Source organism: Nicotiana sylvestris, chromosome 2, assembly GCF_000393655.2.
Source record: "Nicotiana sylvestris chromosome 2, ASM39365v2, whole genome shotgun sequence".
Lineage (NCBI taxonomy): Eukaryota > Viridiplantae > Streptophyta > Magnoliopsida > Solanales > Solanaceae > Nicotiana > Nicotiana sylvestris.
The window spans coordinates 2,917,387-2,989,475 of NC_091058.1; the positions used below are offsets into that span (position 1 = coordinate 2,917,387).

The following is a 72,089-nucleotide window of genomic DNA, read 5'->3' on the forward strand; positions in this document are numbered from 1 at the left end:
TGATGCCAAGACTTCATAGATAGGTGCAGGGACATACTGCACAACATGAGGATATTGGAGTCGCATGGGGTTGACTTCACTACTTTTCATCTTGAGGGCAGGGCCCGTAGATGGTGGCACTCCTATGTTCTTGGCAGGCCAGCAGGTTCTCCTCCCATCACTTGGAGTCAGTTCACATAGTTATTCCTGTACAGGTATATTCCACCATCTGAGAGGGAAGAGCTACGATATCAGTTCGAGCAGCTGGAGCAGGGTCAGATGTCGGTGACCAACTATGAGGCGAGGTTTTTGAGTTATCCCGCCATGCATTGATGATACTTACTAGTAACGCAGAGAGGGTGCGGAGGTTCGTTGCAGGGTTGCATTCTGGAATTAGGGTCAACATGGCCCAAGAGGTGGAGATGGGGACTCCTTATCAGCTAGTGATGGAGATTGCTCGGAGGATTGAGGGTTATCGTATGAGGGGTAGAGAGCAGATGCAGCAGGATAAGAGGGCTATATTCTTCGGAGAGTTCAGAGGTGCCCTGGCTAGGGATAGAGGTCAGCTTGGGTAGGCCCCCATATTCAGCACCACCACCTGCTCGGGGTGCTCTGGCGTGCCCCTATTTCAGCGTCATGCCAGAGAGTTCTTATCGCCCGCCAGCTATTCAGGGTTGCTTCGGTGGGTATTTAGGTCCTCAGTGTTCTTCTGATCCTTATTTCAGTGTTATGCTGGAGAGTTCATACCGTTCACCGGCTATTCATGCTTCTTCCAATGGGTCTACAGGCCATCAGGGTCAGCCATCAGGGTAGTAGGCCGCCGTACTGCGGGGTTGTTTCGAGTGCGGAGACCTTGGTCATATGAGAGATACTGCCCCAGACTTCGGGGCAAGGCAGTACAGTAGGGTCAGCAGCCTATAATTTTAGCACCGGCTGCCTTGCCACTTAGAGGTTGAGGGCAGACTGGTAGGGGCCGTCCTAGAGATGGAGGCTAGGCAGGGAGAGGTCAGCCAGCTACTACTCAGTCTGGTGGAGGCCAGCCATCCGACGCTCCAGCCAGATTCTATGCCCTTCCGGCTAGGCCAAATGCATTGGCCTCAGATGCCATCATCACAGGTATTATTTCCGTTGGCGGTAGGGATGTCTCGATATTATTTGATCTAGGGTCTACTTATTCATATGTATCATCTATGTTTGCTCGTTTCCTGGTTATTTCTCCTGAGCCTTTGGGCATTCCTGTTCATGTGTCTGATAACTAGGGATTTTGATACCCTATATACTCCTTCTTGCTTATGTTTTGATTAGGAATTTGTACAAAATAGTCTCAAAAGGCTCACAAGTTGGGCTTGATTGCAGGTTTAATCAACAAAGTGACAAGATGTCAAAGATCAACTCAAAAGAAGTGAAACTTGCACAAGTGCCAAAGACAAGACAAGCTCAGGCAAAATAGGCCCAGCGCGGCCACACACCATTCTGTACGGTCCACACTAGGAGATTCAGAGAGGTTGATTTCCAGGCAAAGAGGCAATGCGGCCGCACTAGGTTTTGTGCGGTCCGTACTGGAGTTAATGCAGCCGCACTCGATTTAGTGCGGTCTGCAGACCCAAGGATCAAAGAGATGCCAGATGTGAAGTTCCAAGCCAATGCGGTCTGCAATCCATTTTGTGCGGACCGCACTAGAAGCCTCCGCGGTCGCAGTCCATTCTCTGCGGTCTGCATTGCCCGAGTTTAGAGGGCTGTACTTTCAATATCAAAGCCCTAGTGCGGCCGCACTCCATTTTGTGCGGTCCGCACTAACTCCGTAGGGGCATTTTTGTCTAGAATTTTTAGCTTAGTATAAATAGTTTCTTTTCCCACTTTTAGGGTATCAGATAGTTTTGTAACGTAGTTGCACTCGTGAGTTCGACTTTCTTAGTCATTTTGGGCAATTTTATCTATTTTTCATCATTGAATCTTGTTATTTACCTTAGTGATTAATTAATATGAGTTGTTCTTGATCTATTTCTTGTTTCTTCTTTAATTATGAGTAGCTAGACTCATAAGCTAGGGTTGTGGCTCAACTCAGTATGGGTAATTGATGGATCTTGTAATTTAGGGCTAGATTGACTATGTGTGTTTGATATTTGGGCCAATTTCATGGTTAATTGCTGAATTAATGGTTGCAAACACTAGTTTGTGTTCAGTTGACTAAGACTTTTCTTGATAAAGAGAGCCTAAGTTTCCGAAATTAGTCCAACAAGGAATTGGGGCGTATTCAAGAGATTGATAGTCCCAATTAAAGGGTTAAACCTCGAGAGAGTAATACCCGACTTGAACCTTAGTTGCTTGCGCAAATTTGCATACCCAATTGGTCTTGAGAAAGTCAATTTGGGTAAAATCACTCGAACCACCGAGAGGTGTAGAGTGGGTAAAGTCGCGCGACGGTTACATTATACTCCCCAACTATGTCAATTATGCCTTAGATTCAAGTACCCGTCAATTGACCACCTAGGCGAAAGTTACTACCCTAGTGCCTTTTAAACCATTTGAACAACACGTAGCATTAACTCTTAGCTTAATCTAGTTGCATTTACCATTTGTAGTTGATAATAGCAGAAGTAAAACGAAAACCCCCAAAAATGATTAAAAGTGTAATTTGGAACACAAACACAATCCTAAACTAGATAGATACTCGATTCCAAATTCTAGCTCTCTGTGGGAATCGATCCCGACCCTAAATCGGGTAAAAGCTGCTCCGACTCTCTCTCGCTACTCAATAGTAGTGCGGAGTAGGCCGCGATCACTTTTTGGCGCCGTTGTCGGGGAGCTAATGGTTTTGGCTCTATTTAGTTAGTTTTGTGTATTGTTCTTCTTTCCTTCTTTGTTACTAACTTGTTTGTGTCACAACTCAGGTACTAAATGGCAGCGAACAACGCTAATGACCTTCTTGGAAATTGATTACGGGGGAGGAGGTAGATGATGTTAGAGAAGATGAGGTGCCTCTTGTACCTCAAGGACAATGTAGAGGCCGCCAGGACAATGCTAATGCTAATGATAATATTCCAGACCCTCCTCTACCACCTCCAAGAGTGGCTCCCAGAGTGCTTCCGAACCAGGGCTATGCAAGTGCTATTGTCCCACGCCGAATCCGGGCGAGCAATTTTCAAATAACCAATGTGATGTTGACCTTACTAGAGCAGCATGGGTATTTCATGGGTGCTGCAAATCAAAATGCTTACAAATATCTTAAGGGGTTCGTGGATACATGTTGGGGGAGCAAGCAGACGAATGTGTCCGAGGATGCTCTCAAGTTGAGACTCTTCCCATTCTCACTTAGAGGGAAGGCATTGGATTGACTCGAGCGACTTCCCAACCATTCCATCACTACTTGGGATGAGTTGGCGGATAAGTTTATTGCTAAATTTTTCTCGCCAGGGCATATGGCGGCATTGCGATATGAGATATTGGCCTTCAAGCAAGAGCCTACGGAACCTTTGCATGAGATTTGGGAGCGTTATAGAATAATGGTGAAAGAATTCCCCAACAATGATATGACTGAGGCTATGATCCAACAAACCTTCTACCGGGTAATTAACACCACAAACCAATGCATAGTGAACCAACTTGCCCGGGGCAACTTTATGAAGCTGTCATATGATGATGCATGTGATATACTTGACGAGATTGCTGACACTTCTTCTGCATGGCAACGTAGAGCCAATGTGCCTCAAGGTGACCCCACGATTATTCATTTGCACAAGGAACTACATGATCATGGGCAAGTTATAGCGGAGTTGACAACTACTATGAACCAATTGGCAAAGGCACAGTTGCAACAAGTTCAAAATCCTCGCCAAGTGAATGCCATGGAGGGTGTTAATATGCTTGTCAACAAAAGAAAGCAATAAAACCAAGGGAATTCTGAGCAATTTGATGATGACTGTGATGGGTTTCAAAATGATGGTTATGATGAACAAAGTGAAGAGGTTCAATATGTGAACAATTATCAAGGCCAACAAGGCCACTCTTCCAACCAACAACAATGGAGACCTCAAGGCAATTGGGGCAATCAACAACAACACAATGATAATTGGGGGAACAACAACCAAAACAACAATTGGGGCAATCAGAACAACAACCAAAACAACAATTGGGGCAATCAGAACAATAATCAATGCAGCCAAGGAAATTGGAATGATAATAACAACAATTGGGGTGGCAATAACAATCAAGGTGGATGGAACAATGGAAACTAAGGAAACCGGAGGCAAGGCTTTCAAAGGCCCCCAATGTACCAATAACCGAACAATCCACCATCATTTCCATCTCAAGGTCCTAGTTCTTCTAGCAATGACATGAGTAGAATTGAAATGATATTCGAACAAATGATGAAGAAGAATGCGGATTCTGATGCACAGTTGGCTTTCCACAATACCTCTATCAAAAACTTGGAGGTACAATTGGGCCAAATCTCTCCGTCTTTAAATACTCGCCCTAAGGGTGCTCTACCAAGTGATACGGTAGTGAACCCGAAGGGTAGGAACAATCATGTTATGGAGGTTACAACAAGAAGTGGGAGAGGCGATGATGTGAATGCCTCTAAGCAAAAGCAAGTTTTGGGTGATAATGTTGAGTTGCAAAAAGATGAAGTCCCTTTGGTAGTTGAAGATGTGGTTGATGAAAATGTAAACAAAGAAGTGAGGATCGATATTCAAGATGTCGAGGTGGAAACTCAAAATGACGTGAACCCGTCTAGGGAACACGTAATAGACATGTCGGAGCCGGTTGTACCTAAAGCCAAAGCCACCTCCACCTTATCCTCAATGGCCTGCAAAGCAAAAGAATGAGAATCAGTTTAAGAAGTTCATTGATATGATGAAGAGCTTGTCCATTAATGTCCCCTTGGTGGAGGCTCTTGAACAAATGTCGGGATATGCAAAATTAATGAAAGACTTGGTCACAAAGAAGCATTCTATGGATTGTGAAACTATAAAGATGACTCACCAAGTTAGTGCTATAGTGCATTCAATGGACCCGAAGCTTGAAAATACCGGTGCTTTCACCATTCCTTGCACCAGTGGGAGTGCAGATTTTGCCAAAGCTCTATGTGATTTGGGAGCTAGTATCAATTTGATACCCAACTCAGTTTTCAAAACTTTGGGTATTGGGCAACCTAGGGCGACTTCCATGAGGTTACAAATGGCGGATAGATCAGTGAAGAGACCATTGGGTATTATTGATGTTGTGCTTGTCCGGTTGGACAAATTTATCTTGCCAGCTGATTTTGTGATCTTAGACTGCGAGGTGGACTGCGAAGTTCCTATCATATTGGGAAGACCTTTCCTAGCTATGGGGAAGGCATTGGTCGATGTGGAAGCAGGAAAACTCACCTTTCAGGTGGGTGATGATAAAGTCGTATTTCATGTGTGTAAATCTATGAAGCAGCCCAACAGTACCGAGGTGTGCTCTTTTGTTGACCTCGTCACAGTAATGATAATTGATGATACCGGTGCAATGATCAATATAGAGTACCCATTGGAGGCCGTCTTGTTGAATCTTGATGTCAATGAGGATGCAAGCCGAGTGGAGTGCGTGAATACTTTACATGGAATGGGCTCTTATTCTTATGAGCCTGAGAAATTGTCTTTGGATCTTGAGAATAGAAAGACTCCACCAACTAAACCTTCAATTGAGGAGCCTCCGGTGTTGGAGTTGAAACCACTTCCTCCACACCTCAAGTATGAGTTCTTAGGCTCAAATTTTACTTTGCAGTTATTCTCTCTTCTTACCTTACTAACATGCAGGTTGATGCCACATTGGCGGTGCTTCAAAAGCGAAAAAAGGCAATTGGATGGACTCTAGCTGATATTCGGGGAATAAGCCCCGCATTCTGTATGCACAAAATTATCTTGGAGGATGATGCAAAGCCTTCCTTGGAGCATCAAAGAAGATTGAACGAAGCAATGCAAGAAGTTGTGAAAAGAGAGGTGATCAAATGGTTGGGCGTCGGGGTTGTATACCCCATCTCTAATAGCTCTTAGACTTTACCAGTGCAATGTGTACCGAAGAAGGGTGGCATGACCGTGGTTACAAATTCTCAAAATGAGTTGATTCCTACAAGAACCATCACATGTTGGAGGGTTTGCATGGATTACCGCAAGTTGAATAAAGTGACTTGCAAGGATCACTTTTCTTTGCCATTTCTGGATCAAATGTTGGACTGACTTGCTGGGCGTGCCTTCTGTTGCTTCTTGGATAGGTATTCTAGGTACAACCAAATCTTGATTGCTCTAGAAGATCAGGAAAACACCACATTCACTTGTCCATATGGCACTTTTGCTTTCTCTAGGATGTCGTTTGGGTTGTGTAATGCACTGGCTACATTTCAGCGGTGTATGATGGCCATTTTCACTGATATAGTGGAAGACATTTTGGAGGTATTCATGGACGGTTTTAGTGTTGTGGGGGATTCATTTGATGGGTGCCTGAAGAATCTTGATAGGGTGTTGGCATGTTGTGAAGAAACCAATCTTGTCCTCAATTGGGAGAAATGCCACTTTATGGTGGAAGAAGGAATAGTTCTTAGGCATAAAATTTCGAAGCATGGCATTGAGGTGGATAAAGCAAAGATTGAGGTGATTTCAAGGCTCCCTCCCCCTACATCCGTCAAGGGAGTCCAAAGTTTTCTTGGGCATGCGGGGTTCTACCGGAGATTTATCAAAGACTTTTCAAAGGTAGTGAATCCTTTGTGCAAGTTGTTGGAAAAAGATGCTAAGTTCGTATTTGATGAAAAGAGTATGCAAGCCTTTGACCTTCTCAAGCATAAGTTGACCACCACTCCTATCATTACCACGTTAAATTGGAGCTTGCCCTTTGAGCTCATGTGTGATGCGAGCGATATTGCGGTTGGGGCGGTTTTGGGTCAAAGAGTGAACAAAATATTTCATTCGGTGTACTATGCGATCAAGACAATGAATGATGCTTAAGTGAACTACACGGTGACCGAGAAAGAACTTTTGGCTATTGTGTTTGCTATGGAAAAATTTCGGCCGTATCTTATGGGTGCTAAGGTTATTATTCATACTGATCATGCCGTACTCTGGTACTTGATGACGAAGAAGGACTCCAAAGCTAGACTGATGCGATGGGTCTTGTTACTTTAAGAGTTTGATTTGGAGATTGTGGACCGGAAGGGTAGTGAGAACCAAGTGGCGGACCACTTGTCCTGCTTAGAGGCCTCGTGATGGCCTAGAGATCAATGATTCATTTCCTAACGAACAACTCCTTTCGTTGTCGATGAATGATATACCATGGTTTGCCGATGTTGCTAATTTCCTTGTGACCGGTATAATCCCGTGTGAGCTCTCTTCTAACCAAAGGAAGAAGCTCAAGCGGGATAGTTTGGACTTCTATTGGTATGAGCCGTACTTGTTCAAGATTTGCACGGATGGTGTGATCCGAAGGTGTATCCCGGAGGAGGAGAAATTGAGTATCTTGGAGGCTTGTCATTCCTCTCCCTATGGTGGCCATCATGGCGGGGCGAGGACGGCTTCTAAAGTTCTTAGTTGTGGGTTTTATTGGCCAACCTTGTTCAAAGATGCGGGTGATTTGGTGAAGAGATGCGACGAATGCCAAAGAGCGGGTGGAATTTCGAAGAAAGATGAGATGCCTCTCAATACCATCCTTGAGGTTGATATTTTTGATGTATGGGGCATTGATTTCATGGGCCCATTTGTTATCTCTTGTAGGAACACTTACATTCTTGTGGCGGTTGACTATGTTTCAAAGTGGGTTGAAACCGTGACCTTGCCCAACAATGAGGCCCGGAGTGTTGTTGCATTTCTCAAGAAAAGCATTTTTACAAGGTTTGGTACTCCTAGTGCAATCATAAGTGATGGGGGGTCTCATTTTTGCAATAGAGCTTTCGACACTTTACTTTCAAAGTATGATGTCATTCATATAGTTTCTACTCCCTATCATCCTCAAGCAAGTGGCCAAGTTGAAGTCTCCAACAGGGAAATCAAAAGCATATTGTCAAAGACGGTCAATGCAAATAGGACCGATTGGTCAAAGAAGTTGGACGACGCTTTATGGGCTTATATGACTGCTTACAAGACTCCGATTGGTATATCTCCGTATCGGTTGGTATTGGGAAAGCTTGCCATCTACCGGTTAAGTTAGAGCACAAGGCCATGTGGGCTTTGAGGAAGCTAAATCTTGAGTGGGATGTTGCAGCCAATCTTCGTGTGGAGCAGCTCAATGAACTTGATGAATTCAGATTCCATGTCTACTCCAATTCATCCTTGTATAAGGACAAGATGAAGTACCTTCATGATAAATATGCTTGTGGAAAGGAGTTCAAAGTAGGTAATTTGGTTCTCTTGTTCAATTCTCGGTTACGTCTGTTTCCGGGAAAGCTCAAATCAAAATGGAGTGGACCTTTTGAAGTGGTGTGTGTGACCCTATTTGGTGATCTTGATTTAAAGAACAAAAATGGTGAAGTTTTCAAAGTTAATGGGCACCGGGTCAAGCATTATCTTGGAAAATTTGATGGCAGCCACGTGGTGGCACTTCTTCATTTCAAATGATGTGATGGTAACATACGTCGTGCCGCGACGTTAAATTAGGCGCTTCTTGGGAGGAAAACCATGTGTTTTATTCTTGTTTTTCTTTGATTTTCTTTGTCGTATAGGATTGATTTTTGGGCTAACTGGTTGTGAGATGTTACAGGGTTGTATTGATGCAGTGCAGGACTTAGTGGAAAAAAGTGCCAGGTCTCTGAAGTTGTTAATGCGGCCGGACTACAATTAGTGTGGACCGCACTGGTGAGGGTGAAATGTAGACCTCTCTGAAGTTTTCCACTGCGGCCGCACTACATTTTGTGCGGTCCACGGTGGACCACTGCGGTCGCAGTGCATTTTGTGAGGACCGCAGTGGTTGCCTTCTCAAGCTTTGAATCAAGTTGTGCAGTACGGACCGCCGTCGATTTTGCGCGGTATGCACTAGTTGGTAAGACTGGGCCCCAGGTCCTTTTCTATAAATAGGGATTGAGGGCCTCCTTTTTCCCTTTTCGCACTATTGGCTCTCAGACCCTCTAGAACACTGTTCATCATTTTTTTACCTGCAATTACTTGCTTGGACTTGATATCTTCATTGCTTCTTACAACTGGTAACATCACATTCTTTATAATTGTTTTGAATTCGTTATTTTTCTTTTATGTTTCATTTTTCTTGCTTCTTCTCATGTTTCCTCCCCCGTATTTTCTTTAATGTTAGTAGGATCAGGTTAGTAAGTTCTTGGGTAATGGGGGATTAAGTAACTAAAATCATAGGGCAACTACCTAGGTGTTAAAATTGGACTTAAAGTCACAACGCATGAAACCCTAGGTTTGTGCTGCTTCTGGGCATTTAGTGCAGACCTTAGTCGATTCTGTGCGGTCCGCGGTGCCCCAGTGCGGTTCGCAGTACCATTTTTGTGCGGACCGCATTGATGAAATTCATGGAAGCTGATCTTTGGGCAATGCGGCCGCACTACCCTTTTGTGCGATCCGCACTTCCTAGATACAGAGAGTGGGTAGTTTGGACCCCACCCTTGTGCGGACCGCATGTCCATTATGTGCGGTCCGCATTGGCCCTTGTGCGGCCGCACACCACTTTGTGCGGTCCGCACTGGGTACCTTCTGCAACATGTCTACAACTCTTTTCTTCCGTCTGCAATTCTGTTTCTTGCCTGTTGCTGTTGATACTATCAAAGTCATTTGAATTGTGTTTGCAGACAATGGTAAAATAACGAGGCTAAGGATCTAAACAACCTGGTAGAGGTAAATCTTCCCGGGGAGGGAAGCAGAAAATGATAAGACTCACTGCCCAAGCTAGGAAAAACATCAAAAACATGAGGAAGATGATAAAAGCCGCTGACAAAGCCATTGACATGTCGGAGAGTGAGTACGAGCCCTTCCGGGAGATCTCTTCGGACTCTATGCCAGAATACATCCCTAACTGGCCGGAGAGGAACAGGCTAAGAGACACACCTTCGGCATCCCCCACTGCACAAGCTTCTGTAAACATTTCTTCTGGGCCATCTGAGGGCTCAGGTGAAGGTAGTGGGAAATAATCCACCTCTCCCACAGCTTCATTATCTGGAGAGTGTGCAGTAGGTGATGAGGAGGACATAGGGGGAGAAGAAGAACTAGGAGAAGGAGGTGAACCTCAGGTGAGCTAGGACTAGGAACCCGGAGGTTTGGCAAGACCGATTCGTTAGTGAAGTAGCATACCATAAATTCCGGGAATGGTGGCCGGTGAGGAAGTTAATCCCGGAGCGGAGTTTTATTGATAGAGACTTGCTACCTCACAACCCCAACGCGAGGAGGCAGTTTAGGACAAGAGTGAACTGGGAACATTTTCTAGATAAGTGTGTGGATGCCAACGAACACTTGGTCAAAGAATTTTACAGCAACGTAGCTCACATCAAAAAGGGCTCCAAAGTGACCAAGGTTCGAAATCTAAAGGTGTTGTTCGACGGGAAGATAATCAATGACTATCTTGGGTTTAATAAGGAAGATAAGACCCTGCACATGGCAAAAATGGAAATGGGCAAGGAGGTCCACCCATGGTTGGCACAGTACCTAGCAATCCCAGGTACTACTCCCAATTGGTTGACTGCTGGAGCCAAAATTTTGAGGCATAGTTTGAATTTCAAGGCATAGGGGTGGGAGACCTTTGTATGTAGCAGGTTAGACCCCACAACGCATGACAACCCCCTCCCTCTCCACCGGGCTATGTTAGTGGATTCGATCATGGCGGGGTACCCAATCAATGTGAGGAATGTGATGTCACGAATTATTACTATTGTGGGTGCCGAGCATGATAGAAACTACTCATTCCCCAGTTTCCTCACTATGTACTTCCGGGATTTGAAGGTGGAAAAGAGGCCCTTCGACATTAAAGTCAAAGCGAAGGCCCCTTTTTCCTGGTACATCATGTAGGGGGATGACAACCCCAAGAGCAAGAACTTCAAGAGTACAGTTACTGCTCCAACTGGCCAATGTCTATCCATCCTGCCTCTACTTCCACTGCTATCCATCCTGGTCCATCCACCTCAGCAGACCTGGAGATTCCATCTTCTCGAGCCCATCCTATTACTGCCCACCGAATGAGCTAGGCATTTTTTAGTATCAACAACTGGATGTAGACTGCCCCATCCAAGTTATCCATCCTGACTACTACGGTAGAGGCTCAGTCGGCACCTCTACCCCCACAGGTTCCCTAGTCGATAGAGGATGCTCTCAAAGAGATTTTAAACAAACAGAAGAAAATCCTCGACACTCAGAAGGTACTGACTAAGGCAATTGATTCACATAGCAAAGCTCTCAAGGAGCTTGCTCGAGAGCACAAGAAGCTGAGAGCGTTGAGAGCTGGTGTTGACAGACTGAAGGCAGATCAACTGCCTTTAGACTTACTGCTCCAGGACCCAGTACCCGCAGCTCATTCCCAGCCAGAGCAGTCACAGAGGCCTCCCAAGAGGAAGAGGATGATTCCTAAAGCGGATGATGCAGTCATCCAGTTGGCCGACCTACCGGAGGCTTCCTCCAGTCAGCCTTAGGATGCACTTTAGGAGCCTGTCCAAGTCCAGGCCCAGGTCCTAGCAGCACAGCAACAGGCCACCGGGAACCAGTCTGAGGTTCTCGAGCACAGTGAGGACCTTGGGACCACTCAGGAGCCTATGCAGACAGACAGGCCATAGGGAATCCCTATATCCTTTTTCCTTTCTCTTTTGATGCTTTATTTGGTTTAGTTGGCATTGGGGACAATACCAGCTTTCATTTGAGGGGGTAGGCCCTACATTCGGATGATTGTATATATTTGACATTTACATTTTTTATATGCTTTCTTTATCTTTTCATCTTTGGGTTGTATATAATTTTAACATCGTTACATTTATTGCACTTTTACTTTACTTTGGATCTGTATATAAAGTTATGTTACATTGTATATATTCATCCCATCTATTGTATATTCAAATCCCCTACTGTATATATTCATTCTACTTTCCACAAATTTTTCGTTCTTAGCTTCTTATTTGTGATTCGTAGCTTCTTGTTTTGAAAGTTTGCAATAAGTCTTTGGTTTTCTTAATGCCATGGTTCTTTCCAAAGATGGAGTTTTATGTAAACCGGGTGGCTCTTCCCAATAATGGATGGTGTGACAACCTTCTTAAGGGTTTGAGTCCGTTTGTTTTTAGTAGTTAGTAGTTAAGGGGGCCTCAAGCAAAGCTTCACTTAGGCCTATCATATTTGCCTTTGATCTTATGGTCAAAAACAAATTGTTGTGTTTAGGATGGTGAAAGTAGTAACCTTGAGACTCTTGTGTTGATCGATAATTACTAAGTGGTTTTTCGGGACCATTATGTGCTCAAATCTTATCTAAGGTTGTTGTGGGCCTCCGACTCTGCGTCTTTAGCAATCCCATAGCCTGTGTGGCGAATAATCGCATTGCAAGTCCAAGTCCCGAGCCATTGGTATAGAACTTGCCCTGAATGTTTGTTGAGGCGAAATCCTAAGTGAATTCTGACTTGAGACATGATTATAGGCTCTCCTTGGTCCAAATGATAATTGAACACACCCATAACCTACCAATGATAAGATCCCTAGTTAACTCTTTTGAGCCTTAGACCTCTTTCCTTCAAGAACCATGATACAAGCCTATACCCGTTCTGAAAGATACCCTCTCTTGGCACCTGATCTTTCCTTTAGCACATGACAAAAATATAAGTTTGGGGGAGAGACGAGGATTGCAACAAAGTGGTAAAAAAACACAAAAATGGAGAAAAGAAAAGGCAATAAAAAAGAAAGAAAAGCAAAAAGACAAAAAGAATGTTCAATATGAAAAAGAATAAAAAAGGATTCAAGATTAAAATTATATACAACCCAAAGATGGACAATCAAGAAAGCATAAAAAAATGTCAAATATATACAATCATCCGAATGTAGGGCTTACCCCCTCAAATGAAAGCTGGCATTGTCCCCAATGGCAACTAAACCAAATAAAGCACCAAACTGAAAGAGAAAAGGATATAGAAACTCCCTATGGCCCGTCTGCCTGCATGGGCTCCTGAGTGGCCCCTAGGTACTCACTATGCTCGGGAACCTCAGACTGATTCCCTGTGGTCTGCTGTTGGGACCTGGGCCTGGACAGGCTCCTAAGGTGCATCCTGTGGCTGACTGGAGGAGGCCTCCGGTAGGTCTGCCAACTGGATGATTGCATCATCCGCTCTGGGAATCATCCTCTTTATCTTTGGAGGCCTTTGTGACTACTCTAGCTGGGGATGAGCTGCTGGCATAGGATCATCGAGCAATAAGTCCAAAGGCAGCTAGTCTGCCTTCAACCGGTCAATGATTTATTTCCTAACGAACAACTCCTTTCGATTTCGATGAATGATATGCCATGGTTTGCCGATGTTGCTAATTTCCTTGTGACCGGTATAATCCCGTGTGAGCTCTCTTCTAACCAAAGGAAGAAGCTCAAGCGGGATAGTTTGGACTTCTATTGGTATGAGCCGTACTTGTTCAAGATTTGCACGGATGGTGTTATCCGAAGGTGTGTCCCGGAGGAGGAGCAATTGAGTATCTTGGAGGTTTGCCATTCCTCTCCCTATGGTGGCCATCATGGCTGGGCGAGGACGACTTCTAAAGTTCTTAGTTGTGGGTTTTATTGGCCAACTTTGTTTAAAGATACAGGTGATTTGGTGAAGAGATGCGACGAATGCCAAAGAGCGGGTGGAATTTCGAAGAAAGATGAGATGCCTCTCAATACCATCCTTGAGGTTGATATTTTTGATGTATGGGGCATTGATTTCATGGGCCCATTTGTTAGCTCTTGTGGGAACACTTACATTCTTGTGGCGGTGGACTATGTTTCAAAGTGGGTTGAAGCCGTGACTTTTCCCAACAATGAGGCCCGGAGTGTTGTTGCATTTCTCAAAAAGAGAATTTTACAAGGTTTGGTACTCCACGTGCAATCATAAGTAATGGGGGGTCTCATTTTTTGCAATAGAGCTTTCGACACTTTGCTTTCAAAGTATGGTGTCAATCACAAAGTTTCTACCCCTTATCATCCTCAAGCAAATGGTAAAGTTGAAGACTCCAACAGGGAAATCAAAAGCATATTGTCAAAGACGGTCAATGCAAATAGGACCGATTGGTCAAAGAAATTGGATGATGCTTTATGAGCTTATATGACTGCTTACAAGACTCCGATTGGTATGTCTCTGTATCGGTTGGTGTTTGGGAAAGCTTGCCATCTACCAGTTAAGTTAGAGCATAAGGCCATGTGGGATTTGAGGAAGCTAAATCTTGAGTGGGATGTTGCAGCCAATCTTCGTGTGGAGCAGCTCAATGAACTTAATGAATTCAGATTCCATGCCTACTCCTGTTCATCCTTGTATAAGGACAGGATGAAGTACCTTCATGATAAATATGCTCGTGGAAAGGAGTTCAAACTAAGTGATTTGGTTCTCTTGTTCAATCCTGGTTATGTCTGTTTTCGGGAAAGCTCAAGTCAAAATGGAGTGGACCTTTTGAAGTGGTGTGTTTGACCCCGTTTGGTGCTCTTGATTTAAAGAACAAAAATGGTGAAGTTTTCAGAGTTAATGGCACCAGGTCAAGCATTATCTTGGAAAAATTATTGACAGCCACGTGGTGGCACTTCTTCATTTCAAATGATGTGAGGGTAAACTGCGTCGTGCCGTACGTTAAATCAGGCGCTTCTTGGGAGGCAACCCATGGAGTGCAGCCACACTAGGGCTCTTGACTTCAAAATCCAACTCTCTAAACTCAAGCAATGCGGACCGCACAGAACGGACTGCGGCCGCGGAGGCTTCTAGTGCGGTTTGCACAGAATGGACTGCGGACTGCATTGGCTTGAATCTTCAAAACTGGCATCTCTCTAATTCTTGGGTATGCGGACCGCACTAAGTCGAGTGTGGCCGCATTAACTTCAGTGCGGACCGCACAAAACCTAGTGCGGCCGCATTGCCTTTGTGTCTGAATGTCAACCTCTCTGAATCCCCTAGTGTGGACCGCACAGAATGGTGTGCGGCCGTACTGGGCCTGTTTTGCCTGAGCTTTGTCTTGTATTGGGACTTGTGCAAGTTTCACTCCTTTTTGAGTTGATCTTTGACATTTTGTCATTTTGTTGATCAAACCTGCAATCAAGCACAACTTGTGAGCCTTTTGGGACTATTTTGTATGAATTTCTAACATAAGCAAGAATGAGTATAAAATGCGTTTAAATCCCTAGTTATCATTTATCCATCTATTCTTAGTTTAATACTTGTATCTTAGGTAGATTGAACACTAGAATTTAGGTAAAATCAAAGGGTTAGAGCAAAATCTAGGGTTTTAATAAAAGTTATATTTAACCACAAAATTTGTTATGAAACGAATTAGAAATCATATATTATTGATCCTTAGGTTATAGAGAACAACTTCCTTCGAAAATTTTTGGAATTCGGGCGCGTGGGCCCGAGGTCGGATTTTAGGAAACTTGTGTTAAGGGCTGGGAAATTGCTTAAATATCTAGAATATGATCTTGTGAGCTTATATTGACTAGTTCGTACCTCATTTAACTAGTTTTGGATTGTTCGGCCCCAAATTGAGAGTTCGGGCTCATTCTTGGTATTAGAAGTGCACTTTGGAGCGAGGTGAGTCTCTTTTCTAACCTTGTAAGAGGGAATTATCCCCATAGGTGTAATTGAATAATTGCTACTAAATGCGGGGACTACGTACGCACTAGGTGACGAGAGTCCGTGCGTAGCTACTATTATATTAATTGTCCGGGTAATCTAGGACCGTACCATGCTATATTTGTGAATGCATCTATATTTTCTTGCTAATGTGATCACTTATGATATGTTAACGACTTGGAAAGGAATATAAGTGAATGTAAATGCTGGTTGGACAATTGTATGAAATTGTTTGAAAACTAAATGCGCCTTCATGTGTTTTCTTGATATTAATTAATATTTGTGGATCGGGCCAATCGCCTTGGTAGAAATAGATGCATCTATGGTTCACTCCATTCGACCCTCTGGCAGTGCACAATTTATTTTCTGTTGGATCAGGCCGTCGACCTCGGCATAATGTGCGCATGATATCTATGTGAAATCTTATCCATGACTTGATATGCTAAATATTTGAAATGTAAATGGTTAATTGTAAAATTGTTAAGAACATGACTTATTACCTCTTGCTACAAACTGTTGATTAATTGTGACTCTCATGCTTAGCATAACACTTCATTATATTATTTGACCTTAGTAAGTATCAAGTCGACCTCGCGTCTCTACTTCTTCAAGATTAGACGGGATACTTACGGGGTACATATTGTTTATGTACTCATACTATACTTCTGTACTTAATTGTACAGGATCTGAGGCAGGTACATCTGGCTATCAATCTGGTGCGTGCCCCTGATTCATAGTCCGATACTTCCACGGTGAGTTGCCCCTCCCTGTGCCATTCAACAGCTTGATGGAGTCTCTCTTTATTTATTTTTGTTGTCTATTCTATTTCAGACAATAGGATGGATTTATTCTTTTGTATATTCTACTAGTTGCCCACAACTTGTGACACCAGGTCTTGGCACACACATTAGTAGACGTTTCTTTTGGGTTGTATAATTATTATCGAATGTTGCATATTGTCACCTATTTTTAATTGCAAATGAAGAAAATGTTGTAACTGTTTTGGGTAAGTAAAATAAGACTTTACTAATACTTCCGCGTTGGCTTACCTGACAACGGTGTTGGGTGCCATCACGATCTGTTATGGAAATGGGTCGTGACAACACCCACCTCTCGTCCCCCACCCCCTTCCCCCAAAATAATCCCTCACACATTTTCTAGAACCTTCCGAGAAATTGGATGACACATACCCACATATAAAAAGATGAAATAAGGAAACCATTTGAGGTCTTCTTCTTCTTTGAAAAAATGGAGCAACATCCATCTCTCTATTTTTTCTTTTTTCTGTTTTCAATTTTAGAATTTCATCTAAACACCATAAATACAATACTAAAATCAACCACCGTCCATTTTTTCCGGCAAACAAATCGTTAAGACCTAGCAGCTCTGACCATGGTTAAAAATTGCCGAAAATGAGATTGAAATTTTATGGGTGTCAATGATATTATTATGGCGTGGTTGCTGCTATTGATTATTTTTCAAGACTGACGGAGAGGAGGCGGATTAATAGTGGAAGGTCATGGGTGAAAATTGCCGGAAATGAAACTGAATTTTTGTGGTGGTCAGTGAAGGTGGGAAGGAGAGGGGGAAGAAGATGAAGTTGATGGGGGGATGCAGAAGGAAAAAGATGAATGGGGGGGGGGTCGCTGCTTTTGTTAAACTGAGGGGAAAGAGTTTTTTCCCTTCTTTAAATTCATTTTCTTTTTTGGTTAATTATATATATGTGTTAAGATTTTATTATAAATTACACGTGTCGTTCACTAATTGGCTCATTTGACACGTCACAACAAATGTAACTCACGCATATGATCTGTTGCACTCGGGTATTTACTCGATTTACTTTATGTATCTCGCCTTTTTTATATGTAACATACATAGGGTTTTGCTGACATACTAGGGGGGTCAATGGATATTCGAAAACCGACTAAACCGACCGAACCGTACCGCACCGAATCGATTTTAAGATTTCTTTTTAAGAAACCATAGGTTTTTGTATAAATCTATAACCGCACCGATAATTAGGGTAGGTTTTTGATTTTATAAAAATAAACCTAAAATATATCGAACCGTACCGAATAAATTTTACAAATATTTAATTAGTAAGTTTAAAAATAATAATGCATTAAATTTTTCTTTAGGCACCTATTATGCTACTTCTATCTAAGTTATATTAAGTATCTTTATTAGCAAGACACAAAGTATTGCAGCGATTATGAGTAGCAAACTACAATGTATTAAATATGTTTCCTTTTATATAATTTAGATTTATCTTTTTGAATATTTAATCTTCTATATACTTTATTCTTGAGTCACAGCTTGATTAATATCTTACTCGTGTTTATATTTTCTTTGCCTTTGCTTGGTTTCTTTTGAGTTGCTGTAGAATAGTTGATGGATCTATACTCTAGTCATATTTCATTTTTTTTAATTCATCACCCTTTAAACAGTAAAAATGTCTAGAGAGTTTTACTAAGTCTTATAAACAAATGTATGTTATTGCATTCTACTTCTACTAGTGAATTTTATATGATATTTAAGAAAATACCGAAAATTAACCAAATCGTACCGATACCGAAGAGAAACAGATATGATTGGGACGGTTTCAAAAAGTCTAAATTTATAAAGTACAAATTTTATAAAATAACCGGCCGAACCGAACCGAACCATTGACACCCCTGTAACATACTACATAATCGCACTAGGCTAGCATTGTATGCATATTTATTTTCCTTAAAACCCCCCAACACCATACCGCCAATGAGTAAATGAGATGGATATTTTTGTCTTTCCACCAGAAAGACAAACCTAATTCCCATTTTTCCCTTACACGCTGCTCTCTCCCTCTATGAAGAGAAGCTTGAGGAATTTGAATGTCTTCTAATTTTTTTGCTTTCTATCATTCTCTCTTCTTAATTTTAGATAGTCTCCATAGAAATTAAGTTTTGGATTCTTTAGATTTAGTGTGAATATTTTGGATTCTTTATAATTTTCTGCAAAGATTATTGGAGTAAAAAAGACATGAAACAAACCCAGCAAAAAGCAATGGCTTCTGCTCATCAATGGTGACACAACAGCAGCCCACAAGCATAAAACTGGTCAACCGATTAAAGACAAACCACAATCTCTATTCTTCAAAATATTTTATATATTTAAACTAAATAATTTTTTTTCCTCCATTTTCCAGCACCTCTTTTCCTTGAAAATTATCTTTGCAGTTAGTTGAGAAAGAAAAAATCAAAGAGAGAGAACAGAGACAGACGCCATCGAAGAACAGAGAGGGACGGAGAGAAGAAACGGAAGGGGAGAATTGGGTTTAGATTTTTGTAAAAAGACGACAATGCGCCTCGTATCAATGTATGGTTTGTTTGTCATTTTTTTCAAATTGGTTACATTTCTTATCCTCTTTGGGCCGAAAGAACTTATTGGGCCTAGCCCAGCAGGAAATACAGCATCTTCTTCAGCTTTGTAGCTTCCGCTTCACTCAGAGCTATGGCGGCTTAAAGCTTCAAACTATTTATAAGTAGTTTTTCTAATTCATTTATTTGGAATGTCTTGTGCTGCCTGGTTTCGAGCTGCACGGAAAACAGCCTATAGCTTTAGTATCCTCTACAGAGTAACTGCTGCTGCCTCAGCTTCACAATTCCACAAAAAAATCATCTGCAATGAGATTATTGGTAATCTTTTGTTTGTTCCTATTGATTTTGGTACTTTAAGTATATGTTTCAAAGTAAATACTACTCGCTCTGTTCCAATTTATTGCAAATATTTTGAATTGCTAACTGTTGTGACTAAAAATTAGTCAACTTGGCCCTCGTACTCCAAACTACATCACATAAAGTGAAACAGAGGGATTAGTATGCTGAGCTAGTAGAAATTTTAGACTGAGCCTAGGAATCTTGGCTTTGCTTTTCCTATAGTTGGAGATGGCCAGCCTAATATTTTTCTTCCCTTCTTTTCAACTAAAAAATTACATATAGGGTTAGAAGCCAACCAGCACAGGAGACCAAACGTTCATTCTGCTAGAATGTTAATTTGTTGCGTACTGAAATAAAATGGAATTTGAGTAGATAAATATAGCCAACCACAACTACTTTGGGATCAATGTGTACTAGTTATATTGTTGTTTTTCTAATTTGCTTATGTAATGCTTTTATTAGGCTTTGAAAGAATTTGTATTTTAAAGTTGATACTCATCAGAACCAGGTGCTACTTTTTCTGTTTTAGGATTTCCATCAACGAAGATTGGTGGTGGAACTCCTGTTTCAGTATCAAAACATTTTTTCTTTCAGAATGTTGCGAAATTCTACACTCTGTTAGGTCAAGAGAGGGCAGATGATGAAGTATTAGATAATGTTGCTTCAAATGGTGATGATGCTTGTGACAATGTACCAGAGGACTTCAATGTTAAAGCTGCTGCTAGTCATACTGATGGTCGACCGCAAGCTAAACATCCCACTGACGACTTGGTTGATTTTACACGGATTCATATTAACAAGCTGCCAACGGTTGTAATCATAGGACGACCTAATGTAGGGAAGTCAGCATTGTTTAACCGGTAAGTACAGCAAAGGAGATTTGAATTTGATTTGTAACCAAGTGCAAGGGAACCCTTCAGTCACCGTTGTGTAATCGTTAATTTGCTTTTGATTTGTAGTTTGATACGAAGGAGGGAGGCCCTTGTATACAACACTCCTACTGACCATGTTACCCGGGACATACGAGAAGGTGTTGCAAAATTGGGCAATTTAAGGTTTAAGGTGTTGGATTCTGCTGGCTTAGAAGCAGAGGCTTCTTCTGGTTCTGTTCTTCGTAGAACTGCAGAAATGACTGGAAATGTGCTGTCTAGATCTCAATTGGCACTCTTCTTAGTTGATGCAAGGTTGAATTGGAAAAGAATTTTAGCATGTGAAAATACAAAATCTTGGTTTCTTCAATACTGTCTTTTCTCTTCTCTGTTGATTATCAGATAGACAACTATGGCAACGCTTTTTTCCTTTTCCAATGAATTACTTATAAAGAAGAAAAAAGTTAGAATTTTTTTGAAGAATAGGACAAAGAATATGTAAATCTCACAAAGAAATTTAACTTCATTCATTGTTCTAAAGGTCCATGAGTTGGCTGCAATAGATGAGATTCCTTATTGTCTAATAGATAAAGAATGAAAATCCGCTGAAAAGGTATTTGCTAAAGTAAAGCATATTTAATCACATAATCACACGCCTCAAAGCTGGTAGCTTGTGACACTCAAACTTTGCATACTGTATTACTAAAATCTCACTGGGCGCAATAGTTACCTATCGTTTTGTATTGTGACTAGAGACGGACTGCAGCCTATGGATTTGGATGTTGGAAAGTGGTTGAGGAAGAATGCACCCGGAATGAAGACTATTGTGGTGATGAATAAAGCTGAATCGCTTGATGACTATGACGGTTCTCTTGCATCTGCTGTCGGTGAAGCTTATACCTTAGGATTTGGTGATCCCATTGCTTTATCTGCTGAAACTGGACTGGGCATGGTTGAACTTCATGAAACTCTTCGACCATTACTTGAAGAATATGTGCTCCAAAACATAAATGGTAAGAAACTCATGCCCCAGAGAGAATTTTGGTGCTTGGTAATTGTCCACCTTTATCTGAATCTTTTGTCCTTTTCAAGGTTTTATTTCAGAGGAGGAATTTTTTCCTCATAAATGTGTTGATCATCTACCTCTTCATCTCCCTATGCTTGCCAGTGAGTGTGTGCTCTGTAGTGACTTGGAATCGCATCTTCATTTGGCTTCTTCAAATGTTCCCTTTATCTATTTATGAGATTAGTTTGCTTTTGCATGGTCAAATTGAATTTTAATCTCAACATCCTTGCTAACGGTATCTCTATCAATAATATGAGTGCATGGATCTGGTTGCTGCTATGATTTGTGTGGATTGTAGAAAACAGTTCAATATGGCTAGTAACTTCTAGAACCATGCTACTGGTGTAGTATAGTAACATCATGAATATGTGATACTCAACCCTCATTGCGCCTACGATAATGTAATTGCTCAGTTGAAGTTTGGTGTACTGTGCAGAAAGAAGATAATATTTTTCGGTTGGTACAATTACAATAAACAACTTTAGCTACTTAAGTGAAACTGCAGAGAAGCATGTCATTTTGGATTTGTTCTCAAAAGATTAAACAAACAGTATTAGAAGCTACATAAGTGAGACGGGAAGCTAATTTTATCTCTTTTAGCTAAGTTATATATCTCTTTTGTTTACATAGAGGAGATAGGACGGGAAGTAGAGAATGATATGAGAAACAGTTGTATTTGGTTGACCTCTCTATGCTTTGCTAACTGCAAATAGAGTGTATCATAAATCAAGTGATGTGTATCTTCTAGAAAATATTCCTTAATGTGATTATACAGAGATCTGTCACATGTTGAGAGATATACCTACAATTGCAGAGGTACAACGGCAGCATTCTTTTGTAGAAGTGTTTCTTTTTTCCTGCAGAGCTTATCAACTTCGCTTCTGATCTTTCTTGCTATTCTACATGTAATCTTTCAGATGATGAGAGCCAGGAGAATGACTCCTCTGAGGATATGGAGTGTAAATTGCCATTGCAGTTGGCAATTGTCGGGCGGCCCAATGTTGGAAAGTCCACCTTGTTGAACACAATCTTGCAAGAAGATCGTGTTTTGGTTGGCCCTGAGGCTGGTTTGACTAGAGATTCCATTCGTGCTGAATTTGAGTACCAAGGAAGAACAATTTATTTGGTAAGTATCTGTAACTTTGACGCAAATATTGTCTGTCACTAGGTCAATTCAAGTTTGGCTAACATTTTTCTTTTGAAGAGTAATCTCATAGATGTAAAACCCATTAGCATGACCTTCTTCAGCTTCATTGTAACGAATGCACTCAAAGAGATCACATTAAAAAATTAATCTTTTTTTTTCATTCCTTAAATTTTTTAATCTTCTTCTTATTCCTTTTATTTTTCCTCCTCTTTTTTTTACAAAAAATATCATCCCTACCACCCTTTCTGCAAGTGCTATCAGTACGAACTGGAGTCATATCCTCTATATGACCAATTTTCATTCCTAGGCCCCTAGTGGGTAAGAGCCCTGAGATCATACTGAGCACCAGGTCCAGGTGTTTAAGTCTTGTTTCCAACAGTGGCTTGAAGCTTAATGTGAAGTGCGTTGATGCCAAACTCCTTGCATCTCTGAGAAGCATCTTGTGCAGCAAGCATAGATGCATACGGGGAAGATTCATCCCTATCGGCTTTGACCTTCATAGTTCATACAACCAGTAATACGAATTGTTTCGAGAAATAAGTCAGATGAATAAAAGTGTCATTGAATGACACAAAACAGTGTTGTCAAAGGCTCATTTAAGGCGCACTTAAGCCCTAAAGCTTAGAAAAGCTCAAGAAGGGTGTTTCGCTTAGCATAGCTTAAGTTGTGCTTAAGTGTAGGCAAGGCACTAAGACATATGCCTCATTGCCTTATGTATTAGCATGATCAGTTCTGATGTTGTGAGGGTATAATTGTCTCAGGTTGACACAGCAGGTTGGTTGGAAAGGACAAAACAGGACAAGGGCCCAGCATCTTTGAGTATTGTGCAATCAAGGAAGCACCTTATGAGAGCACATATAATTGCTTTGGTCCTCGATGCAGAAGAGGTTTGGTAATTGTGATTATCAATTTTTTTTGTTTTAGATTCATGAATTTGGCCCACTTTTTCCTGAGTTGAGGGTCTATTGGAAACAACCTCTCTATCCTCACAAGGTAGGGTTAAGGTCTGCGTACACACTACCCTCTCCAGACCCCACGGTGTGGGATGATACTGGGGTATGTTGTTGTTGTTGTAATTTGGCCCACTTAATGTATTTGCTGTGTGATAAACAATTAAATTGCAGTTCTAATAAACTGGCTTAGATGCACCCAAGTGTGTGACATATTAATCAGTGAATTGGGTGAAAACTATGGAGGTCAAGGTTCAAATCCCAATAGAGACAAAAAATGCTAGGTGATTTCTTTCTTCCTATATGCCTAAGCCTTGGTGCAAGTTACGGTACCTATGCTAATGGGAGATAGCAGGTACCCTGTGGAATAGTCAATGTGAGCACAAGCTGGCCCAGATATAACCATTATAAAAAATATTTAAACAAATAAAGTGGCCTAGATCTATAAGTATTTGCAACCCTTATGTTTCAGCAATGAAGGTTAGTCCATTTCATTGTCTTTGCTGATTCAGTGTGTGTTTGATTTAGTTTTAATGTGGAAAACATTACAGTGCTTTAGCTTTTACTAGAATTTCTGTGAACCATAATCTTCTTTTCTGTCTTCTTTCTGAGAACTGGACAACATTTTAACTTTGGTATCTCTTGCTTGAATAAGAATGACTGAAAGGGTTAGTGGAGAGCTGTTGGATCTGGTTTAAACACTGTATGAAGAAATGACTTGCATCAATGTTTCTATATCTAACATCCGCTTGGGGGCAACAACCTAGAACATTGGCTGAAAAGTGTAACCAACACCTGTAATATCAGAGATGTATCAATTGCGATGCAACATATAGCTCTATGCCTGCTAATGGACTGACAATTCAACGGGATTTGTGTAGTTGCTGCACTACCTGAGTCATGAATAATCTCCAAAAATTTTCCTTGTCTTTCCCCCTCCTTTAAAGCTCTTGTGGTATGAGTAATTTCTATTTCTGTGTTTCACACATTTTTTTTCTAACTGCCATACAACCGTTCTATATTTTTCCTTTATAATGATTAGATTGCAAAAGCTAGGCGGAGCATGAAGCATGTTGAAGTAGTTATAGCGAGGCGAGCAGTAGAGGAAGGACGTGGTCTGGTTGTGATTGTAAATAAGATGGATCTTCTTAGAGGGGAAGAAAATTCCAAATTGTACAAGCGCGTAATTGAAGCTGTACCTGCAGAAATTCAGACAGTTATACCACAGGTTTGTCAGTGTGGAAAACTATAATCTCTTGCTGCAATTATCCTACCGTTTATTTGAATGTTTCTCATGCATATACCTTTGGAGTAGCTTGTCCAAAAGAGAAGTTAACTGTAAAAATCATAACTAATCTTAAACTTAGTATTATTCTTTGAAGCATAAATGCAGGTGTACTCTTACTCACTAGAAAAGCTAGGAATTTCCCCAAGGGCGTTCAAATTTGAAAGAAGTGAAAAAAATTCCCAACAAAAGGTGTTCAATATGTGTTATATACCTCAACAACAACAACATAGTATAATCCCACATGTGTTATATACCTCTAAAATATAATATTTTACCTATATGCACAGTAAGGGTGGTCAATTGACCACCCTTATGGCCATGTGGCTTCGTCCCTGCTCTTATTGATCAAAGAGGATGCAATGCCTGTGAATATTGTGCATGCTAGGCAACCAAAAAGCATACAATTGTACTATTTATAATCATTAAAGACTAAATATCTCAATCTTTCATCTGAATGAACTTATCTTTGGGTAAGTGAAACTACTCAGTTATAATCAACTATGTCAACACCAGAAAAAAATTTCCTTACACCAGTCAGTTTCCTTTTCAAATCAAATGACACCAAAAAAAATGAGAACATGCAACAGGAAAAGAATGAAGTGAACATAGCAGGAAGGTTCTGAGATCTGAGCTCAATGTTGAAAAAAATAAGAATAGCTTGGGTGAGATGCAAATGTTTAAGTGAGGAGACATCAAGGCAAACAAACATATATGGTTTAGAATACAATCGGAAGAAACTAAGTCATCGGCAAATTTAGCGCAGTGCAGAATATCACTGATCATTGTTAGAACAGCAAGGCCTATAGAGGTGAGAAAATTATCAGAAAAAAGATTTCATAGAGGGCTTTACTTCTCTTTCTGAAGGATCTTCCTTGTGTAATAGATCAAATCACTTCCATTTCAACAAATTTTTAGGGCACTTGAATCATGATAATGATAGTAAGTTTTTAGAAAGAGATACTTATGTCAGCCTTGCCTATAACATAACATATAGTAACAGATCGGTGTATCCATGTAGTAATGTTCTAAGTTGCGCGGACTCTTCGATTTTGGTGCCGTCCCCGTCCCGATACGAGACCGGGACGGGAGCGGGATACGTCCCGGATTCGGTCAACTGACATCGGACACTTTGACCGGAGTCCATTGACAAACTTGGGAGAAAAATTGAGATTTTGATTTCTCAAATTCAAAAATAAAACAGATTTAGGAGAATGAAAGAATAATGTCCATCTTGGAGAATGAAAGATTGAATTCTACAATATTCATGTAAGTTTTTCACAGAATATCTCTCAAAATTTACAATATTTTTATAGCTCTATTTTTTATTAGCCGAATCCCCGCACCCATATCCGGATCCGTACCCCCGAATCTTAAAATTTAGATTTTGCCGAATCCGATACTTGGATCCGTCACCGTATCGGATACCCGCACCCGAGTCCGAGCAACTTAGGTAATGTTAAATGTTCCTTAATCAGTAAGACTGCAGCAATAGTTGGAGATCTTGAACACAACAAATAGAAATGAATAAGATATGCAAAACACAGACATAACACTAACCTGGCAGCATGCTCCATTCCGTAATATAAGTGAATTCATGACATTTGTATATCCCTAATATTTTTTTTAATTTTTTTTTTAGAAGGATATCGCTTCTATGGTAAGTCACTGAGTGTCTCAAGACATTTAGGAATGGGAGATTTCTTGTGATTGCATAAATAGACTATGTAAGGAAACATGTGTGGACAAGTAATCACGGGATTAACCTTTGGTAGTTCCTTCTCTTTCTTTCTTAAAAAGAAGTGAAGCAGAATCGGAATTTACTATACTTAGTTGGGTATTACCACTTGATATATGAGTCTGCTATTCAAGGACAACTTCATTTTCTCCTTGAACAAAAATTCTTATTTAGAGAACAAATTTTATGCACTGATAACAATGTAGTTACTCTAGCTGATAGTTGGGACATATGATTTTGTACTGTATGTCTTATGTTTCCTTTTCCTATCTTTTGATGCATGTTATCACTTTAAAAATTGGTAGATGACCTTCGGGAGAATTGCTTGTATAATTTCCGTTGTAGAATTTGATTCATCATTAAGGCAATTTATTTGCAGGTCACAGGAATACCTGTTGTATTTGTTTCAGCACTAGAAGGAAAGGGTCGGATAGCTGTCATGCGTCAGGTTGTTGAAACATATGAAAAATGGTGTTTGAGATTGCCAACAGCTCGTCTTAACCGTTGGCTACGCAAGGTATACATTTTCCCTAAATGTGCCACATCAGGCCAAGTTATATTTGTTTGGGTAAATAAATGTTGATTGACAATGTGTGGCAGGTCATGAGCAGACATTCTTGGAAAGACCAGGCGGCTCAACCCAAGATCAAGTATTTCACTCAGGTGAAAGCTAGACCACCAACTTTTATTGCATTTATGAGCGGAAAAACCCAGCTCTCAGAGACAGATTTGAGGTTCCTAACTAGATCTTTGAAGGAAGACTTTGACTTGGGTGGGATACCAGTCCGGATATTGCAACGAACTGTTGAAAGAAATGGTAGGACTAAAACCAGCAGCAAGAATGAGCAATCAACTAATAGAGCGGTGGAAAGGGTGGTCTCTGACAAAAGAACCATCCTTGCTGTAGAAAACAACAGCACCACTTGAATTATCCAAGCTTTAGCTTATCAATGATCATAACTTAATTTGGAAGAAGATAGAAATAGAGTGTTTTTGGTCTTTGCGAAGGCAGGTATCCATCTATTTGAGTTACGTTCCTGGCATTTTTAATTCCGTCTTCTGCTGTCTCAATTCTTTCTCTTCATTTTATCCTATCATAGATGATAACTGCCTTTATTTTATGCTTATGTAAATATGTCTAGGAAGTGAAATTTTCTTTTTATTTGAAGAAGGGAATATGTAAACATGTAGTTTAAGTGTGTTTCTCTACTTCGTCCATATTTTAACGAAATAGCTGTTATGTTGCACGCACATCAAAATGAGGTAAGACAGATCATGACATTTTGCTGATTCTCAGTTTTTTTGGTCAATCCTGAAATAAGGATACAAGTTTTTCCAATTCCATTGACCTGCCATATTAATCTACTAGCTTGTCAAACGTAGTTCCAGATAATATATATATATATATATATATATATATATATATATATATATATATATATATATATATATATATATACATATACATTCTTAAGTGCTGCTACTAAAACTTCATAATTTGTGTGCTTGATCTTAAAGAATGCTTCTGCTAGTGTTAAAGCACCATTCTGGTGCGGCAACATTAACTGGACCAAACTGGAAAACTTTGGAGTAAATTTCCTGGATAAGTAAATGTTGTTTTACCAATAATAACAGAACAGCCCCAAGCAAAGTGCTGAATTTACAAATATCATAGACTACATCTTCGTTCAACTATGTTTCGATTCAATGAAGTCCATGAGACTAATTGAATTATATACATTATGCATTTTACACCAAAATGCATTCAATGAAGTCCATGACATGTACAGTTTACGCATTCAATAAAACATCAATTGTCATTTCTCTCTATATGCTCCACAGAATACCAGAAGGAACTACATTTCGCAGATTGGAGAAACGTCTAAACATAGAATCCACTTAACCATGCCCGACATCTTTGTTCCGCCTCGAGGAATTTGTGCTCCCAACTCTAGAGCTCAGTATACTTAGAGAAAGAGCAAATGAATTGGTTGGAATATAACTAGCTACAGCCATAGCCACCATCAGCGTCCCTCAATGTCCCTTGGTCTCTCCTGAGTTATACAGACAGAAATATTGTCTTTACTTAGCATATCTTTGCATACATAATCAAAGCATACAATAAACATTTTACAGTAAAAACATATTTGTTCGTGAAATCATGAATTATATATACATCTAAGTTCTAACGTATGGCTTCTTGCTTACCACATCAAAATCAGGAGCAGCAACTTCTTTCCTAGAAGGATAGAGCACATAATGTTGCACAATGAAGAGAATGTCAAAGAATATCGACACCTGCAACATTCATTTCATCAAAACCACATAATTGTTTGTGCATTACATTAACTTCTCCATCCGTTTTAAAAAGATTGTCTTAGTATGACTTGTCACAAACTTTAATAAGAAAGAAAAAACTTTTGAGATATGCATTTGTGGCAATAAATGTTTCTTATTAAGGAAATATTGAAAGATGCAATTTTTTTTTGAAACGGACTAATAAGGAAATAGTGCCAATCTATTTGAAACAAATGAAGCAGTAATTAGGCTCAAGAATCAGATACAAAGAGAATCTGAAGAGAAGTGTAGTAAATAAATAGATGGGATGTTAAGGAATATTTCTTACCAATGACAATAAGGTTTTGCCAATGTTTCCATAAAAATTCACCCAAGAATCTGTACAAAAATATTTCTATATTAGGCACATATACAGAATCTCATAGAATTTTTTAACTAGGTAAACAGAAATAACAAAATATGTTAGTCGAACTCTATATAATTGAAATGCTGAAACTCACGCTGATCTATGGATTGCACTGCCATCTGTCCGTAAGTTGTTAAACCTCCAAACAAATCCAGCAAAATGTTGCCAATACTAAATCCAATTGTGCTCTTTCGCCGAAAATTCATAACAGCCTATAGATTTTTCAAAGCCAATAACTTTAATTCAGGAAGCATCAAAAGGAAACAAATAGTATAAACATATGGCAAAATCTTGTAATTTGAATAGAAGAGAACAATCACAAGCAATTCATATAGTAGTCAGAGTTTTTTCCCTTCAAACAACAACAACAACAACCCAGTGAGTTCCCATAACTGGGGGTCTGGGGAGGGCAGAGTGTACGCAGACCTTACCCCTACCCTGAAGAGTAGAGAGTCTGTTTCCGAAAGACCCTCGGCTCAAGAAGACGAAAAGAGACAATATATCAGCACTATCAATAGAACCATAGGAATAATAGCAGCATCATAAGAACTAGAAAATAGATGAAAAATAATAACAAAAACCAGCGAATAAGGCCCGGTACTATGAAAAACGGAAGAATAGCGTGGGTTTTTTCCCTTCAAACAGAGCAACAATTACCTGGGGAATGTACTTAATTACTGTCATAACAACCTGCAATGTGCTGCAATTAAGATATAGAAGTGTGAGATTCTATTATTATAGTGGTTAAATGGCTAAAGTACTATTACTTTAACTTGACCAATTTTTTTTAATTGTTATGAAAATTTTTAAACATGAAGAAAAGGGTGTTAAGTACAACTAATTATGGATTTAAATGAAAATATGGCTTACTTAAAGCAGGACACTAGCCATAGCCAAGAATGTTTAGGGAAAGCCACAAATACACAAACTGCAACACTTAACCAAGCAATAGTGACAATTGCTATAGCAGTTTTTGAGACCTTCTGATTTCCACGCTGAAAAATAAAAATAAAAATAAAAATATATTTATTAGAACCAAAGTCATAAACTCACATTAATTTCAGTATGCACATAGTAATATTTTTGAGCTGAAAAGAGTAAAAAGAGAATGGTATACTTACATCATAAATAGCAATCTGAAATAAAGTAAATGCTGTTAAAGCAACAGCATGAGTAGAGAAAGCCACATCATTAGCAGCTACAGGTATCATCTGAAATTAAACAATGAAGGCACATTTAGTCATTAACTTCACTATAAAACATAGTCATTTTATTCCATCAAATATTAACTATTTTTTAATCCTTATGGTATTTGGTTAAACATGTATACTAAGCCTTCTATTAATTAATCAAATTCTGCGCTTCAACTTATACTAGGAATCTTCATAAAATTAGTGAATTATTAATTTTTCAACTCTTTAATTACAAATGTATTTTGTAAAGATCTGTATTTTACTCCATAGAATTAGTCCAAATTAACGAGTTCCCAAATTCCAACATAAAGGGACAAAACAAATATTTTTTATTTAATTGAAGATCTAATGTGCTTAACCAAATATAACATGGGCAAATTCAATGCTTATAAATTCAGAGACGGATTCAGAATTTAAACTCTATGGGTTCATCTTTTAAGGTTTTTGGTATTGAACCCATTATATTTTTAAAGTTATGAGTTCATATCTACTATTTTTGTATTTTTAATGAATTTTACATATAAATTTGTACTTTATATTAAAAGTTATGGGTTCAGTTTAACTCGTCACTAATACACCACATACGCCCCCTGTTTATAACCGCCTAAACATGAATGAATTATATAACTCCTAATATACAATTGATGCAAGAAGGGTAGTCTTAAAACAATAATAAAATTGTCTCCATGTAACGTATAAGTCACGAGTTCGAGCTGTGAAAATGAACATTAATGCATCATTATGATAGATTGTCTACGTCACGTCGTGTCAGCACTATTCACACAATTCAATAGGAAAAAACATTAGGAGAAAGGATTTGAATGTGGTGTTATAAACCTCGTTAGAGCCATATCGACGATGGTATTGCCTCTGAACGGCAGAACTAAAGAACATGGAAACATTGTAGATGAGATACGACGAGTGCTTCGTCAAATTCAACACCACGAAATCAAAATTCAACCCCACCACACTGTTTTTCATTCAAAAAGATTCACGTAAGAAAATAATTATTAAACAAAGAAAAGAACTAGTAGTAGTGAAAAAAGAAATAAATTATGCAGAGAAGAAGTACAAACCTTTTCCTACGGAAATTCAGGACGACTTGAGGATAAAAGCTAATAGACCATAAAACAAACGCAATCCAACCAAAAACATTGTACAACACTTCCAACGAAACTGAATTCCACGACCCCATCAAAATCAACCTCTTTCTTGACTATAGATTCCTTTGTAACTTCAAAAATACAGGACAATGTAAACTATATTCGTATCAAATACTTATCGCTATTTATAGAAAATAAGCCAAAAAAGATGGGCTGCTTATTTTGTGTGCGAATCCCAATGACTGAAGTTTCGGTTGCAGACTGACGAATTAAATTTACCAAAAATATTACATCTATGTAATGAATGTGCCCCATATTGTGACCGTATTCATGTTACTTTCTCCCGTGATCCATATTTACGTAATCATAAATAAACGTCTATATATATTCAGTAGGAATATAATTCTTTTACCTGCTATGTTCAATATAAATTGATAAGCTGAAAAATAGGGTGAATATTTGGAATTGCTCAAATTGCACAATTCTTTCGGATGTATCAGAAGGGAAAGCCAGCTTAAATAAGTAGTCTAAATTTCTAACCATATATGTAGATATAACTCAAGCTCCTTTAGTCTTTAAATAAATAAATTGAAATTTTGTATTCCAATTCTGAACTGGAAGTGAAATTTTAAGTTATTGACAGGGTGGTTACGGAACCGAATCTCTCATTGTACACGTTTCAAATCTACATCCACAATTGGACTCTTTTCTTTTATTTCGTCGACAATTTGATTAAAATTTTGTAAAAATTATATCAAACTATTACTTGATATAATATTATCAAGTATTTATAAAGTAATATAGTTTTATAAAAAAAATACACAATTAATATTAAACGTTTCATTTATATTGGATTAAACAAATATGATTCAAGAAAAATATTAGATTATTTCTTTTCATCTGTCCGAGTCTTGGTGAACAAAGTTACCTTGGTCCCTACGCCTGTGGGAGGTAATATATAAAATGTGAAATTAACCGTGGACCATGATATGTAAAAACTGACTCGTAAAACCACGGTTATAAAAAAATAAATAAGGTTAAAGAAAATAAAGTAAATCTAACTGCACTTTGTCATTCAATTTATTATTGCCCTTTGGACATTTGCAAATTTTAGTATAAAAATAGTACGGTATAGCCAGTTTTTGGACCGGTCATTCAAAAATAGCTAGCATTTACGAAGTCAATGAAAAATAGCCACTTTTGCTGCAACAAAGACCGGTCCAACATAATATATTGGAGTTCGATGCACCTGTGTATGAACTCTAACATATTATGCTGGACCGGTATACCTTGCTGACTCCAGTATATTATACTGGACAATTATACTTGCTGGAACTTCAGTATATTATGCTGGAGTTCTAGTGTACTTATGCTGGAACTCCATCATATTATGCTGGAGTTCCAACATACTTATCCTGGAACTCCAGTATAATATACTGGCGTATTTTTCGGGTTTTGAACAGTGTTTCGCTCAGATTTATCTTTACATGAAAAGTGGCTAAATTTCGATTACTTTTGAAACTGAGCTATTTTTGAACGACCCATTGTAAATCTGGCTATTTTTGAATTTCTCCCAATTTTGGTGTGATAAAAGTGTCAAACCCAAAATGTGAAAATGACTACTAAATTTGGGCCCTAGAGAAAGAATATGGGCCTAAATGTTTAAATGAGGCCTGGTTCCGGTAGGAATCAACTGGGCCTAGCCCAAACCAGAAAGCTCCTCGGCCGAGAAGCAGCACCAAATTCAGCATTCAGCTGCACCGATCAACTCTGCGTAGCTTCACCTCAGCTCAGAGCTATGGCGGCTGAAATCGTGAGAAGAAGTCTTAAAGCTACAAAATTTACCTTCCTTAAAACCCTAACCGCTTCTCAAACCCGTATTTTCAGTAACTTAGCAACTTCAGCACAACCCGAATCATCAGATGACCCATCTTCTTCCTCCTTCACTTTTTACGGTGGAGATCCAAATTCTTCAACAACCAATGATAATATTATCATAAAGGGTCCAAAAAAGACTTCACCTTTATCATCACAAGATTCAGCATCTGTGTCTATGCCTATGTCATTCATGACTGGATCAATTGTGGGGAAGAGGTTTTACAAGAAAGTGACAACTAGAGAAGCTGATGATGGAATTGGTTGGAGTGTTATGCTTGATTATCGTACCCTTAAAACCCCTTCTAAGCGTCCACTCAAATGCCCAACTTTAGCTCTTGCTAAAGCTATTGCTGCTGAATGGGAATACCAGGTGCTCATTTTAGTTCATTAGCATATTTAGGATTAAGAGAAGTAATTAATAAAATTCTTTCTGTAGATTCCCTTTTTTCTGTGGGATGGTTGTTTGGTTATTCATGTGTTTTGTACCATCTACCCATTTTCTGACATATGCAATTTGGTTCATTAGTTGGATAAGTTATATGCAATGTCAGTGTAAAGAAATTTTTGTCCCATCTACCTATTGGAGCACGTAACCTGTCTTATTTTCAAGATTAAAAATCCTATATCTAAAGAAAGTTTAGCTTTAGATATCCTTTAGGTGACTTGATAGTATAAAAATTCATGGTGTATATATAACTTAACTGGAAGTAATTGGGAAATTCCTTTTTTTTGGTGGGGTTGATTGTTTTGTTATTCATGTGTTTTTGTGTGTGTATACATTGATACCATTTATGTTATTTCAATGAAAATTTGATACTTCCATTTAACTTGATGTTTAAGTTGTGTGTTTTTGTCACCCTAGTCCTGAAGTGTCTTTTAATTGTAGGAAGCAGATGGGATCAGACCCTTTACTATGCCACTGATGAAACTTTCATGTACTGCACTAGAAAGAGTTCCACTGACGCGGCAAAAGATTATTGATCATTTGATGAAGAAATTCCCTCAAGATTTAGTATTCTGTCGTGCTCCTGGGGATAATGATCTGACAAGTGGAGTTCGCGGTACGTTATCTTGCAAGTTGCAAAGTATAAATTTTCATTGTTTTCAGAATCTGGTTTTGATATTTTGCTTTTCGCTGTTCCAAACATATGTCTTTACTCTTTACGATCAAACTTAGGTCTGATCCTTTATTTGTCTGGTCAAATTCTGATGATCAAAATTTTGTTTCTATAATGTGGCAAAAAGTAGAGGTCTGATATAATTTTAAAATGTTCGTTGCTTCCCAGCTTTCCTATTTGTATGTCTAGATCTCACCCACCATCAGTTTTGGTCTTTGCCGAGGACATACCATACTGCTGTTAGCTAGCTTACTTTGAGTTTGGGAGGAGGGAGCGTTTCTTTTTCTCTGTGTGAATTTTTCTGATTGTGCTACTAATTGACTAAGAGTGGCATCTAGACAAGGTTCTCTGTCTGCCTATCTTCGTCAAGAAACATCTCGGACTTCATGCTTCTTGAGATTAAATGGTCAATAGTTTATTTATTTTTTCCCATCAAGGATTTCACATTTGATATTGCAAAGTATCTTACGAGCATTTCGTGAAAACACAATTCTGCTGCCCCATACTAGATTTATTTCAAATTTTGGAGGACATGATCGTACCTGTCTATTCTAGTTTCTTCTCATATTTTAGTATCCAGTGAAGTCTCTTTTTGAATTCTTCCTGGGACGATCTAAAACAAACTACTGTAGTATTCAGTGGAGCATATTACAAATTCAAGTGATACTAGGATTTTGTAACATTGTTAGGTCCTTCTTAAGGGATAAGCTTAATGTTCAAAGTTCCATCTATTTGGCTAGACTGTAAAGCACCTACAGATAATTACTTCTTGCACTGTGTATTATCACAAGATCGAGAAGAATTGACTCCAGATTCTGAGCATAAATATGATCCACTCTTCTAGTATGCTTACCAGCAGGCCTGCAGTTCTCTGATTGTTTTGGCAATTCATTTGGGTTTCATAATATTAGTACTTTTCACATATTAATCTGACAATTTGAAATTCACAGAGCGTCAAGTGGAGAAAATCGATCCTCTTCTTAAGTGGGTAGAGTCAGAATTTGGCTTCAAGCCAGCCGTATATACCAGTTTTTTTGGTGGCAAGCAAGCTGATGGTCTGGTTAGTGCCATTGAAAGCCTTCTCAAGAAAATGGATGATTGTGAATTAGCAACAATTGATGCAATTGCTTCAGCTGCACATTCGCTTGTCATTGCACTTGGACTTTTCCGTGGTAGATTGGGAATTGAAGAGGCTATTGAGTTGATTAGGCTCGAGGAAGATTTGCAGGTTTGTAATACAGTCAATTTTCCTTCATTATATTTTCTAGGACTCGTGTATCCTAAAATACATTAACCGCCAGGACTGTGATCCATCATTTACCCAGAGTTGTTCCTCAAGTTTAAGTGCTGACTTTTCTTTGGCTTCTTCCAGGTTGACAGTTGGGGTCTCGTTGAAGGCGGCCATGATGTTGATATTGCAGATTTAAAAGTTCAGATTGCTTCAGCTGTGGTGTTTCTTGGACTTACGAGGAGGGTATAAATATGGTACTCATTTTGTGAGTTTTACCTTATCGTGTCTCTTTAGTACATTACCTCAGTACCAATAGCATTTCCTATAAACTCAAAAAGTTGGAAGTGGCCAATGAGGTGAAATCAATACGTGAGTGAGTTGTATCAACCTGCTGGTTTTACAAGAACTAAAGGTGGCCTGCTGGAAATTACCAGATTTTAATGAATAATGAGCCTACTCTGAAATCATATACTCTTCTTTGAACTTGGACTACCCTTCAATTTCGAGAAGCAGGATTTAGCCTGCAAGTCCCATTCTTTTTTTAAACTGTTTTTCGAGGGGATGGGATTAGCCAAATGCCTATTATATTGTCATGAAGGTTGGAGTAGCTGGTACTTGTAGGGATATTAAACGCTTTTACAACTTTCTTATATTTTGACAAACATATTTGAAATCCATAATGTGCTCCTCATTTAACGATTTTGAAGCAACCAACTGTAAAAGGTCGATCAGATTACTGTTGCTGTTATAGCTGTAACTTCTTGTTAGATGCTAGAAGTTAACAATCAGAGACGAATGCCTTGATCTTCATATTGGTTCTTAATTTATGAATAAACTGAAGTGAAGCCATGTCATTTAGGAAGTTACTATAGTTTTGTGGAAATCATGAAATTTGATAGTATATGATGTATGCTGTTAATAACGAGAGCAAAATTCTACGAATTCTGTACAATGGGTTTTTACATCTCTTTTATAACCTATCTAAAAAAACATAGTTAAAAGAGCGCGTTGGTTCCACTGGTTGACCAATATATTTCTTGCTCATTTTGGCTGCATTTTGAGAAACTTGACAACAGAACGCCCTGTTTGCAAATTTAAAGGCTAAGAAATAGGACCTCCGATTCACTGCATGAAATAGAACAAATTGATGAACATAATGGATCTTAATTTTGTAATGCAGCTAAAAGAGAAAGCTCTAAATTAGCATGCTTTTAGATCTAAGACTCTAATCATTTGATACAACTTTAGTCCATATCACTGTTTTTATTTTCTTCTTGAATTTGATAGACTCATCAAATTTAAGGAATATTTGCTTGAAGCTGGCCAAAAGAAGAAAAATGTTAGGTATTTAAGTGGAGAAGGGTTAAGATGTGGGCTTATTATCTGAGGAGTTTTGAACCGTGCACCACCAGCCTACGCGAATTTCTTGACTATCCGGAAAAAAGAAGAAGAGAACTTTTACCTGCAAATTCAGGGGCTCAACGCTCTTCTCGGCAGCACTGTATGCAGAGAGGCGGCTGCTTTGTGATATCACAATAACAACAGGCTATGTCGCAGTTGTTGTTGCAACCTATTCGAAAGAAAAGTGTAGCAAGATTGTTAGTTCATCTCCTGATTATATGCAGATAAAAACTATGTTTTGCCCAGACTCTTCAAAAATACAGCGGGGTGTCTCGAATCCGAGCGCTGCAGCAATTTTTGAAGAGTTCGAGCAACATAGGACAGATGTTATACTGAAGCGGAAAGGGGTAAAAGAAATGGATTGTTTTAGGTAACCTGTTACTGTGATGTATTGAGATGATTCCACAGTTTTAGGATTTATGAGAAATGGAAGGCGAGTGCTTATTCCAAGTTTACTCATATTCTGAATGATCACCATAGACACCAGAAAGCTAGCTACTATCGACAACTTCATTCTTTGTCTTCTTGTTTCACGGTTTCACCAAAACATAGCATCTGCTTATTAGTTTTTGCTTGGTTTTTTTTTTCTCATTACAGCTAGGTGGGGGTTATATAGGAGTAGTATCTCTATATTAATATTCTAGTTTAGGAGTTTGAGCAAACCTCGTGAAGATAAAAACTATATCGTTAATGGTCATCTGAATATTGTGCAAATTTAAGAATTACCTTGTACTAGTTTTGAATATTCCATCGAATTTATAATCTAATCGTCACACTTAACACATGAGGAACTATATATTATCAGATCCAACGCATTAAGTGCCACCACAATGGGTGCGGTAGCAGTTCAATTGAGAATTTGACAATTACTTGGCGGCACGCCCAAGTGTCTTTTTAATGTTAACAATTTATATAGTTTATTGCATAGAAAATTAAATTGCTCTAATTCCATCACCAACTCAAGTTGGAAATTTGAGTCGTATAGTAGTACGTAAAATAAATGAGAAGACAATTGTCATAATTGTGAGTCAAGTAAAAAAAGAAGAAATAAAAAGGTCATAAACTTCATATTACATCACATGAGTGTTGAATTCCATTTTATTATTATTATTATTATTATTATTATTATTATTATTATTATTTCCGTCACCACTCTATCCACACTGAAAAGTTGTAGGAATAATAAGGACCATCAAGAGTTTTAGCAGGCTGAATAAAATCTCTGTACTTTTAACAAGAGATCTCGAGTTCGAGTCTTATAAATATAATTTTTTGTAAGAGAACGACAAATATTAGATATATTTGTGCCATTGTTGATTTTGTGATCCCGATAACATATGTTTTAGGAAAATAATTCGAAAGTCGGATTTTAAAGCGCGCTAGCCAGAATTTCAACAAGTTATGGTAACTGTTAGGATTTGTGCAAAATGCTGACGGTCACTAGAATGTTCAGCCACAATGCTGGAAAAAAAAAATCTGGTGTTCCTTAGGATTTTGCCATGAATCCTTATAGAACAACAGTATTTTAGCATTTTTGCCAGAAGCTATTTTCCGAAGATTTTTTTCACTAACATGATCAAAAATCAAATGGTGGTCCTGAAAAGGTCCATATATACATAATTTTAGAAATTTTGTGAATTTTTTCCCTTTGATGGGCGTTAATCAGGACTCCAATGTCAGGACAGTAACAGTGCCGACTACCAGTTTCCAGCCCTATACTGAAAAATAACTGTTGTAAATATTAAATATAGGAATATTCTTTTTGTAATAGTCTAAAAAAGTAATACATATAAATTGAAACGAAGGGAGTAAAACCAGTAGTCAGCCTGATTTTTTATGACAGTGTTGTCCAAGCCAACTTGAGCATACCTCGACTATTCCATAACTCCACCCACCAAGGTTTGGGCAGAGGAGAAGAAATCACCTAGTTACAATCTATAGTTCGTTTTTAACAATGGTGGTGTCCGGACCAGCTTGTGCACAACTCAAATATTCCAACGAGAAAAGGAAACAAGTTACCTTCCATCAGCACAAATTCCGAGTAACTCTACCTGCTAAGGCTTAGACAGATAGGAACACACCAAGTTACAATCTTTATTAACTATAGCTATCTTCAACTTCATATTTGAGCCGAATACAACACGTCAATAGAAAGTAAAGGCAAACAAGAAAGAGCCTAGATCTGAAGACAAAAAAGTTCAAAGGAACAAAGAATCAAAGAAATATCGGAAAAGGGCCAAATACTCCCCTATACTTTACGATAAGGTCTATATATAACCTTTGTTAAAAGTTTGGCTCATCACCAACCTTGCCGTTATACTATTGGCCTGGATATCCCCTCTATTTTAAACGGTTGCCACAGTGGATAAGTTATCCACTCAAAATATGACATGTGGAAATTAATATACACATAATCATTTTATTTTAATGCCCAACCTACCCATTAACCCTACCCGTTAGCCGACCCGTAAAACATTACCCCTCTCTTATTTAATGTCATTTTGTCCGCTTGGGTAAAAACAATTGTCACGACCCATTTTCTGAACAAGCCAGCACCGGCACCCAATCACTAAACATGACCGAGCGAACTATCTGCGCTTATCAAATCTATTATAATTTCAAATTTTATATGCCACAAGGCACTACTGTAACCAAATACTTTTAAATAATTTAAATATCTAAAATAAGCCAACTTCAAAACTTTATTCGTAGTAACCAATAAAATACCTTTAAGTTATTATCGAAAACATCTGAATCTTAACCCACCGTCTATGTCTATGAAGCCTCTACTGATAAACTGATGCACTGCTCAGGACATGAGATTTCCTGGCAGTTCTTTAAGTAAACAAAGAAATAACTAAATAAAGATGACTCTAAGGAATACTCCAGGAACAAAAGCGGAGCTCACCAATAGCATTGGAAGGGAGGGAAGTCCTAAACTGTAGCCTGCTCGCCTGCAAAACCGGTTCCTACGTTGTACCGCAGACCAACGTAGGTTCCCAAAAGAGAACGTCAGTACCATCCATTGTACTCAATGAGTCTCAACAACAGGGGACAAAACTATAATAACATATACATTACGAGCAAAGATTCTAAATGCATATAAGGCATAAAGCTTATAAGAACAACTCTAAAATAATTGCATAATAGCAGTTTAGGAATATTCTAAAAGAAATTCTTTTCTTTTTCTTTCTTATAAACAAAATACTTTACTTTTTACTTTGGGAGTTCCAACTATCCTGACTTAATTCTGTCTCAGTCACCGTGTGATCGGTATGAGTTCAATCCCAACCTGATTGAATAGGCCCAATCCACGAGGTGCCACTCGCTTCATGGTTCTCAACGCTCATGTATCATACCTTAGCATGGCTAAGTAAATTCTCAGCAACGAGACCCTCGGCTCGTGTGCTCCCTACTTTGGCACAAGTAGTTTCAAGAAGTCAGCGCCCTAGTCAGGACCCTCGGCCTGGACGATAACCCTTTCTCAGAATAAAGGATACTCCCAAAAATCTTTTCTTTCTAAAACTTCTTCTTGTGACTTTTCAAGTCTAAATCTTTTCTTTATAGAACATCATGTACATGCTCATGCTGGTATCCTTAAATGTAAAGCATGACATAAGAATGGAATAAATATGTAAAAGTACTTCTAAGGATTCTTGCTCCTTCATAAATTTTTAACACGAAAATAACATATAAGAATAACACAAAAATCTGAAAATTTATGCACATATATCATAATAAATCATCTAAACTTTTGCTAGAACAACTCTAAGTTAATAGGTACTCACTCACTCCAATTAAGTAAATATAAACTCTTTTAAGCAATTCATCAAACACCTTGTATGCGAGCTTTTGTGAGTTAAACCACTTTAGTAAAGGGTTATATCAACGCACCTCAATACTCCTTGAGCCAATACGTAGACCCCAAACCAATTTTACCCGTCAAACAATTGATTCTACAATAACCAGTGAATTTTAATTAATTTTAAAGTTTCACACCTAAACATGGGATTTACTGTTGATATAGAGAAAGAAGGGAATTAACTATTCAATTCTTAAATATTACTATTGTAGGGTAATTGATGTCACACCTCCTTTTTACCTGCGCCCGCGTAAAGGGGTGAAGGAGTTTTATCCAATTAAAGGACAATCGAAACGGGATTTATTTATTTATTTCAGAGTCGCCACTTGGGAGATTTATGGTGTCCCAAGTCACCGATTGAATCCCGAATCAAGGAAAGGATTGACTCTATATTACATTCCGCGAACCAGAAATCCGGGTAAGGAATTCTGTTAACCCGGGAGAAGGTGTTAGGCATTCCCGAGTTCCGTGGTTCTAGCACGGTCGTGAAATACATCTCAAACCACGTCACATCAATGCACACGTGGTTATTGACACATTTCAACTCTGTTGAGATTTGGATTTGGGTCACATAAATGCGCACCCGAGTTTAAGAAAGTAAATTATTAAAGGCGCGCCTAAAGAGACTAACGCATTATTATTTTGGGGAAGGCCGTAAAATTCACTAAAACGGCCCGTCCCGAATTCTAAATGTTTTATTTTTCCCATTTATTGAGGGCCCCGCAAAGTTGCATTTTTTATTTGGCGAGGCTCATCTCATTTTTATTCAAGGATATCCTAAAGCGACTATGATTTTCTATTTATTTGTCTCTTAAGAATAAAGAAAAATCCTAATCAACTAGCATTAAAAGTTCGGGCTTCAAGTTCAAGTCCGGGTCCCAACAAAAGGAAACACCTTCTAGTTTGAACCCGCTACCTAACTTAAGATCCGCCGCCTGCCGTTGTAAATATTAACAAACCGGCTACCATTTCGATACAGTTCAACTTTAGCTTTATTATATGAATTGGACTATTGGAATTAACTATGTGGAATACAAAGCCATTTTTTTGAGCTCTTTTTACGATTTGTTGAAAAATGCATCAATGCTTAAAAACTGACATCAAGCTAACATTAATCACTAACATTTGAGAACTAACATTAGTTACTAACATTATTTACATTGCTATTTAAAATGATGTTATTTACTCAAGTGAACTCACGATTTCAGAATTAGACCTATTAAACCAACATGCTGATTTCCATACTATTTGAACCTGTTTTGTGACATAAACTATTTGAAACTATTTCACGACTACTAAAAAAAGAATTAAATACAGTATATCTCATAACTAGTAATCACCACCTAAGATTAATTACAATTGATATTCCATGTTTGTGGAAATAGATTCAATCAGTCCAGTTTATGCATTTTAAAGTCATTCCAATACATACTATGAAATATCAAGTGACCTACTGCTTATACATCAAATTAAACACAAAGAAACAGGGGAAACTCAAAAATCCATTCCAACAACTCTTTACTTCCTTTCCATTAAATTTGAGAGCTTTAGAACGTGTACCTGGATAATGGAAATACAAGAAGATGAAGGAGCAGTCAGCAACAGTAATAACACATCAACGCAGTGACAGAACAACCCAGTAATAGATAAAAAAGAAGGAGGAACCAGCATAGTTTCAGCAACACCCAATGAAAACAACAACAGTACTAGTTCTGATATTCAGCAGTAAACGAAAAGACCTTACTTTTCAGTTTCTTAGCTCTCATACACTGAACCTTTTAGGATTAAAAACCAGCCTGTTTTTACTTTCAAATTGCTGAACTTTTAAATGTTAAAAATCCAACCTAGACTCTCTGGAAAAAAAAACTGAAAGAGAACTGATTTTTCTCCTTCCAGCCCCCAGCCCAAATCTGTCTTAAATGACTCTATTTATAACCCAAAAACAGGCCTGCTATTTCTGCCTTGAAACCATCAGATTCTAACTGCCCATCCCCCTTTGAATCGCATTACTTAATGTCTTCTTGTTTGAAGTTATTTTGTTCCCCACACTTGCATGCCTTGTTCCCCACATTTGCATGCCTTGTTCCCCATTAACAAATGTCTTGTCCCCCACCATGTATTAAACAATGCCTTATTTTACTATTATTAGTGCTTAGTGGACAGAGCACTCAAATTAATCATTTTTTGAAACTTTAAATCCCAAAATACCCCTAAAACTACTGAAATTACCATTCTACCCCATCAGCTATATCCAATCCTCCTAATCAATTAACCAAACTATAGCAGCTATAACCAATCTTAAGTGAGAAATCCTAACAAAGACTAATTAAACACATGACACTAACTCCCAATCAACAATATTAGGACAATTCAACAAGGCCAGATTCATATCAGAACAAACTTAACAGAAGAAACAAGTATATCCAAATCACTAAACACAATCATCAATTGAACTCAAAATAGTAAGAAAGTCGTCAAAACGCATACACATATAATTTCAACGAATATGCAATAGGATACTTCACGCGCAAACTTTATCAAAATGAACCCACATTAAAACGAAACCACAAATAGGTCCGTGAATAGCATAGATTCGAGGTAAGAGATATGACCTTTACTACTGCACTTTCTTGCTCCGTTACGCACAGTGAAAACGAAACTCCAAAGAAAAAGCAAAAAATCCGTGAACGAGCTATGGCTGACCTTTATGCTAATGATCCGACGTCAAACAATGCTGAACTTTCGATGAAACACAGCTTCGTTCACAACACTGTTTCGATGCTTGACTAACAAACACGGACTCGGACGGAACCTCGACGCACTGCCTCAACGTACGACCTCGGATGGTTGGTCTCGTTTTGGACTGGAGGGTGGCTATGGAGAAGGTGAGGCGGGCTGTTTCAGGTGGTCGACGAGCTGATAGAGTCGAAGGTGGTCGTTAGTAGTGGGGCTAGCGTGAAGGGAGGTAGTCGTTTGGAGAAGCTGGTGGTGGCTGCTGGACGTGGTCGTGGTGGGCGTGAGGCGGACTGTCGACGAGTGATGGAGTCGCCGGTGGTTGTTGGACGTTGATGGAGAAGGCTGGCCAGTGGTCAGCAGTGCAGCGACGGGCGGACTGGCTGGAGCTCGCGACTAGAGGGTCGTTGGGCTGTAGGTTGTCGACGGATTGATGGAGTCGACGGTGGTCGTTGGTTCGAAGAAGAAGAAGGAGGGCAGCCATGGATGTCAAAGGAGAAGGAGGGGTCGTTTGGAGAAGATGAAGAGAAGAGGGGGCGGGTGGTTTAGGGTTTTTTTTGTTAGGGGTTTGGAAATGAAAATGAAAAATGGAGAAAAGGGGGGGTGGTCGTTTGGGCTATGGGGGCAGACCGGGTCGGGGATGGGGTTTGGGCTGGGTATCTGGGCTGTCTTGGACGGGTTTCAATTTCAAGGGGAAGAAAATTGTTTGGGATGATGGACTTTAAATTGATTTGGCCCAAATATGACTTAACACTCTTTTATTTTGCTTTTCTTTTCTGAAACTAATAAAACTAAAAATTCCAAAAATCCTAAATTAACTTATAGGACTAGATTAATTTATAAAAGTACTAATTAACTTTTAATAACAATTAACACACACAATTAAATAAAATCACACAACTTAGACATTAAATACTAAAAATGCAAAATACATTATTTTTTGTGATTTTTTTATTTTTGTAAAACAAACTTAATTACTCCTAATTGTAGAATTAAATCCTACATGCAAATGCGACATATTTTTTGTATTTTCTTATTAATTTTAAAAAAATAAACATGCACAGACAAATCCAAATAATTATCCAAAAATGCCACGAAAATTCTCAAAATTGCACACAAAGGAAAATTATTTTATTTTGAATTTTTTTTGGGAGTTTCTCATATAGGGCAAAAATCATGTGCTCACAGCTGCCCCTCTTTGTCCGGAAACATGAAGAGTTTTCGTGCAAAGATAAAGTAAGCGGATACGAGCGATTTCTGCCCGTTGGAATACTCCGTGTGAAGCATTTTTGAAAAGATTTAACCGAACCTTTGCTTCATAGGTTTCCTACATATCCCTGGCTAAAAGGGAATCAGGTTAATGTAGTTCGGGAAGTTTTGGTAGTTGGGACTACCATGGGACTGCATTTTTGCTGTTACTGCTGCTGCATGCTGTTGCTACTGCTTTTCGATCTCCTTATTACACCGTGCCAAAAGAGAACAAGAAGCTAGACTTAAACTAGGAATTACAAAATCTTATCTATCTCCGACTTGTTCTTGTAGTCCTCTTTCTGATTTCTGTGATGAGATTCATGCTGGGGGTATTTGGTTATAACCCTCCGCATTACTGACCTATAATTTGATCTTGAAATGTATTCCTCTATTCTGCAGGTGGGGCTCCTGACTTTAACAACTTAAAAAGTAACGCCTCCGTTCTACGGGTGGGCTCCCGAATGCAACAACCTAAAAGTAACACCTCCGTTCTACGGGCGGGCTCCCGACTGCAACAACTTCAAAATTTAACAACCCCCATTCTACAGGCGGGCTCCTGACTTCATCAACTTAAAATTTAACAACCTCCATTCTACAGGCGGGCTCCTGACTTCTTCGACTTAAAATTACAACAACCTTCGTTCTCCAGGCGGGCTCCTGACTCCAACTTGACTTTAAAAGATAATACGGCCTCCATTCTCCAGGCGGGCTCCTGACTTCAACAACTTCTTAAAATGTAACACCTCTGTTCTCCAGGCGGGCTCCTGACTCCTTCAACGACTTAAAAATATAACACCTCCATTCTCTAGGCGGGCTCTTGACTTCAACAACTTCTTAAAATGTAACACCTCCATTCTCCAGGCGGGCTCCTGACTCCTTCAACGACTTAAAAATATGACAACCTCCGTTCTACAGGCGGGCTCCTGACTTCGACTACAACTTGAAAATATAACAACCTCCATTCTCCAGGCGGGCTCCTAACTCCAACTACAACTTAAAGATATAACACCTCCATTCTCCAGGCGGGCTCCTGACTTCAACTACTTTTAAAAGATATAACACCTCCATTCTCCAGGCGGGCTCCTGACTTCAACTACTTTTAAAAGATAATACGGCCTCCATTCTCCAGGCGGGCTCCTGACTTCAACGACAATTTAAAGATAATGCAGCCTCCATTCTCCAGGCGGGCTCCTGACCTCAACAATTTCTTAAAAACATAACACCTCCATTCTCCAGGAGTCCTGACTTCCACTACTTCTTAAAAATGCATTTTATTACGGTTGTTCCTTCCTGCCTCCTGAACCATTTTCCTTCTAACTTGAATCATCTTCTTTCAGAACTGCTTCCCTCAAAACTGGTGTTTCATTCCTCTGAAAGCTGCTGGGGATAACACCTGTGTTTTATTCAAAAATATGTTATTTTCCTCCTTCAAAGACTACTTCCCTTAAGCTGGTGCTTTCCTTCTACTGGAACTACTTCCCTTAAGACTTGTGTCATCTTCCTTCCGAAATTTCTTCCATTAAAACTTGTTTGTCCTTCTTCCGAAAACTGCTGGGATACCATTTTTCCCCAAACTTGTGTTATCTTGCTTCTTCCCCAAGTGGGTACCGGACTTCCAGAAAATTTGCAAAATGAAAGAAAATTTTCTGCCCAAGTTTGACAATCTTTCTTGTATCATGATGTCTTTTAATCATCTATAACATTTCCTGTCCCTGCTTCAAATGAAAGAAAATTTTTTGTTAGTTTAAAACGTGGCGAATGATCGTACCACTCCTGCTGGGGATGGTTTTCCCTTTCTTCTTTCCCAGCTTTGTGTTCCACTAGGATGAGATTATTTGTTGGGGATGATATTCCTGCTGGGGATAGTTTTCCCCCTCTTCTTTCCCTGCTCCGTGTTGTCCGACCCTCTTGGGACTTGGTTGATAATCTGCCAGGGATGCTCTTGTTTCTTGACGATTCTTTATTTACCAATTGTGCTTCCCACTTTTCTCCATACTCTCCCCGAAATCCTAGGCCAATCCATCATTTGATCTTGCAACGAACGTCTTTCTCGTTCCATTGCATTATCTTTGGCCCGTCCTATCCACATTGTGTTTTTGTACCATCTTGGCAACTGGTAATAAGCTCTGAAAATCCTTTTAAAAAATAAACTGCTGGGGAGATAAAGTCTTTAGACCAAGAAATGAAAAAGTGATGATTTCAAAAGATAGAAAAAGAAGAAGTCTTTCTGAACAAATGCTGGGGAAAAAGAAAGAAAAGAACTTATCTGAATGATATAACTGATCCCAACAATCATTTCGTGCATTCCGGATTAATCAACCCAGTCTACTTGTATCAATCAATCTTTCGAACGACCTCATCTTGCTGGGGATAAACAGGCACTCAACTCTTTGCCAAATGCGGATCCTTTCCGCCAATCTTGTCTTGTCGCCTCATAGTGCCCTTCGAGGGGTTTTCACTAATAAGAATCTCTCATTTCTCTCAACTCCCGTCGCCTTATGGTGCCTGTGAAGGTTTTCACCGATAAGACTTTCTCGTTTTATTTCTCTTAACTTACGTCGCCTTATGGTGCCTGTGGAGGTTTTCACCGATAAGACTCTCTCATTTTATTTTATTTTTTCCAGCTGGGGATTGGAGTGTTACCGATATGACTCTCTCTGCTGGGGATTCTTTCGGCTACCAATTCATTTCCAGCTTATGATCCTCTTCTCTGCTGGGGATCAGAGTGTTATTCCCGACTTCCGTTTGCATGACTTGGCATTTCTCAGATACTGATTGGGAGGTCTTTTTTGGACATCAATATGGGTTTTGTGTATGGCTAAAAGAAAAAGGGGTATCAAAAGGTTCAAAATAATTTTGATGAGTAAAATATTACAACTCTTGGAATCAAACTTCCTTCCCAAAATTACAAACACAACTTCTGCCCCAGTTTCTTGCTTGGGGATTTTTTATTTTTGTTACACTATGACCGAGCCGTGAGGCGCCTACGTATCTTTTTTGAGGAATCGGGTCAAACGTAGTTCCCAATTCCTTTGTTTTTCTTGTGACTTTTCTTTTGTTTTTATTATCATTATTTTTCTCTTCTCTTTTTCTTTCATTTTCATTAATGATTCCAAAAGAGGGGTATGGAAGAATAAATAAGGCTCAAAAGGGGAAGCAAAAGTTGAAGTGTTTGGATGGAAGAACAAATTACCTTCGTCATTTCATTCTCTGATACCATGCCAAATGCAAACAAACAACAATTACAATCAAACGAAATCATACATAATATCTCTTAACTGCGTCAGAATTGATAGCCATGTTGATGCATTTCCCTTCGATATCTGTTAAACATAAAGCGCCATTAGACAACACTCTGGTTACAATGAATGGCCCTTGCCAATTCGGGGCGAACTTGCCCTTGCCTCAGCCTGATGTGGGAGGATGCGTTTCAGCACTTGCTGGCCCACTTCAAACTTCTGGGGACGCACCTTTTTGTTGTATGCTCTTGCCATTCTCTTTTGATATAACTGGCCATGACACACAGCTGGCAATCTCTTTTCATCAATCAAGTTCAACTGCTCCAAACGGGTTTTGACCCACTCGTCATCATCAATCTCAGCCTTAGCGACAATCCGAAGGGATGGAATTTCAACTTTTGCCGGTATCACTGCTTCAGTTCCGTATACCAGCAAATAAGGAGTTGCACCTACTGAAGTACGGACAGTAGTGCGATATCCCAACAATGCAAATGACAACTTTTCGTGCCATTGCCTGGACCCTTCTACCATCTTCCTCAATATCTTCTTTATATTCTTGTTGGCTGCCTCAACCGCGCCATTCGCCTTGGGACAATACGGGGTGGAATTTCGGTGTGTAATCTTGAACTGTTGACATACTTCTTTCATCAAACCGATGTTAAGATTAGCACCATTGTCCGTGATGATCACTTTTGGGATCCCAAATCTACAGATGATATGGGAATGAACAAAATCTACCACTTCCTTCTTGGTTACCGACTTGAAAGTTTTAGTTTCGATCCACTTAGTGAAATAATCGATAGTCACCAGAATGAATCTATGACCGTTGGTAGCTGCCGGCTCAATAGGTCCAATGACATCCATGCCCCAGGCAACAAATGGCCATGGTGCTGACATAGTATGCAATTCTGTCGGTGGAGAATGAATCAGATCTCCGTGTATCTGACACTGATGGCATTTTCGCACGAAACTGATACAATCACGCTCCATAGTGAGCCAATAGTACCCTACTCGAAGAATCCTCTTCGCCAATACATATCCGCTCATATGTGGCCCACAAACTCCAGCATGTACCTCTGTCATAACTGTCGTGGATTGACTAGCATCTATACATCTCAGCAATCCCAAATCTGGTGTTCTTTTGTACAACACTCCTCTACAGAGGAAAAATCCATTTGCCAGTCGCCGAATGGCTCTATTTTGATCTCCGGTGGCCTGCTCCGGGTATATCCCCATCCTGAGGTATTCCTTGACATCATAGAACCATGGTTTGCCATCCAGTTCTTCCTCTAACATGTTGCAATAAGCATGCTGATCATGAACCTAAATATGCAACGGGTCAACATGAATTTTGTCTGGGTGGTGCAACATCGATGCTAAGGTGGACAAAGCATCGACAACCTCATTATGAACTCTTGGGATGTGTCTGAACTCCACTGATCAAAATCGCTTGCTCAGATCGTGCAAACATTGTCGATATGGTATGAGCTTCAAATCCCTTGTTTCCCATTCACCCTGAATTTGATGCACCAGGAGGTCCGAGTCTCCCAAGACCAAGATGTCCTGGACATCCATGTCTGCATCTAGCCGTAGACCCAAAATGCATGCCTTATACTCAGCCATGTTGTTGGTACAATAGAAACGCAGTTGAGCCGTAACAGGATAATGACGTCCTGTTTCAGAAATAAGTACCGCTCCTATTCCAACTCCCTTCGCATTTGCGGCTCCATCGAAAAAAAGCTTCCATCTTGGTTCCTTGGTCATTTCCAACTCATCTATATGCATCACTTCTTCATCAGGAAAAGACGTCCTCAAGGGCTCGTATTCTTCATCAACAGGATTCTCAACCAAGTGATCAGCCAATGCTTGGGCCTTCATGGCCATCCTCGTCACATAGACGATGTCGAATTCTGTGAGTAATATCTGCCATTTTGCCAATCTCCCTGTGGGCATAGGCTTCTGGAAAATATACTTCAGTAGATCCAAGCGTGAAATGAGATAAGTAGTATATGATGACAGATAATGCTTCAATTTCTGGGCCACCCAAGTTAGGGCGCAACATGTCTTCTCGAGTTGAGTGTACTTAACCTCATAGCCTGTAAACTTCTTGCTGAGATAATAGATGGCTTGCTCCTTCCTTCCTGTAATGTCGTGTTGCCCCAGTACACAACCAAATGAATTCTCCAGGACCATTAGATAAAGAATTAACGGTCTTCCCGGCTCAGGTGGAACCAACACAGGTGGATTTGATAAATATCCTTTGATTTGGTCAAATGCTTACTGACATTCTGCCGTCCATTCTACCGCAGCATCTTTCTTCAGTAGCCGAAAAATGGGTTCACAAGTTGCTGTGAGTTGAGCAATAAACCTACTGATATAATTCAACCTTCCCAACAGACTCATTACTTCTGTCTTGTTCTTCGGCGGTGGAAAATCTTGGATGGATTTGATCTTTGATAGGTCCAACTCAATGCCTTGCCGATTGACGATGAATCCCAATAGCTTTCCAGATGGAACACCAAATGCACATTTGGCCGGGTTGAGCTTAATATCGTACCTTCAAAGTCTTTGGAAAAACTTCCTTAGGTCTGCTACGTGGTCTTCCTGATGCTTGGATTTTATGATCACATCGTCCACGTATACCTCAATCTCTTTGTGTATCATGTCATAAAACATAGTAGTCATTGCTCTCATGTACGTTGCCCCAGCATTCTTCAAACCAAATGGCATTACCCTGTAGCAATAAGTCCCCCACGGCGTAATGAAAGCCGTCTTTTCCGCATCTTCTTCATCCATCAGAATCTGATGATACCCAGCATAGCAATCCACAAAAGACCCGATCTCACGTCCGGCACAATTATCGATCAAGATATGGATGTTGGGTAATGGAAAGTTATCCTTTGGGCTTGCCCTGTTCAGATTGCGGTAATCGACACACACCCTGATCTTCCCATCTTTCTTCGGCACTGGCACCACATTAGCCAACCAATCAGGATATCGAGTGACCCGAATAACCTTTGCTTGCAGCTGCTTGGTTACTTCCTCTTTAATCTTCACACTCATGTCTGTTTTGAACTTCCTCAATTTCTGCTTGACGGGAGGGCATGCCGGGTTAATGGGCAATTTGTGAACCACTAAATCCGTGCTTAACCCCGGCATGTCATCATACGACCATGCAAAAACGTCTTTGAACTCAATAAGTGCTTTGATTAGTTCTTCCCTGATATTCGGTGCAATGTGGATGCTTATTTTAGTTTCCCTGATATCATCTGCATCCCCTAAATTGATGGCTTCTGTGTCATTTAAGTTGGGCTTGGATTTCTCTTCAAACTGGCTTAACTCTCTGTTTATCTCTTCGAAGGCTTCATCCTCATCGTATTCCGATTCATCATCATAATCGACCTCTTGTACAATTAGTTCGGAATCAGATTGATTTTTTAAACTGGGTTGAAGATCCGTTGTGTATGTCATGTCATTAGAACCAATATAAAGAGAACTGTTCAGAAAGAGAAAAGAAGAAAACAAAATTAGAACAAAATAAGAAGAAAAAAAGCTTTTACTTTATTAAAATACGGGATAACAGAGTTTCACACTTTGCCGAATACAAAACAAAACTGGATTACAACCCTGGAATAATCCAAAAAGACAAGAAAGAAAAATCAGAGCCCACTACCAAGACTCCCTCCGGGTAGGAAGGGGAGTAGCCATCCAATTGTTGATATTTGCCCTAGGCCCCACAAACTGTACATCTAACCTACTGGACCCTTCTCCAGCTTCTATCATGTTGACATCGGCGAACAGCCTTTCAAAGCCCTCATTCAAATCTCCATCTGGCCCAATCAGTGGTCCGAGAACTTTCGGGACCGACAACTTTCTGATACCTGCTCTGACAAATGATCTGGATAGGCGCGGGATTGGCTTGGGAAGGACCCAGACTCTTTTCTTCAACTTGCGGGCCCGTCTCACATCCGCCGCTGTAGGCTTGAACCCTAACCCAAAGGTATCCAACCAGATTTTAGGGCAAAGAAACCGGCTGAACAATACCCTAAAGATCAGTCCCTAAACCTTTTCCTGGCACAAACCCGTTCTTCAACATCTCCGAGGCTACCATGACAGTTACAGCTGCTATTTTGGGAAGTGGGATGCTTTCACCTTCGGGAACTTTGTCCACTAAAACCGTATCGAAAACCTGGTAAACCCACGGTCCCTTATCATCATCAGTCTCTATGAAGGGCACGATGGCATCACTTACGGCGCTTGCATTGTCTTCCCCATGTACTACGATCTCTTGCCTATCCCACTCGAATTTGACCATCTGATGTAATGTAGAAGGCACTGCTTTGGCCGCGTGGATCCAGGGTCGCCCCAACAGAAGATTATATGACATTGCCGCGTCTAACACTTGAAACTCCATGGTGAACTCGACTGGACCAATTGTTAATTCAAGTATGATGTCACCCACTATGTCTGTACCACCACCATCAAACCCTCGAACATAGATGTTGTTCTTGTGAATCCTGCCACCATCGACCTTCAGTTTGTTCAATGTGGCCAAAGGATAGATATTGGCACTAGACCCATTATCAATCAGTACTCGAGTGACTACCGAGTCTTCACACTTCACAGTCAAATAAAGGGCTCTATTATGTTCTATACCCTCCACGGGCAACTCATCGTCTGAAAAAGTGACCCTGTTGACCTCGAAAATCTTGTTTGCTATTTTCTCCAGATGGTTCACAGAGATCTTATCCGGAACATGGGCTTCATTCAGAATTTTCATCAATACCCGGCGGTGCTCGTCTGAATGGATCAACAATGATAATAATGAGATCTGTGCCGGGGTCTTCCTCAACTGCTCCACAATGGAGTAATCTTGCGCCTTCATTTTCTTTAAAAATTCTTCCACCTCTTCCTCGGTAACTGGATTCTTTGTCCTTACTAGATTGGCCCTTCTTAACTCTGCGGGAGCAAAACACCTTCCCGAACGAGTTAACCCCTGTGCCTCACATATTTCCTCCACAACTTCCTTCCCCTTATGCATTACCATTACTTGACTGTAGCTCCATGACACAGCTTTCTCGCTGATTATTGGCAACTACATTACTGGCCTGATAACAACTGGTCCTGTGCATGCCCCCTTCACGGCTACTGGCTTGCTTGATATCCCTTGCACCGTTACTTTGACCGGTTTTGGATTCTTGGCAACATCAGATGAACTCTTCCCCATCACCACCACTGGCTTGCCTTCTTCCCTTTCCGACTGTACTACCGCCTCTCCACTGATCGACTTTTTTTCGGATTGGCACGGATCATCATTACCGTTTGTGAGGGCTTCTTGAGCTTCCCTCCTTCGTGCACTAGTTCGATCATGTGGGCTTCATGGTGTGCCGGCAACAGGTTCTGATTGATGTTAGGTGCCTCTGGCTCCTGGACCTCGATCCTATTTGTGTTAATAAGATCTTGTACGGTAGTCTTCAACTTCCAACACTTCTAGTATCATGACCGGGAGCCCTCGAACAATATTCACAGCTTACCGAGTGGTCCAGATTTTTGGGAAGGGGATTTGGCAATTTGGGCTCCACTGGACTCAATAGGCCTAACTGCCTCAATTTGTGGAATAGAGTAGTATAGGTTTCTCCCAGCGGAGTGAATATTCTCTGCCTCTGCACCCTTTCATTCCTAAAAGTCTGATTCCCACGGAAACCTGGTCCCAATGGATTCCTGTAGGACCTTGGTGGTGGATATATGTTTTGTGGAGGTGGATATGTTTTGTGGAGGTGGATATGTATTTTGTAGAGGTAGATATGTGTTTTGTGGAGGTGGATATGTATTTTGTAGAGGTAGATATGTGTTTTGTGGAGGTGGGTATGTATTTTGGGGAGCCAGCGCACGCCATTGCGGGCGAGCCGGGGGCTGGGTGTAAGTTTGGGCGTGATGGATAGAGAAATGTGGCTCTTGTGGTGGGTAGTAGGGCTGTGGAGGGCGGTATGGAATGTGTGGGTAATTTGAGTAATGGGGTCTAGGTTGGTAGTGAGGTGGGGGACCTCTGGATCTGGACCAAGTACCTGCCTCGACTGTTGCGACATCTTCCCTTTTCTTCTTTCCGAGCGCACCTCCCGTGCCGCTCTGGATGGCCTGAGTGGTTGCTTTAATCGCCGAATAGCTCAGGATTTTGTTGGACTTAAGTCCCTCTTCAATCATACCGCCCATTTTTACTACTTCGTTGAAAGATTTGCCAACTGACGTCACCAGGTGACCGAAGTAAGTTGGCTCCAGAGTCTGCAGAAAGTAGTCCACCATCTTCCCCTCTCTCATCGGAAGATCAACTCTTGCCGCCTGCTCTCTCCAGCGGAACCCAAATTCTCGGAAGCTTTCCCCGGGCTTTTTCTCAAGTTTCAGCAATGTGAGACGGTTAGGGACGATCTAAAGGTTGTACTGGAAGTGGCCTGCAAAGGCTTGTGCCAGATCGTCCCAGGTATACCATATGCTAGGATCCTGTCTTGTGTACCATTCCAGTGCAGACCCGCTTAGACTTTGACCAAAATGAGCTATCAACAACTTGTCTTTTCCCCCGGCCCCTCTCATCTTACTGCAAAAACCTCGCAGATATGCCATTGGATCGTCGTGCCCCTCGTATTGAACCCTGCCGGCAATTGAATGTCGGGGAATGGGCACAGATCTTTGTAGGCCACACTGACTTGGTTGCCTAACCCATGGATATTCCTAAAGGACTGCTCCAGGCTTTTAAACTTTCGAAGCACTTCGTCTTGCTCTGGGCTCTTAGCCGGCTTTTCAGTCTCTACCGGGATCTCGAAGTGAGTATTATAAGTATGAGGCTCGGGTGCTTTGAAGGTTGGTTCAGGGGGTAATATTGGTTATCGTGAGCCTGAAACAACGGCTCGCTGGATGATCTTTGCAGCATGGCTGGTGGGGGTGCCACGAAAATAGGAACATTTGGTGGAGGAGGGTTCTGATTGGGTTGTGAAGCTTGGGGATCATAGGCATTTCTTCCTTGATAGTATTGGTGACTGGGGAAGCTTGTCGAAGGGCCGGGGGGAGGGTATTCCGGCGTGTGTCCTGGTGGGAGAGTGGAAGTAACGGGAGGGTTAGACACTTTTTGTACCCTAGCTAAGGCCAGCTGCATTTCTTTCGTCTCCTGTCTCATCTTATCCATTTCCTCATTCAGCATTTGATTCTCCGTCCTTTCATCCTCGACACTTTGGTCTGAACTAGTCATACTTTTTAGTATGGGCCCTTTGGATCTTGTTTGGTAATGGTAATCTGCCAGAACGTTCTAACAAACTAACTGGTTCGAAATCTCTGGAAATCAACAAACTTGTTAGCATTAGAGTTTAACACATATTGCAATTTTATGTTGGGGGATGCAATGTCCTAGGCAGTTTAACCATTTCTAACATGTCTTTGCTTCGACCGCATGCGTCATTCCGGCTTACTTTGTTTGTGCCTCGTTTAAGTGTTTCTGAAACTTTCTTTATCTCTCTTTTTATTTCTTTCTTTTCCTTTCTTTTATTCACTTTGCCTTTTCTCTTTTTCTTTTTAGTGGTGGTCGAATCTTATGTGAATTGCCTACGTATCATATCCCCGCATGAATCAGACAGCGTAGTACTGCCACAAGTGCGGAGAATAAAGATTTTGGATTTTTCAACTTTTACTAGCAAAACGTTTTATTACAAGGCAAAACATTTTTGAAAGGAAATTGACAGACTTGACACAGACTACAGAATTTATGCCAAAAAGGGAAATACAAACTCCGACGGACAACAAACTCTGAAGACAAGGAAAATACAGACTCAAACTATGAATGTTTCAGAGTTTTGAATTTCGGCGCCCGCGGGGCGTCGTTCGGCCTCGCCGCGGGCTTTGGTGCAAGGCCCTTTGCAGATCTTTCAAATCTTCCATGATCTGCTGGACATAAATCATTATTAAAGCAAAAAAGGTGGTACGAGACATATCCTCACAAGCTAGGCACTTTATGGTGATGTAGTGCCCGATATCATCGATTCTTCCCTTGATTCTTTCCCTTTCCATAAGCAATCGCTCTATTTGTTGATTCCGCGTCCCCAGCATTTGAGCATTGTAAAGGAGTTGATCCTGAAACTCGTTCATCTGTTTCTCCATTCGGGCCATTAGATCATAGTAGCGCTTCCTATCTGATCTGGCATCTCGGGCTTGTCTGAAGATCCGCTCTTTGAGAGTGGATATTGTTTCTCTCAATATAGTGATGTTCCTTTCGTGGTCCCTCTTCATTTGTTGCATAGACCGTGCTCGCTCTTCTGCCTTCTTCATCCATTTCACATGGATTCTCGCTAGACCAGCTTTAGATTTTTCCAGGTCTTCTTGATACTCGAGGACTTTCTTCTTTAGACCGTTTATGAGCCTTTCATCAGCCCGGCTTATCTTTGGGTTTCTGGTAGCTATTTTCATTTCCTGGATTTGAGCTTTGAGGACCTTGTTTTCCTGAGCTAGTTTTCTCTTTTCTCCCTCATCTGTAGCGATATGCAGATCTTTCTCAAATTTCAAATCTATAAATTGCTTCTCCAACTTGCCTATTGTAACCCTGTACTCGTGCTCTTTAGCCAACCAATCCCACTGTTCTTGTGACGCCTTGACGAATTCCTGGAGATGGGGTCTTTTAGCCGGCCTTTCGTGCTCAAGTTCTCTCATGTACCAAGAAAGGTATCCTGGAGCCACTTCGCCTTTGGCCTGATCCTGCACGCAAGTATCTGCTTTCAAATATTGGCATTCACTCCAGATCTGACGGACTCTTGCTTTAGGGAACTGTCCGTCAGGGATAATCTTAATTACTTGAGCACTAAGATCTTCCTCCTGTGGCACTGTTTGGCATCTCCGAGTTGTCTCAAAACCCGATATGGCGCGTAAGGCTGAATGCTCTTGAGCCCCATCAATAGAAAGTGAGTCCTAGCTGCCGGCATATGGATGACCTCGTCAACGGGCAACCATCCTAGTGTCCACTGTATTTGGCTGGCGGCGAGGGTCCAAACGAATGATGTCCATGCCGTAACTCCCTCGGGTAGACTGACCCCCTTGATTCTTGTGTAGAACTCTTCTATGTAAGTTTTCTTCGAGGAACCATAACTCAAGAGCTGGGAACGGTGGCAGAGATGCTCAGTCATCCATATTTGTAACAACAAGTTACACCCCTCGAAAAAGTTCCCTCTGGCTTTGCAGGCTGTGAGAGCTCGGAAGATATCAGATACTATCATAGGCGCAAGAGTGCTTTCATCTTGAGTGAGCAAGGTACTGACGACTCCGGCTATTTTCAGATCAATGTTTCCGTCTTTCCTTGGAAATACCAAAAGGCCCAAAAAGGTTATCATAAAAGCCACTCGTCTATGCTCGTCCCATTTCTGACGGTTACTTTTGCTGCATAACTTGTTACCCGGGTTGTTGAATCCTCCGACATGACCGTATCTGTCATATATGAAGCGTGGATTACAAAAACCTGCGGCCAAATCTGGGTTATGGACCGTCCTGGGTATCTTTAACGAATCTAAAAATCGATGCACAGTGACAGCTCTTGGAGCAACCAGGTATTTTTGCCTCAACGGAACTTCAACATTTCCGATGTACCCGGCTATTTCTTCCAAAGTTGGAGTGAGTTCAAAATTGGAGAAGTGGAAGACATTGTGTGTCGGGTCCCAGCAAGTGACCAAAGCTCTTATGATATCCCCCCGAGGCTGGATTTCCAGTAAACCCGTAAGACCTTTTAGATATTTCTTGACCTCATCTTGCCCTTCACCACCTAAATCATCTCACCATAGCCGCAACTTGAAAGGGATTTTAGTCATTATTGAAAAAGGTTCATTTTGCATCGTGCTCATCCTGCACATTTATTAAGGTGATTAAGCAAAAATAAAATTTATTTGACTCAACCAATTGGCTATTTTTAATTTTTCACAGATTAAAAGAAAGATCCGGTTCCGAACACGGCCTTTCAACACTTCGGGAACGAAGATTTTGAGGCTGGGTGAGTCAGCCGGTCAAAAATCCAAAAAATGACTGCATGTGGCCGTTTATGCAAAGTCAGCCTTCCGGCGTCCCTTTTGGGAACATTCGGCTATTTTGACAAAAACGGCGTCACCCGACTTATTTATGACAAAAATTAAAATTTTGACATTTTTGTAAAGGGGAGGTTGGACCCGATGAGGGTTGCCTACGTATCCCGCACCCTGTGTGAATCAAATCGGCGTAGTTCGGGTAGATAAAAGAAACTTCTTTTGAAAACAAGCCTCTTTTTAATGGCAAATAAAACCATTTTTCATAAACAAAACCCTTTTTTTTCATTTTCTCAAAAATTCAACAGAGTTTCGACGCTATTTGGACATTGATTTTTTTTCAAAACAGGCGATTAACTACCTCTATCTCTCTTTCCTTAAAGTATTCAAAAGCCGGTCAGCATGTAAGTCCAAAGCAAACAAATGCACAGGTAGCAAGTTGGATGCATCAGGATAGTCTTTTGTCGTTTTGGTACACCTGTCCTAGACAGACCCAACCCATGTGTTGAGCCTCCAAAGTCAAATGCACATGATGCAAACAAACGTTCTTACTAAGGATCTGGCATGAAGCTGAGTCATTCTAGGTTCGTAACCTGGGTATTTGTTCTAGACTGTGTACCCGAGCGGACAACTCGAGTCGAGGAGGGGGCTACGTACCGGGGACCCGCGAGATCGTCCGGCTTTGTAACTTGTCCGGCCTCTTTCTTATTTCAGGTATTGACACTAACAGAATAGGGAGTCTCGACCAGCGAGCTTCTCCCCGGAGGTAAGAAGAGAAGGGTTTCGGCACAGTTTATATACAGTTCAAATAATATCAAAGCGGTAAAAGCAGCATTTAGCACATTAGGCTCAAAACATGTAATAATCAGATAATAAATAAAGCCAAATAATAACAATTATTCTAAGCTCGAATTCTTAACCCTGAACCAGTGGTTCTGGGTTCTATCCCCAGCAGAGTCGCCAGAGATGTCACACCTCCTTTTTACCTGCGCCCGCGTAAAGGGCGCAGAGGGAGTTTTTTCCAATTAAAGGACAATCGAAATGAGATTTATTTATTTATTTTAGAGTCGCCACTTGGGAGATTTATGGTGTCCCAATTCACCGGTTGAATCCCGAATCGAGGAAAGGATTGACTCTGTATTATAGTCCGCGAACCAGAAATCCGGGTAAGGAATTCTGTTAACCCGGGAGAAGGTGTTAGGCATTCCCGAGTTCCGTGGTTCTAGCACGGTCGCTCAACTGTCATATTCGGCTTATTTATCTGATTTTAATACATGTTGAACCTATGTGCAAATTTTAACTATTTACCGCTTTTATTATTATTATTTTTTTTAACGAGAATTGCGACGTCGTGAAAATACATCTCAAACCACGTCACATCAATGCACACGTGGTTATTGACACATTTCAACTATGTTGAGATTTGGATTTGGGTCATATAAATGCGCACCCGAGTTTAAGAAAGTAAATTATTAAAGGCGCGCCTAAAGAGACTAACGCATTATTATTTTGGGGAAGGCCGTAAAATTCACTAAAACGGCTCGTCCCGAATTCTAAATATTTTATTTTTCCCATTTATTGAGGGCCCCGCAAAGTTGCATTTTTATTTGGCGAGGCTCATCTCATTTTTATTCAAGGATATCCTAAAGCGACTATGATTTTCTATTTATTTGTCTCTTAAGAATAAAGAAAAATCCTAATCAATTAGCATTAAAAGTTCGGGCTTCAAGTTCAAGTCCGGGTCCCAACAAAAGGAAACACCTTCTAGTTTGAACCCGCTACCTAACTTAAGATCCGCCGCCTGCCGTTGTAAATATTAACAAACCGGCTACCATTTCGATCCAGTTCAACTTTAGCTTTATTATATGAATTGGACTACTGGAATTAACTATGTGGAATACAAAGCCATTTTTTTGAGCTCTTTTTATGATTTGTTGAAAAATGCATCAATGCTTAAAAACTGACATCAAGCTAACACTAATCACTAACATTTGAGAACTAAAATTAGTTACTAACATTATTTACATTTCTATTTAAAATGATGTTATTTACTCAAGTGAACTCGCGATTTCAGAATTAGACCTATTAAACCAACATGCTGATTTCCATACTATTTGAACCTGTTTTGTGACATAAACTATTTGAAACTATTTCACGACTACTGAAAAAAGAATTAAATACAGTATATCTCATAACTAGTAATCACCACCTAAGATTATTACAATTGATATTCCATATTTGTGGAAATAGATTCAATCAGTCCAGTTTATGTATTTCAAAGTCATTCCAATACATACTATGAAATATCAAGTGACCTACTGCTTATACATCAAATTAAACACAAAGAAACAGGGGAAACGCAGAAATCCATTCCAACAACTCTTTACTTCCTTTCCATTAAATTTGAGAGCTTTAGAACGTGTACTTGGATAATGGAAATACAAGAAGATGAAGGAGCAGTCAACAACAGTAATAACACAGCAACACAGTGACAGAACAAACCAGTAACAGATAAAAAAAAAGGAGGAACCAGCATAGTTTCAGCAACACCCAATGAAAACAACAACAGTACTAGTTCTGATATTCAGCAGTAAAAGAAAATACCTCACTTTTCAGTTTCTTAGCTCTCATACACTGAACCTTTTAGGATTAAAAACCAGCCTGTTTTTACTGTCAAATTGTTGAACTTTTAAATGTTAAAAATTCAGCCTAGACTCTCTGGAAAAAAAACTGAAAGAGAATTGATTTTTCTCCTTCCAGCCCCCAGCCCAAATCTGTTTTAAATGACTCTATTTATAACCCAAAAACAGGCCTGCTATTTCTGCCTTGAAACCATCAGATTCTAACTGCCCATCCCCCTTTGAATCCCATTACTTAGTATCTTCTTGTTTGAAGTTATTTTGTTCCCCACACTTGCATGCCTTGTTCCCCATTAGCAAATGTCTTGTCCCCCACCATGTATTAAACAATGCCTTATTTTAATATTATTAGTGCTTAGTGGACAGAGCACTCAAATTAATCATTTTTTGAAACTTTAAATCCCAAAATACCCCTGAAACTACTGAAATTACCATTCTACCCCATCAGCTATATCCAATCCTCCTAATCAATTAACCTAACTATAGCAGCTATAACCAATCTTAAGTGAGAAATCCTAACAATTGACTAATTAAACACATGAAACTAACTCTCAATCAACAACATTAGGACAATTCAACAAGGCCAGATTCATATCAGAACAAACTTAACAGAACAAACAAGTATATCCAAATCACTAAACATAATCATCAATTGAACTCAAAACAGTAAGAAAGTCGTCAAAACGCATACACATATAATTTCAACGAATATGCAGTAGGATACTTCACGCGCAAACTTTATCAAAATGAACCCACATTAAAACGAAACCACAAATAGGTCCGTGAATAGCATAGATTCTAGGTAAGAGATATGACCTTTACTACTGCACTTTCTTGCTCCGTTACGCACAGTGAAAACGAAACTCCAAAGAAAAAGCAAAAAATCCGTGAACGAGCTATGGCTGACCTTTATGCTAACGATCCGACGTCGAACAATGCTAAACTTCTGATGAAACACAGCTTCGTTCACAACACTATTTCGACGCTTGACTAACAAACACGGACTACGGAACCTTGACGCACTGCCTCGAAGTACGACTGAGCACGACATCGGATGGCTGGTCTCGTTTTGGACTGGAGGGTGGCTGGTCTCGTTTAGGACTAGAGGGTGGCTGGTCTCGTTTTGGACTGGAGGGTGGCTATGGAGAAGGTGAGGCGGGCTGTTTCAGGTGGTCGACGAGCTGATGGAGTCGACGGTGGTCGTTGGTAGTGGGGCTGGCGTGAAGGGAGGTGGTCGTTTGGAGAAGCTGGTGGTGGCTGCTGGACGTGGTTGTGGTGGGCGTGAGGTGGGCTGTCGACGAGTGATGGAGTCACCGGTGGTTGTTGGACGTCGATGGAGAAGGTTGGCCAGTGGTCAGCAGTGCAGCGACGGGCGGACTGGCTGGAGCTCGCGACTGGAGGGTCGTTGGGCTGTGGGTTGTCGACGGGTTGATGGAGTCGACGGTGGTCGTTGGTTCGAAGAAGAATAAGGAGGGCAGCCACGGATGTCGAGGGAGAAGGAGGGGTCGTTTGGAGAAGATGAAGAGAAGAGGGGGCGGGTGGTTTAGGGTTTTTTTTGTTAGGGGTTTGGAAATGAAAATGAAAAATGGAGAAAAGGGGGTGGTCGTTTGGGCTATGGGGGCAGACCGGGTCGGGGATGGGGTATGGGCTGGGTATCTGGGCTGTCTTGGACGGGTTTCAATTTCAAGGGGAAGAAAATTGTTTGGGATGATGGACTTTAAATTGATTTGGCCCAAATATGACTTAACACTCTTTTATTTTGCTTTTCTTTTCTGAAACTAATAAAACTAAAAATTCCAAAAATCCTAAATTAACTTATAGGACTAGATTAATTTATAAAGTACTAATTAACTTTTAATAACAATTAACACACACAATTAAATAAAATCACACAACTTGGACATTAAATACTAAAAATGCAAAATACATTATTTTTTGTGATTTTTACATTTTTGTAAAACAAACTTAATTACTCCTAATTGTAGAATTAAATCCTACATGCAAATACGGCATATTTTTTGTATTTTCTTATTAATTTTTAAAAAAATAAACATGCACAGACAAATACAAATAACTATCTAAAAATGCCACAAAAATTCTCAAAATTGCACACAAAAGAAAATTGTTTTATTTTAATTTTTTTTGGAGTAATTCTCATATAGGGAAAAAATCATGTGCTCACAATTGAGAATAAAAAATTTTATATACCTGAGTTCATGAATTAGTGATTTGTAAAGAACCCTAAAACTTTCCTTGTAATTTCGTGGTTGCCTCTGTTTCGTATAAGGCTTTATGCCCTTTTTGCTCTGCGTTAGTAAGTGTTTTGTTTTGAAATTGTTTAATCCCCTTTTCACAGCCTTTTATGGCTGAGGCCCTCACGCCTTTACCTGCCAAGAGCCCTTTATGGGCTTAAGGCTCACGTGGCTTCTTTTTTTCTTTTACTTTTTTTTTTGTTTTGACTTAACTAGTATTTAATTATTTCTATTTTTAATAATTTTATAATATTAAAACTATTAATATTTTCCTAATTGTATATCCAATTATATATATATATATATATAATTCACTATAAGCAAGATAACAATAATAGTAATAATAATAATTTAGTTCTATAATTAGCGTGTCTCAAAACTTTTATAAATTTGAAGAGTGTTTCAATCTTCCCTCCTTAAAACATCCGTCCTCGAATGTTGTTAGGACCTTATTCTTAAGCTAACAGTCATCCCTTAGGTCCTTGAACCTCTTAAGTTTTCTTAGTACTACTCATTCTTCCAAGGGACTCAAAATTTTGGCTAACTCCCTAAATTTTCAAAAATTTCAGCAGAGGTTCCCTTGTAAATTGGACTATCCAAAAAAATATCCTTGTCACAAATACCACAACTACATCAACAACAACCAAATATACTATAACAGGCCATTCATAGGCACCATATGCAGCTCATAAGTTAATTACTCACACTCCGGCAAGGAGGTACCACAATAACTAACAAGAATCTAAAGCACAGCCACTTTAGCACAAGTAAATTACTTTAATGAATTAAATATACTACGACATAAACTAAAATACTACAACAACTAAGTATAATCTAGGAAGGACAGAAACACTTGCTAACTTGTATGTAATAAATGAAATATAAATGTCAAATCAAACTTAGGTTCACATATCTTTTTCCTCAAATAAATATGGATATTTCTTTCTCATATCTTCCTCGACCTCCCACGTAGCCTCTTTTGAATCATGATTACTCCACAAAACTTTTACCGATGCTAAATCTTTTGTTCTCAACTTTCTTACTTGCCTATCGAGAATTTCTATAGGTACCTCTTCATAAGTCAAGCCTTCTTTAATTTCTATGGTATCAACAGGTATTATATGCGACTCATTATGAATGTACTTTCTAAGCATAGATACATGAAAGACAGGATGAACAGAGGACAACTCGATGGGTAGCGCTAGCTTATAAGCCATGTTTCCTTTCTTTTCTAGAATTTCATTAGGTCCAATAAATCTAGGGCCAATCCCTTTCTTACCAAACCTCATAACTCCTTTCATTGGTGAAACTTTCAAAAATACCTTATCACCAACCATGAACTCTAACTCACGATGCCTCTTGTTAGAATAAGACTTTTGACGACTCTGAGTCGCTTTAAATCTTTCTCTAATTAGCTGAACTTTCTTCAAGGCCTCACAAATAAACTCTTGACCAATTAACGACACCTCTGCTGGTTCAAACCAACCCACTAAAAACCTACATCTCCGCTCATACAACGCTTCATAAGGAGCCATAACAATGCTGGACTGATAGCTGTTATTGTAAGCAAATTCTATAAGTGGCAAGTGATCATCCCAATTACCTCCAAAATCTATAACACAAGCATGCAACGTATCTTCGAGAGTCTGAATGGTCCTTTCTGCCTGGCCATCGGTCTGTGGATGAAAAGCGGTGCTTAAATTGACCTTGGTACCTAATCTTTTCTGAAATGCCTGCCAAAAATGCGCCGTGAACTGAGACCCTCTGTCAGATATGATTGAAACTGGAGTACCATGTAATCGTACTATTTCTTTGATGTACAACTTCGCATACTGCTCGGCGGAATCTATCGTCTTTACTGGTAGGAAATGCGCGGACTTTGTCAGTCGGTCTACAATAACCCAAATTGAATCATGCTTACGGTACGTGCGAGGTAGACCTACTACGAAATCCATATTAATCATCTCCCACTTCCACTGTGGCATCTCTATATCTTGAGCTAGGCCACCAAGCCTCTGATGCTCGGCTTTGACTTGTTGGCAATTCAAACATTTAGCCACATGATTTGCTACTAGTTTCTTCATGCCTTTCCACCAATATAACTATTTCAAATATAGATACATTTTGGTAGCACCTGGGTGGATAGAGTACCTCGAATTGTGAGTTTCCTAGATTATGGCCTTCCTAAGACCATCTACATCAGGCACACATAACCGATCATTCAACATCAAAACTCTGTCACTTCCTAGAGTGAAAGCAGTGATTTCTTTGTTTCTGACTCCTTCTTTTAACTTCACTAAGTACGGATCTTCGTCTTGCTTCACCTTAACATGCGCAACCAGGGAGGATTGCGCTAAGGCATAAGCAGTTATACCTCCTTCTTCGGTCTCACCCAATCTAATTCCATCATTTGCTAGTTTTTGAATTTCTCAACCCAACGATCGCCTTTATACTGCAAGATGGGCCAAGACACCCATTGACTTCCTACTAAGTGCATTTGCTACCACATTAGCTTTGCTCGGGTGATAAAGGATATTGATGTCATAATCTTTCAATAGCTCGAGCCACCTTCTCTATCTTAAATTTAATTCTTTTTTCTTGAAAATGTACTAGAGGCTTTTGTGATCTATAAACACTTCAAAATGCTCTCCATAAAGGTAGTGTCGCCATATCTTTAATGCAAACACCACTGCTGCAAGTTCCAAGTCGTGTGTGGGATAGTTCTTTTTATGATTCTTTAACTGCCTGGAAGCATAAGCAATAACTTTTCCATTTTTCATAAGAACACAACCGAGACCAACTCTGGAGGCATCACAATACACTGTGAACCCACCCAAACCTGTCGGCAAGTTTAATACAGGTGCAGTGGTCAACCTTTTCTTTAACTCTCGAAAACTCTACTCACAAGCGTCTGACCACTGGAACTTAACTGCTTTCTGGGTCAACTTAGTTAATGGAGATGCAAGTGAAGAGAACCCCTCTACAAACCTTCTATAGTAGCCAGGTAACCCCAAGAAACTCCTAATTTCGGTTGGCGTTGTCGGCCTAGGCCAGTTCTTGACTACTTCTGTCTTCTGAGGGTCTACTTTTATTACTCACATTTTGAAAACTTGGCCTAAAGCTCATTCTCCTTCAAGGTCTTCAAGGCTATTCTGAGGTGCTCGACATGCTTATCCTTGCTCTTAGATTATACCAAAATATCGTCTATAAAAACAATAATAAAGGTATCAAGGATTGGCTTGTAAACTCTATTCATGAGGTCCATGAATACACCTGGAGCATTTGTCAACCTGAAGGACATCACTAGAAATTCATAGTGCCCGTAGCGAGTTCGAAAGACTGTTTTAGATATATCTTCTTCCCTGATTCTCAACTGATGGTATCCTGACCTCAAGTCTATTTTTGAAAAGTACTTTGCCCCCTGAAGTTGATCAAATAAATCATCAATTCTTGGCAGTGAGTACTTGTTCTTAATGGTGACTTTATTCAATTGCCGATAGTCGACGCACATTCTGAAAGACCCATCTTTCTTCTTGACAAACAGGACCGGGGCACCCCACGGTGAAACACTCGGCCTAATAAAGCCTTTGTCTAGAAGGTCTTTCAACTGTTCTCTCAACTTATTAATTTCTGTTAGAGCCATCCTATAAGGAGGTATAGATATTGGCTGAGTGCCTGGCATGGGATCAATGGTAAAGTCTATGATTCTTTTAGGATGAAGTCCGAGAAGGTCATCTAGGAAAACTTCTGGAAATTCTCTAACAACTGGCACTAACTGAAGAGCTGGTGGTTCTGATTCTGGATTAATGATGTGAGCCAAATAGGCGAGACACCCCTTACCGATCTTTCGTTGTGCCTTAAGGTAAGAAATAAACTTACCTACAAGCAATGCTGAACTACCCTTCCACTCTAAGACTTTTTCATTTGGAAATTGGAACCTGACTATCTTGACATGACAATCTAACATGGCATAGCAGGAAGATAACCAATCCATACCTATGTTCACATGGAAATCTACCATTTCTAACTCTATGAAATCGGCTTTGGTGTTGCGACCTTGGACTAAAACTATACAACCTCTATAGACTCTTGTAACTTTCACTGACTCGCCAACTAGAGCAGATACTAGGAATGGCTCACTAAGTTGTTCAGGTTCTAGTCAGAGGTTAATTGCAAAGTATGGAGTCACATATGAAAACGTTGAACCTGGATCCATTATGGCATAAGTATTATGTGAGCAGACCAAAAGTATACATGTAATAACTTCTGCAGATGTCTCCACACTCTGACGATCAGGTGTAGCAAACAAACGGGGTTGTCCCCCTCCTTGAGTAACTCGATATGCACCTCTGCCTGCCCCATACCCGGTCTAATCATGAGAACCACGAACCTGAGGTGGTGCAATTGTAGTAGCTGAGGAACTAGAAGGACGAGTTGACCCCCCACTGAAATTACGTCTCAACTTTGGGCAGTTGGCCTTTATATGACCAATGTCTCCGCAATGATAGCAACCATGAAACTCGAGCTGGCACTGACCTAAATGTTGCCGCTTACATGTTCCACAAAGACCTTGTTGGAGTGAATGTTGCTCAGCATGACTTTGGTTATGTGAGGATGATGTTCTAAAATTCTGATTCTAGCGAGACAGATTTCCATAACTCTGAGTACGTTTGAAGGAAGACCCACCACCTGACTGATGACTAGACTGACTTGTGCTAATGACTCCTTATTAGAGGAATCCCTTCCACCTCCGCTGGATGTACCATCAAACCCGCCCGCTGTCCGGGCTTTCTTGTTATGCTACTTTTTCTTCTCTTCTTTGTTGTCTGTCTTTTTCTAAGTGCTTGGCAAATCCCACAACAAAGGAGAAGGCTGTCATCCCTACTGCTGCAATTGATGTCATATTCTTAATGTGGTAAGCTAAACTGCCAGCAAATCTTTGCTTTTTCTGTCTTAACCATGTGAGGGGAATGCTTAGCTAGCCTTATGAATTTCATATAGTACTCTTGAACACTTTTATTCCCTTGCTTGAGCTGTTCGAACTCTGTAGCCTTAGCTTCCCTATCCTCTTCCGGGATAAAGTTAGCCATGAAGGCCTCTTCAAATTCTTCCCAAGTAGGCGGACCATCATCATCTCTTTCCTTTTCCCACATCTTAAACCAAGTGCCAGCCACATCTTTAAGCTGGTAAGCAACCAATTCCACAGTTTCAACATCAAATGCTTACATCGCTCGGAGGGCTTTCTTCACACCCTCTAGCCACAACATTGGATCTTCATCAACTATAGAACCATGGAACACTGGAGGATTCAACTTCAAATATTCATTCACTCTTGAGGACTCAAAGTTGTTTTGTCTATTTGATTGAGGTGGAATCTCATCTCTTCTCTCGTTCTGGTTGGCCATGAAGGCTTTAAACATATCCATAGCGTTGTTGACTGCATTAAACATCTGCCCCACCTCTGGGGATATAGTTGTCTGAGTCGGAGCTGTTGTTGGGGGCGGCACTGGATCCTGAGATATTTGCTCATCATTATCCACCCCTTCTAAACGTTCAACTCGGGGTACTTGGACCACTTTTGTGGATCTACCCTTCCTTTTCTGAGTTAAAGCTTTCTTAGTTCTGCCTTGAGCCACAATAGTAGCAATAGTTTCATGAGCAGCATCCTGGGTGTTGGGGTCAGAGTTGCGAGTATGAGACATTTTTGCGAGTTACGGAGACACGAATACACTAGATAATTTTTTAGAGGTAGGCTCTGCTGCACGATCTAAAGTATGAAAAAATGAGACTTTTCCTAAATGCTTGTGGCCTCCTCTTTATAAGAATGGCGCGTTTCATACCCATAAATAAGACTCTACTAACATGGCTTCATAGACCCCTAGGACTGCATAAACCTGAGGCTTTGATACCAAAGTTGTCACGACCCATTTTCTGAACAAGCCGGGACCAGTACCCAATCACTAAACATGACCGAGCAAACCATCTGCGCTTATTAAATCTATTATAACTTCAAACTTTATATGCCACAAGGCACTACTATAACCAAATACTTTTAAATAATTTAAATATCTAAAATATGCCAACTTCAAAATTTTATTTATAGTAACCAATAAAATACATTAAAGTTATTATCGAAAACATCTGAATCTTAACCCATCGTCTGTATCTATGAAGCCTCTACTGATAAACTGACGCACTGCTCAGGACATGAGATTTACTGGCCAGTTCACTAAGTAAACAAAGAAATAACTACATAAAGATGACTCTAAGGAATACTCCACGAACAAAAGCGGAGCTCACCAATAGCACTGGAAGGGAGGGAAGTCCTAAACTGTAGCCTGTTTGCCTGCAAAACCGGTTCCTACGTTGTATCGCAGACCAACATAGGTTCCCAAAAGAGAACGTCAATACCATCCATTGTACTCAATGAGTCTCAACGACAGGGGACAAAACTTTAATAACATATACATTACGAGTAAAGATTCTAAATGCATATAAGGCATAAAGCTTATAAGAACAACTCTAAAATAATTGCATAATAGCAGTTTAGGAATATTCTAAAAGAAATTCTTTTCTTTTTCTTTCTTATAAAAAAATACTTTACTTTATACTTTGGGAGTTCCAACTATCCTGACTTAATTCTGTCTTAGTCACCGTGTGATCGGCACAGGTTCGATCCCAACCTGATCGAATTGGCCCAATCCACGAGGTGCCACTCGCTTCATGGTTCTCAGCGCTCATTGTCGCACCTCCTTTTTGCCGCGCCCACGGGGCGCGTGGGGAGTTTTCTCCAATTAAAGGACAGTCAAAACGAGATTCATTTAATTATTTAAGAGTCGCCACCTGGGAATTTTAAGGCGTCCCAAGTCACCAATTTCAATCCCTGGATCGAGGAGAATATGACTCTGTTTATTATTCTGCGAACCAGAAATCCTGAGTAAGGAATTCTGTTAATCCGGAAGAAGGTGTTAGGCATTTCCGAATTCCGTAGTTCTAGCACGGTCGCTTAACTGTTTTTATTATTGGCTTAATTATCTTGATTTTATTAAATATATTGATGTTACATGATTTTTGCTACCGCTTATACTTACTGTGATTGAGGACCCTCTTTTGAATCGAATTACGCGTACGTATATTCGTGTTTAAAAAAAATTGTGGACTTGTGTCACGCGTACGTGTACACAATAACTTTTGATAATATATTTATTAAGCAACCATTTTTCGAAATTGTATCGAATCAAGAATATTTGTTTTTCTTGAATAGTGAACCGTACATCTCGGGTTTTTATGAAATTGATTTAACGCCTTTGGAAAAATCCTTTTATTAAATACGTTCGAAATTGCGCGTACGCATAATCCGAATTTTTACTTTTTTAAAAATATAATCAGGGTACGCGAACGTACCCCTAATTGCGCAAAATATTTGTAATGGTTTAGGGTTTTTCCACAAATTGTTTATTATATTCATGTATTTCTTTTATGTGAAAATCATGAGAAACTCCTATTTAGAGGCCTATAAATTCTTTGAAAAGAATTCGCAATCTATTAAAGGTTGTTCGTCGATTATGATTTCCGAATATAAGTTATATTCATTCCAACTATTCAAATTCAAAGAACAGAATAAAAATATGATTAATACTATTTTTTAAACAAATATGACATATATATATATATGCCAAAGAATAAATTGCATATGAAACTGAAAAATAAATGATTCATAAAGGAAGGAAATATTTTCCGAGAATTTTCCTTATTTACTTAATGCAAATTCTATTTTTAATTATCATTGATGTAAAGTGTGGCAATTTATGCTTGTACATCTCTTTTCATTCTCATATACTCGTTTTTAATCTAATAGACGAAATTAATTTGGTCACTTTGTTTTATGAAGGTAGATAAGCATTCGAGTTTATAGGAAAGGAATTATTATACAAGCCAATTCAATAAAATTACCTTACATGCAACTTAGTTGTATGACGTAAACATTCATAATGTTTTAAACATCGTAACAAGCTATATCATGTCACCTTTCACCAAAGTTTATACACACATCTATTATCTTTATAAACATATACCATCAATACCATCTAAACCTTATTTAACAACAAGAGTTAGTAATGTAGTTTTCTTGATATTTCTACATTACTCTTTACTTAACTAACAACAACATAGAATTTAAATAATGACCACTTTATGCCATGTTTCCTACCTTGACAATCTTAATCACAACTATACTTTAATGAAAGTTTAAAAAAAATTAACCTTGTTACAACACTTATACAATCTTCAATAAAAGATAAATTAGCTTACAGTCATTCTATCAATATATACTACTCATTCGATCCAGAAACAAAAATGAGTTTTTAATTAAAGAACTCAAAGATATTATTACAATTCAATCTTCATTTATCCGTCATATTGAATCTCTTTCCAACATAGAATTTAAAAGGATATGTACCTGGAAATGGAGGTAGAAGAAGTAAGTTTCAGCAGTAACAAAAATTAGCAGAATATACCAATAACACAGCAAGTCTGAACAAGACCCGTTAACCCAGATGAATAGCGACAGAGACTTGAGAAAAATTTCAGATTTGGACTGAACAATAATCACAAGCAAACAACGGACAGATTCTAGAAAGATAACATTTCAGCTTTCAGTTTCTTTTCTCTTCCTGTTTCAGATTCCTATTCCACATTTCTTTCTTTCTGTTTTTCACAATTTGGGAATGTACTTCTGTACATATTTCCTAATGTTTTGAAAGTCGACCTCTCTTAAACAGATAACTTGAAGAAAATCAAAACTGCCTTTCTAAATCAGATTGTTCCTCCTCTTAAAATCTACCCAAAATCTCAGTTTTCTTTGTTCTAATTTCTCTGAAAACTGAACTTTAATATTCCTCTTCTGAAAACTGATTTCCTCTCCCTGAAAACTGATTTTTTTTCTTTTCCTCTTAAAGTCTGTTTTTTAAACTCTCTCTAAGCTCTCTTTTCTCTGAAA

The 72,089-nt window shown here is 39.6% G+C and overlaps 3 protein-coding genes across 5 annotated transcripts; 2 read left to right on the top strand and 1 right to left on the bottom strand.

Annotated features, from left to right (window-relative positions):
- The first annotated feature begins 18,498 nt into the window (after positions 1–18,498).
- On the top strand, positions 18,499–27,695 carry LOC104248908 (uncharacterized). 2 transcript variants are annotated; one of them, XM_070167617.1, is made up of 9 exons: positions 18,499–19,374; positions 19,925–20,255; positions 20,355–20,605; positions 21,020–21,277; positions 22,248–22,456; positions 23,239–23,364; positions 24,470–24,655; positions 26,830–26,967; positions 27,051–27,695. In XM_070167617.1, the coding sequence occupies exons 1-9, from the start codon at positions 19,248–19,250 to the stop codon at positions 27,375–27,377; spliced, it is 1,953 nt and encodes a 650-aa protein (XP_070023718.1). In that variant the 5' UTR covers positions 18,499–19,247; the 3' UTR covers positions 27,378–27,695. The 2 variants fall into 2 exon arrangements, with proteins under 2 accessions (XP_070023718.1, XP_009803563.1); XM_009805261.2 differs by having other exon boundaries at positions 18,501–19,374; positions 20,355–20,579; positions 21,018–21,277.
- Positions 27,696–28,216: 521 nt separating this feature from the next.
- LOC104248907 (cystinosin homolog) lies at positions 28,217–31,553 on the bottom strand. The gene is made up of 9 exons (XM_009805259.2): positions 31,424–31,553; positions 31,185–31,317; positions 30,276–30,365; positions 30,025–30,149; positions 29,812–29,854; positions 29,249–29,366; positions 29,077–29,126; positions 28,659–28,748; positions 28,217–28,504 (listed from the first exon to the last, which is right to left on the bottom strand). Exons 1-9 carry the CDS (start codon positions 31,540–31,542, stop codon positions 28,475–28,477), a joined length of 798 nt encoding a protein of 265 aa, XP_009803561.1. The 5' UTR covers positions 31,543–31,553; the 3' UTR covers positions 28,217–28,474.
- A 1,598-nt stretch (positions 31,554–33,151) lies between these two features.
- On the top strand, positions 33,152–37,602 carry LOC104248906 (uncharacterized). Of its 2 annotated transcripts, XM_070167618.1 has the most exons (5): positions 33,186–33,698; positions 34,215–34,389; positions 35,397–35,674; positions 35,819–35,931; positions 36,965–37,602. In XM_070167618.1, exons 1-4 carry the CDS (start codon positions 33,249–33,251, stop codon positions 35,924–35,926), a joined length of 1,011 nt encoding a protein of 336 aa, XP_070023719.1. In that variant the 5' UTR covers positions 33,186–33,248; the 3' UTR covers positions 35,927–35,931; positions 36,965–37,602. The 2 variants fall into 2 exon arrangements, with proteins under 2 accessions (XP_009803560.2, XP_070023719.1); XM_009805258.2 differs by lacking the exon at positions 36,965–37,602 and having other exon boundaries at positions 33,152–33,698; positions 35,819–36,357.
- The last annotated feature ends 34,487 nt before the right edge of the window (positions 37,603–72,089 follow it).

What these genes read in the sequence shown, in the direction of transcription:
- LOC104248908 (XM_070167617.1), top strand. Translation starts at nt 19,248, where the DNA reads ATGTCTTGTGCTGCCTGGTTTCGAGCTGCACGGAAAACAGCCTATAGC. An exon ending in CATCTGCAATGAGATTATTG is followed by an intron (nt 19,375 to 19,924) that starts GTAATCTTTTGT and finishes TTTCTGTTTTAG; the next exon opens with GATTTCCATCAACGAAGATT. An exon ending in TGGTCCTCGATGCAGAAGAG is followed by an intron (nt 23,365 to 24,469) that starts GTTTGGTAATTG and finishes TATAATGATTAG; the next exon opens with ATTGCAAAAGCTAGGCGGAG.
- LOC104248907 (XM_009805259.2), bottom strand. Translation starts at nt 31,542, where the DNA reads ATGGGGTCGTGGAATTCAGTTTCGTTGGAAGTGTTGTACAATGTTTTT. An exon ending in TAATTAAGTACATTCCCCAG is followed by an intron (nt 29,367 to 29,811) that starts GTAATTGTTGCT and finishes AAAAATCTATAG; the next exon opens with GCTGTTATGAATTTTCGGCG. An exon ending in AGTGCAATCCATAGATCAGC is followed by an intron (nt 29,127 to 29,248) that starts GTGAGTTTCAGC and finishes ATTTTTGTACAG; the next exon opens with ATTCTTGGGTGAATTTTTAT.
- LOC104248906 (XM_009805258.2), top strand. Translation starts at nt 33,249, where the DNA reads ATGGCGGCTGAAATCGTGAGAAGAAGTCTTAAAGCTACAAAATTTACC. An exon ending in CTGCTGAATGGGAATACCAG is followed by an intron (nt 33,699 to 34,214) that starts GTGCTCATTTTA and finishes TTTTAATTGTAG; the next exon opens with GAAGCAGATGGGATCAGACC. An exon ending in TCTGACAAGTGGAGTTCGCG is followed by an intron (nt 34,390 to 35,396) that starts GTACGTTATCTT and finishes TGAAATTCACAG; the next exon opens with AGCGTCAAGTGGAGAAAATC.